General features: G+C 41.1%; 1 protein-coding gene across 2 annotated transcripts; it reads left to right on the forward strand.

Moving 5' to 3' along the window:
- Positions 1 to 6,804: 6,804 nt before the first annotated feature.
- CTCFL (CCCTC-binding factor like) lies at positions 6,805 to 52,854 on the forward strand. Of its 2 annotated transcripts, none has more exons than XM_034433080.3 (11): positions 6,805 to 6,922; positions 12,921 to 13,474; positions 17,006 to 17,228; positions 23,518 to 23,685; positions 26,782 to 26,915; positions 34,707 to 34,827; positions 37,419 to 37,568; positions 41,293 to 41,453; positions 43,634 to 43,816; positions 48,589 to 48,712; positions 51,563 to 52,854. In XM_034433080.3, the coding sequence occupies exons 2-11, from the start codon at positions 12,950 to 12,952 to the stop codon at positions 51,697 to 51,699; spliced, it is 1,926 nt and encodes a 641-aa protein (XP_034288971.2). In that variant the 5' UTR covers positions 6,805 to 6,922; positions 12,921 to 12,949; the 3' UTR covers positions 51,700 to 52,854. The 2 variants fall into 2 exon arrangements, with proteins under 2 accessions (XP_034288971.2, XP_034288972.2); XM_034433081.3 differs by having other exon boundaries at positions 6,875 to 7,201.
- Positions 52,855 to 72,089: the final 19,235 nt, after the last annotated feature.

Below are 72,089 nucleotides of genomic sequence, written 5' to 3' on the forward strand. Positions count from 1 at the left end.
ACAACAACAACAGGAAAGACAAGACAAGAAGGCAGTTAAGAGCACTGCACAAGAGATTGGCGCTATGGGAGGAGCGAGATCGAAGCTCGCGGATGAACTTCAAGCATATTGCTCCGCGCTCCAGAAAGAGGCTAATGACCTTTAAGTGTTTATCTTGGAATGTCAATGGGTTGAATTCAGCACAGAAAAGGAAAAAATTATTTACATATTTGAAACAATTTAATAATGATATAATATGTTTACAAGAAACGCATATTACAACTCAAGATCAAAAATATTTGATAAACTCAAAACTAGGAGCACATTATATATCTTCAACTTCGCAGAAAAAGAATGGTGTGGTTATTTATGTAAATAAAAAATTAACAGCAAAAGTTATAGAAGTAGATCAAGATGGTAGATTTGTAGCAATTGAATTGTTTACAGCAAATGGTCAAATTCTTTTGATTGGAATTTATGCTCCCAACCAACAACAGGATTATTTTTACAAGATGTTACATACTAAAATATTGCAATGGGACTACAGATCTATTTTAATTATGGGAGATTGGAATGGAGTAATTGATTCTAAATTAGATAAAAAGAGCTTGGCAAAGTCTAGAATTAGATTACCACAGACCTTTTTTGATATGAAAGAAGATATGGAACTAAAAGATGTTTGGAGAATACATAACCCAAATGAATTGGATTACACTTTTTTTTCTGATAGACATAGATCTTTTTCTAGGATTGATTTTATCTTGTTGTCAAATGATCTACTTGTTAAGACAAAAAGAACAAAGATTTTTCCAAGAATTTTGACTGATCATAGTCCTGTATGGATAGAAATCGAGATGGATAAGGTTGAGAGACGTTCTTGGAGATTAAATGAGAACCTGTTTAGATATGAAAAAAATATAATAGAACTTAAAAAGCATTTGAAAGAATTTTTTGAAATAAATTTGAATAAAGGTACCCCAGTTGAAATTGTTTGGGATGCAAGTAAAGCTTATATGAGAGGGGTACTTATCTACATGAATTCTAAACATAGACTGTTCCGACAAAAGAAAAGATCTGAGTTGGAAATGGAAATAAAGAATAAAGAACAGTTACTTATTAAAAACCCAACAGATGAAAGAATACGAAGTGCTATAAAACTTTTGAAAGACCAATTCCAAATGCTTATGGCGGAACAAGTTGCAACAAGTTTACAATACGCGAAGCATAATACATTTTGCAATGCTAATAAACCGGGCAGATGGTTGGCTTACACATTGAGGAAAAAACAAAGTATACGGACTATTGATAGTATTGATAATGGAGGGAAAGAAATCTTTCAACAAAAACTAATTAAAGAAGCTTTCGTGGATTATTATACTAAACTATATGCCAAAGATGAGGTGCAGAATGGACTTATAGAAAAATATTTAAAGGATAAGAGAGTTACAAAAATTACTGATCAACAAAAGGAAAGAATGAATTATCCTATAATAGAGGAGGAGATAATAGCAGCAATTAAACAGCTAAAAACAGCCAAAGCTCCTGGCACGGATGGTTTGACTGCAGTGTATTACAAAACTTTACAAGCTGAAATGGTGGGACAACTTAGAGATTTATTTTGCAATATTCAACAAGGGGGTAAAATACCCCCATCCTGGACAACTGCTTATATATCTTTGATACCAAAAGAACAAGTTGGTCCTAAAAAACCAGAGAACTACAGACCAATATCTCTTTTGAACACAGACTATAAAATTTACGCGAAGGTATTAGCCAACAGGTTGATGCCAGTAATCCAAAAGGTGATTCATGAGGACCAAGCGGGATTTATTGAGGGTAGATACATGAAGGACAATGTAAGGCAAGTAATAGACTTATTGGAATATCTTGATAAGAATAAACAGATTTCTGCAGTGCTGGTCTTTTTGGATGCGGAGAAGGCCTTTGATAGAGTGGATTGGAATTTTCTACTAAAGACTTTAAAAAAGATGGGCTTTGGGGACCAGTTTACACAGGCAATTTCAGCAATTTATCAAGAGCAAAAAGCACAGATTATTATTAATGGAAGTTTGACGACAGAGTTTAAAATTGAAAAAGGAACAAGACAGGGATGTCCGTTGTCCCCACTTTTATTTATTTTAACATTGGAAGTCTTGCTAAATACAATACGGGACTCAAAAATTTTGAAAGGCATAATGATAAGGCAAGAGGATTATAGAGTAAAGGCATTTGCAGATGATCTGGTGGTTACCCTATCACAACCAATGGAATCAATAATCTTGATGAACGACATTATACAAGACTATGGTAGAGTTTCAGGTTTCAGAGTGAACTCAAAAAAGACTAAAATGATAGTCAAAAATATGACACAAGATCGTAAACATGAGTTTGAAAGGAGGGCAGGTTTTGAAATTGTACCTAAGGTAAAATATCTTGGAGTTCAGGTTGCAGAATCAAACATGAAATTGTTTCAAAATAACTATGAGGTGTTGTGGCGAGAGGTTCAGAAAGACATGGGGACTTGGAAAAAGCTGCAACTGTCTTTACTTGGAAGAATAGCAGCAGTTAAGATGAACATTTTGCCAAGATTTCTGTTTTTGTTTCAAATGATTCCGGTGCTTAAAAGTGATAAACAACTGAAAGTTTGGCAAACTGGACTTAATAAGTTTGTCTGGAACGAGAAAAAGCCGAGAGTGAAATTGAAAATTATGCAAGATGTTCCAGAAAGAGGAGGCCTTAAACTTCCAAACCTACAGTTATATTATGATGCAGCAGCTTTAACTTTAACAAGTGATTGGTTTGGAAGTAAAAAGGCTGGAATATTGAATGCAGAAAGTTTTGATCTTGAATTTGGATGGCATGCTTACCTATTTTATGATGACAAAGTTGATAAAGTATTTAAAAGTCATATACTTAGAGACTCTTTGATGAGAGTTTGGAAGAAGCACCGACTCAAATGGGATTATAAAATACCGCTATGGCTGGATCTTGGTCATACTTTGTGGAATACAAATATAATGTCACTCGGGGGGTTTTTATACAAAGAGGTTCTTTTTACAGATGCGGGCAGATGGCAGTTGAAGACATTGCAGACACTGTTGGACGAAGGGATTAATTTAACCTGGTTACAATATAATCAATTACAATTGAGATGGAAAGAGGACCAAAAAACTGGTATTATGTTGCATGAGGAAGAATTGGTTAGACATATAAGAGAGAAAGGTCCAATGCATATTAAAAGGCTTTACAATGTTTTGCTAGAAAGGGATTCAGAAACGGAATTAGTTAAAGATTGTATGATTAAGTGGGCACAAAATTTTGAAGAACCAGTGATGTTGGAAACATGGGAAAAAATTTGGGTTCAGAATGTTAAATTTACACAGTCGCAGAATTTGAGGGAAAATTTTTATAAAATGTTTTATAGATGGCATCTAGATCCTAAAAAGTTGTCATGTATGTACCCTAATGTTCAGCCAAAATGTTGGAGATGTGAATGTTTGGATGCTACGTATTATCATGTTTGGTGGACCTGTAGGAAAGTTAAGGCTTTTTGGATAAAAATATGGTGGGTCATGCAGAATGTTTTGAAGAAAAAAATTCAATTTTCTCCACAATTGTTTTTATTGGGCATAGTTAAGGGTTTTACACGGGATGAAACAAAATTAATATTGTATATGATAACAGCAGCAAGATTGTTGATAGGTAAATATTGGAAGAATGAAGCTTTGCCTACTATCGAGGAATGGACTTCGAAGATGGCTAGTTTTGCAGAGATGGCGAAGATTTCAGCATATTTAAAAGATTGTTCACAAGAGACTTATGAATGGGAATGGAAAAGGTGGATAGAATATGTTCAGAACAAATACCAAATTAGAAAGTATCAAATAGCTTTTATTTGAAAACAATGTATTAGAAATATTTTAATATAAAGAGACAAAGAGGGAAAATTATGTAGGGGGAGGGATGGGTTCAGGTATATATATCAGTGTTATTAGTTATGAGTACATAATAGGGAAGTCTGGGGGGGGGAGGGTTAGGGAGGGTTAGGGAGGACGGGAAGTTTGGGGAGGGAGGTGGGGGGGTGAAAAAAAGGGGTGAAAATGTAATTGTAAAACTTTTGCAATAAAAAAAAAAAAAACATATGAATAGCAATTTAGAATTATAGGTAGTCCTCAATTTACAACAGTTCATTTAGTGACTGTTCAAAATTACATCACTGAAAAAAGTGGCTTATGATTGTTTTTCACACTTATGACTGCTGCAGCATCCCCATGGTCACATGATTTACATTCAGATGCTTCACTCACATTTATGACCACTGCTGTGTCCTTGGGTCATTTGATCCCCTTTTTCGACCTTCTGACAAGCAAAGTCAACAGGGAAACCAGATTCACTTAACAACGTTACTAAATTAACAGCTGCAATGGTTCACTTTAGCAACTGTGGCAAAAAAAGTCGTAAAACAGACCACAACTCACTTAAATGTTTCACTTAACAACATACATTTTGGGCTCAATTGTGGTCGCAAGCCAAGGACTACCTGTACATTTGTCCCATTTCATTCATTATGAAAAAAAAAATGCATCAAGATGCAAGAAACCTTACATTAGTCTCCCTGCAGCTTTCTTCAAATATAGAGTCCAACTGACAAATGTCTCTTTTGAAAACTAAAGAGCTGTTACCAGTCCAAGGAATCAGACTTCCCCAACCTGGTGCCCACCCTTTGAAGTGTTGCACTATACTTCAGATATTAAAATCTGCAGTCCCAGCAATATGATAAAGCAACATGCTTTATGGATGATTAATCTTCTGTTCATGTTGTAGCATGCCCTCCTTCTCCTAGCAGCATTCTCCACACATGGTGCAAATTGTTCTCCAGAAGATCCATTGGCTCTTCCAGGCCAGAACACTGGTGGGACAAAAGGACAATGCTAGAAGAGAAGAAATCCATTGCCCTGGTCAGCAAATGCAATTGGATGCAATCCAGAGGAGACATAATACCAGGATATTAGATTGCTTAATAATGGTGAAAACTGTTCTCTGTTTTGTAGGACATTCCTGACAGCCATTTCTACATCTACCAATTTTGCAATATTCCTGGTATTTCAATAACTCACAGCAAACTATCTATAATTGCTGGCTGAAGCAAGGAAGTGCAGCTTTCTAACAAGTGACTACATAAGACTGAGATGTCAAAATGTGCTCTAGAGCAGAGGGCTTAAACTTTACCAGGCTGCAGAACCTGTTAGTTAAAAAAAATAAAAATCCCAGAACCTGTGATTCAAGATGCAAAGTTATAGTGACTGAAAATAGGCTCTGCTCAAGTGATCTCCCCCCCCCCCCCGCTTTGTTAGTCTTTCACAAAAACCACTGCAAGTTCCCACAGAATCTAGGGTGTGCCACAGCCTTGACTTCTGTCCCAGAACACACAGTGAGATGATCATGGTTGGGAATACAATATTATTCTACCTTCCTGTTGTCACCACTGGGGGCAAGGTTTAAGTGGCCATATTTACAAAGCAGGAAGGGTATTATAAAAATATCTGGCTATAAACAAGGTAGCACCCATTCATTTATGACCGTGAAGATGTGCAAATTTTCAATCTTATCTTTTGAAGCATCTAGGCCCCATTAAGATTGCCACAAGCGTCAGCTGTTGTGGAGTTCACCTTTCCCCTGACATGCAGGGGAAATCCGGGTTTGCCCTGAGCTTTCTTTGCAGAGAAAAAAAAATATCCCAGGGTCCATTGTGAATTTAATTGCACATCCCATTAAACACACTGCAACAAGAGACAATTCTGTGCATCTTGAAATGAAGTTCCAATGCTGAAGAAAGACACAACTTCTTTGAAGAAAGACAAGTGTAGGAAGAAATATCCTTCTGGGTTCAGCTCCAAGTGGGGAAAAAGACACTGGAAACATGGAGACTGCTTGGAAAGATGGTTTTATGGAGGACAGGATCACATGGTTTGAGTTCCTGGGCTGAGATGCTGCGAGTCCCCAGGTTTTATGCCCTCTCTGGCTTTGAACTTCCTGGGGCCCAGAAAGAGTATCCTGATTGGTTGTCAAACTCCCAGGGGGTGGGGGTCTTAGCTAGCCTTGCTGGCTGATGGAATCTTCCCAGGTGCCATGTGGTGAGTTTCTGTTGTTAGATGGGTCCTATTGTGTTGCAGATGATGGTCCATTGACCAAGATTGAGTTTCTGCCTCTGGCCCATTGACAAAGGGTGGGGGCAGGAAGATAGGAGCTGCTTCCTCTTTAAAACATGCTTCTCATTTCTCATCCAGGGAAACATAATATTCTGCCTTTTTAATATTTCCTAAAATATTTCATTCTTCTAGGAAAGGGGTGGGTGCAAATTTACTCCAAAACTACCAGAACAACACCCCTTTGCTTCCTTCCCATTTAGGCTCAAAATATGCTAGGCCTTTTGCTTGCTGTGGTAATCATCCCAACTAGCTTAGAAGGTAACTTCCTAATAAAATTCTGAATGAAGCCACGACTGATATTTGTTTAGGATTTCAGCTGGACAATGCCAATTGCTTACTTGTGAGTAAGCAGCACACAGACAGTTCCTGTCTATGAATGTTTCCCTCCACAGAGCTGAATGAAACTTCCAAGTAGTAATCCTGCACAGGAGTCAAGCCCGATTCCCATTTACACACCAAAGCCACGTTGGTGAAGACACCTTAAACTCTTTTCTTTATCTTTCAGCACCCTTTGGGCTACTATTTTACTTGGAGAAAAGTCTCTCCCACCCACCCCCGGTCCCACCCTGGGAGGGATTGGGGGGACCCATTCTCCAAGAAACGTGCAACGGACTGGAGTGCGTCCCGAACAAGCCAGGTTGCAACGTTTGGCTTGCAACGTTTGGGAGGGTGGGAAGAAGCCTCCAGTTTCTGCAGAAGAGACAATTCGCCCTGCTGGAAGAAGAGGAGAAATTGTGGGTCCTTTTTTTGTGCTTTCAGGATGGTGGGGGCTCCGCTGGCATCCAAAAAAGGGTCTGCAGATTTGGATCGGGAAGTGATCAGAATAAAAATGGGGACGAGACACCAGTTCTATACAAAGTTAATTTGGGGCTTTGGGGGAAATCTGGAAATTGTAGGAAAAGGCGGGAAATAAAGGATTCAGGCAGAAGGGATTCCCCCCGGACAGAAGATTTGAGGTGGGAAGTTTCCTATGCCCCTATTTGCTTGGAAATAAATCTCAGTATTTTTCCACAGTAAGTATTCATGGGGATTAAGAGGAGTAATCCAATAGTTATTTCTTCCGAGTAAATACTCTGAAATACTGCCCGCTGCGCAGAAACTCTGCACGCCCTGCGTAGTCATTCAGGAACCGAGTTAAATAGGAATTTCCCACGGAGGTCTAAATGTGCGGGCTATTTATTCCCATTAAGTTTATTCCTTATTAAATTCGGCCGATTTCATTAGAATTAAATTTTTAAGGCGCCTTGAAGGTATTTTTTTAAAGTCCGGCGGAATCAATTGCTTCAGCATGGGTCCAATTCAAATCACATTCGCACGTTACGGATTAGGAATTAATCGGAAATTAAGATGTAAAAAAAATGTATGGGGAGACGTTACGGATTAGGAATTAATCGGAAAGCAAGATGTAAAAAAAATGTATGGGGGGTGAAACATGCCCTGAGCGTGCAGTTATAAACCCCCCCCCCTTTTTTTTTTTTTGTAAATATGGTGCAAGATGGAAAGCATTGCTTCTAAAGAAAACTATTCAAGTGGGATCTGGAAGATTGAAAATCCAAAATAATGTGAAACTGGGTATAAACAAAAATAGAGAAATTAAAGTATGTAATTGAATTTGAGAAACCGAACCCCCCCCCCCCGGTTTTTGGCTTACTAAAGGGAGCTACTTTAAGAAATCAGATTGGTAGAGGAATAATTTAATAAGGGGGAGTTTCTTGTGCTATTAAATATTACGTACACAAATACCCAAGCAGGTCATGTTAGTCATTTATGGCATAGTAAAATCTTAATCAAATGAATATATTTTTTAAAAAAATCTGTTCCCCTCTAGAGATTTTTTCCCTTTAATTTGCTATAGGCAGCCAAAGCAATTAAAAGAGCATAATTGAAAAAAAGAAGTGAGAGTTTGAGGATTAGAAAGAGAGAGGATCACAAGGACTTGTACCACTTTAGGGATAATCCAGAGTTGAAAAAAAATGAATGTGTGTTGCCAGCATGTGAGATCAATTAATATTGAGAACCTAATTTGACCTTTCTAAAATATGAGATGGAATTAAAGAAGTCATTATTGTCACATTATTGTGACAATAATGGCCGAAAGAGTCAAAATAATACTAAATGAAATTATTTATTCTGATCAAAATGGGTTTCTACCCAGTAGGCATATAAGAAATAACATACAGATTATAATGAATACACTGGAATATTATGAGCCCCATTCAGAAAAGCAAGTGGTGCTACTTTTCGTAGATGCTCAAAAAGCCTTTGATAATTTAAATTGGAATTTTCTTATAAATCAATTAAATTTTTTGAATTTTGGGGGGAAATTTACGGGAATGATTAGGGCGATTTACTCCAACCAATCAGCAAAGATAATACTAAATGGGGAAACGACCGAGGATATTGGTATATCTAAAGGGGTGAGACAGGGATGTCCATTATCCCCCTTCTATTTATATTTACTGTTACAAATTAGGCAAAATCCAGGAATAAAAAGATTGAAAATTAGGCAGGAAGAATGCAAAGTACAAGTTTTTGTGGACAATTTGGCCTTTATTATAGAAGATCCTCTAGAAATGGGAACCATATTATTACAGGAAATTGAAGAATTCGGTGAAATGGTAGGACTCTAAATAAAGAAAAAACTAAAATACTAACTAAGAATCTTACTAACAGGCAAAATGAGGAACTGGAAGAGAACTTGGGGATCCAAATTGTCAAAAAAGTGAAATACCTGGGAATTTGGTTAACGGTGAAATGTTCTTCGATAAAAGAGGACAATTATGAAAAATTGGTACAACAGATACAAAAAGGTTTAGATAATTGGGCAAAATTACAAATATCTTCAATTGGCAGAATCGGCACAATAAAAATGAATATATTACCCAAATTTTTGTATCTCTTCCAAACAGTACCAATAAAATTGGGGGGAAATTTCTTTGAACAATTAAACAAAATAATAGCAACATTTATTTGGTTGGGGAAAAAAGCCTGAATAAAGCTCAAACTTCTACAAGATTCTAGAACCAAAGGAGGCTTTGGCTTCCCTGACTGGGATCTATACTATCAAGCGGCAGCCGTGACGTGGATTAAACATTGGATCCAACTGAACAGTAAAAGTATTAACATTAGAGGGCCACAATCTCCAACTCGGCTGGCGTGCATTTCTTTGGGAAGGGAAAAACAAAAACCACACATATTTTCAGAGACACTTAGTGAGAAATGCTTTGATAAACATCTGGGAAAAAATTAGGAAAAATCATTACATGAAAATCCCAATTTGGCTATCAACAATGGAGACGATGATTTACCCAAACATATTAGATTTAAATAAGGTGGTGAGGTATTCGGAATTATTAGATGAACGAGGAAATTTAAAATTGGACCTGGAACAAAAGAATAAAGATTGATTGGTGGCCCTATCTCCAAATTAGAACAAGATATAAAAAAGATCTAAAACAATATGGCATTTATGGAGAACAATTGGAACTTGATAAAATACTATTAGGAACAGGGGAAAAATAATTACCAAAACTTATAATTTCTTACTAAGATTTAAAATGGAAGAAGAAAATGTGAAGGAGACGATGATAAGTTGGGCTAGGAATTTCAGATATAGTATTGAATTAGACCATTGGGATAAATTTTGAGAGAAAAAATATAAATTAACAATGTCAGCTGCCTATAAGGAAAACAAAATGTTCTACCATTGGCATTTACCACCAACCAGATTAGCCAAAATGTTTTCAAACTGTTTACCCGAGTGCCAGAGATGTGGCTATAAACACGGAACTTTCTACCACATGTGGTGGACTTGTCCCAAAGCAAGGAAGTATTGGCATAAGGTAAGGAAATGTTTGGAAGAAATAACTGAACAAAAGATTGAATTGAAGCCAGAATTATTTCATTTGGGCATTCTAGATGGGAAAATGGGAAAAAAATTTCAATACATAATATTACATATATTAATGGCAACCAGAATCATCTTCGCGCAGAACTGGAAACAGATTGATATCCCTACAGAAGCAATGATGATAAGAAAAATTTATGAGTGTGCAGAAATGGATAGGCTGTCTATGGAATTGAAAGAGAGAGAAGAATCTGTGTACTACCAGGTTTGGAGTAGATGGTATACCTGCTTTGAGAATAGGAGTAAAATTAATGCGTAAGATGTATAAAGTAAAATATATAATGTATAAGAACGATATAATATTGATAATGTAATTATATGTGAGTAGATATTATAATTTAATCAATGGTATAATATAGGATAGTGAAGTATAGAAATAGTATTTATGTACTGTATTTTTCGGAGTATAAGACGCACCTTTTAAAGGGGATGAAAATTTAGGTGCGTCTTATAAACTGAATGTAGCCCTGCCCACCCACTGGCCCCCACCCTTTGGCCTCTGCCTCCCAGCAGTTACCTCCCTGCAGCAAACAGCAAGAAAAAACGGCTCCTTTCAGTTTCAGCAAAGCCTAATTAGCACAAGTTGATTGGATCTGCCTCCCGACTCTCAGCTGTTTTGCGGGGCCTCTGCTGCTTGCTACAAGGAAGAAAATTGCTGGAGCAGATTTTTTTTCCCCTTGTGCTAATCAAGCTATGCTGAAAACGAAAATGAAAGTAAAGCAGGCTGTTTGCTCTAAGGAGGCAAAATTGCTCAGAGGCAGAGGGAGATTTCTTTTTCTTCTTTTCCTAACCAAAAAAGCTAGGTCCGTCTTATAGTCAGGTACATCATATACTCCAAAAAATACGGTAAATATGAATGTTATGGATGATATTGATACTGATATGGAAAAGCTGTAATGAGTGAAAATTTGTGTTTTGTGTTTTAAATGTTGAAAAAAATTAATAAATATATTTAAAAAAAATAAAGTGTAAGTCATGCTAGACAGTAAAAAAATTAGGAATTGGGCCTCCTTAAAAAAAAGATCAAATTCTTAATAATTAATCTTGATGTCTTGCTCGCAAATCAGGACAAGTGATGTTATGCTTTTGAGCTTTTGTAGGAAAAGGAAAATAAATTTTACTTTCCCCGATTGCTGCTTCGGGTGGATGAGGAAGAGTTTTAATGTTACTGTACAGTACATAAATTATGCCTTGTAAAGTGTTTGCCCCTGAGGTTAAAATAGAAAGTGCACTTTTATAGCCAAGAACTTCATTTAGTTTGGAGGGTTGCCAAAGCAGGACAAAAAGCTGGGAGATACGATTTTATCGTTTAGCATTTCCTTTTAAAATCTCAAAAGGATTTAAAAAACCCCCACCAAATACGGACCTGACCCAGGGTTAGAACCTAGATGATAACAATAGCACTTAGACTTATATGCTGCTTCATAGTGCTTTACAGGCCTCTCTAATCAGTTTACAGAGTCAGTATATTGCCCCAACAATCTGGGTCCTCATTTTACTGACCTTGGAAGGATGGAAGGCTGAGTCAACCTTGAACCCGTCAGGATTGAACTCCTGGCAGTGGGCAGAGTCAGCCTGCATTCTAACCATTGCGCCACCAGTGGGTTAGTGTTGAAAAATGGTCCAGCCCTACTAAGCTATTGAATTTTTTTCTTACTGGTCCCTCTAAACTAAGTTTACCAAATATGGGGGACAGAATTGTGGACAATCACAAGATAGAAGTAAAGAGAAAACTATAACTCTTTTACTTGGTTTGCCTGGAGATTTGCAATTCAGATCTGGACAACCATTTAGATATGAGCCAGCAGTGTGCAGCAGCTGCCAAAAAAGCCAACACAGTTCTAGGCTGCATAAACAGAGGGATAGAATCAAGATCACGTGAAGTGTTAATACCACTTTATAATACCTTGGTAAGGCCACACTTGGAATACTGCATCCAGTTTTGGTTGCCACGATGTAAAAAAGATGTGGAGACTCTAGAAAGAGTGCAGAGAAGAGCAACAAAGATGATTAGGAGACTGGAGGCTAAAACATATGAAGAAGGGTTGCAGGAACTCGATATGTCTAGTTTGATGAAAAGAAGGACTAGGGGAGACATGATAGCAGTGTTTCAATATCTCAGGGGCTGCCACAAAGAGGGAGTCAAGCGATTCTCCAAAGCACCTGAAAGTAGGACAAGAAGCAATGGGTGAAAACTAATCAAGGAGAGAAGCAACTTAGAACTAAGGAGAAATTTCCTGACAGTTAGAACAATTAATCAGTGGAACAACTGGCCTCCAGAAGTTGTAAATGCTCCAACAGTGGAAGTTCTTAAGAAGATGTTGGATACGCATTTGTCTGAAGTGGTGTAGGGTTTCCTGCCTAAGCAGGGGGTTGGACTAGAAGACCTCCAAGGTCCCTTCCAACTCTGTTATTTTATTCAATTCTATATGTAATTGTGGACATTTGGATGGCATTTTGGTTCATAATTTTCCTGTGATAATTAGTGTGGTCAGCAGCTCATTTATCTGAAGGTTACCTGCTCCTCTACTCTCTCACCTCTTGCTGTGTTCTTGATTTATTTTTTGCCTTCTTCTCAGGGTTGATTTGTGAGCAAAGCATTGCGTTACAGCAACTTAATTTTATTTTCTAAGAATTTTTTTCAGTGCTTATGGGACTCAAAGCCATCCGTGCAAACAAGGAGAACATTAGAGGCTCCAGCTTCCCATTTATTTATTATTTTTATTCTGAAACAGAAACTAAAACTAAGTGGGGTAGGGAGAGTGGTACTTTACTTCTAGGAAAATATTACCTCCCCTTAAATCTTTCCTTTGTGGTTCTTCCAGTCCTCTTTTTCAAGACACCCAAGGCCACAATGGATCGCCAGCAGGACACAGAAACTGATGAGCATTTCACTAAAATCAAAATGGAGGAAAGTGTCCAGAACAAAATTCAAAGGGAAAATGTATCCTTTGGGCAAGAGGGTAGCTGTAACTATCCAGAAAAGATTGAAGATGTCAATTCCATCTTGTTCAAGAAAGTGCTGGAAGAAGTTGATAAGTGGCCCCCATCATCTTCAGAAGGAGAGAAGAACCTCATTTTGCTGAAGACCGTGCATTTGAAAACAGAGAAAGATAATATCCAGGGGGCTTGTTTAACTGATCACCCAGTGATGCTGCACACTATGTTGCGAAGAGAGGCAGGCTACATCCACTCGTTGGCGAGAATGCCAGATAGCATAGACATTCAGGAGAACCCAAGGAAAGTCTTGGCAATAAGTTTGCCAGAAGACATTTATGTGTTCCATGAGATGGAAGTGATCAACGGTCCAAAAGAAACACTAGGATTTCATGAGGAGAGATGGTCAATTGAGAAGGATCCAAATATTCCTGGGATTCAGGTAACTTTTGTTCTTGATTATTCATTACACTTAGATCTCGATTTATGACCATATGATAGCAACAAAGAGAATGTATGTAAGTCAGGTTTGAAATGAGGGGGGGGGGGTGTCTGTCTGAACTTGCTTGTTTTCTTGCAGACGTTTCATTACCTAGGTAACATCATCAGTGCTAGTAAGGAGTAGGGTCTGCTCTCAGTTTATAGTTTCACGACATACGGACAGATTTAACCATAACTTCAATTGGGAAACTGTAACCATCCTAGACCAAGCCAAATCTAAAAATGCTAGGAAAATTGTTAGAAGCCTGACACTTTTTTTTTTTTTTTTTTTAAATTTGATTTATATGCCGCCCTTCTCCGGAGACTCAGGGTGGCTTACAATGTGTTAAGCAATAGCCTTCATACTTTTGTATATTTATACAAAGTCAGCTTATTGCCCCCACAAACTGGGTCCTCAATTTACCCACCTTAGAAAGGATGGAAGGCTGAGTCGACCTTGAGCCTGGTGAGAATTGAACTCGCAATAATTGCAGGCAGCTGGATGTTAAATGCTGCCTTAGGAGGCATTAGCCTCCTACGCCACTCAGGCTCCTCTCTGACAAATTATCATCAATAGACACATAGACATAAACAATTATCTATATCAGTGATGGCTAACCTTTTCCTGACAGAATGCCCAAAGTGCAAGCACACGTGTGTGAATGTGCACACGTGCACTGAACCCCCAAAATGCAATGCCGCGTGGCCCCCCGCATGTGCCCCTCTGTGCATGTGTGGTGGCCCCACACACATACTCCGCCTCCCACACATGCGCGGATGGTCCCCCCGCACGCACTCCATCCCGTGTGCACGTGCCCCTGCACACGCCCCTCACATGCGCGGCAGAAACCCAATGAACAGCTGGCCGGCAGGCATGCGCACATGCGCAGCAGAGCCGAACTGAGGTGATGGCTCGCGTGCCCAGAGAAGGCGCTATGTGCCACCTATGGCATGCATGCCATACGTTTGCCATCACGGATCTATATACTATACAAAAGAGACAATCAACAAGCCAAAACGGGAACAAAAAGCCCAAAACACCTCCCCACCAGCAATAGCAGCCAAATGAGCATAGATTAACTCCAAAATTATCACCAGACCAACAATCAAGTAAACAATACCCCAGTCAAGGAACTGCCGAACAAGCCCAACCAAAGAACCTCTAAAACCAATCTCACCAACATTGACAGGGTAATCCATTAGAATATAAACTGGGAGCAAACCCTACTCCTTACTAGCACTGATGATATTACATAGTTTAGTAATAAAACGTCTGCAAGAAAACACCCAAACTCAGAGAGCACCAAGGACCAGATCTGGGACCAGAATTTCTGTTGTTAAGCAAGGAAGTATGCAGGGATTTATGTTTATCTTTGTTACAATAGACACTATGCATCTGATGAAGTTTACAAATGCATTAAACTTTAATGTATTAATCTGAAAAAAAATCTTACGATGGTCGTTCTGGCAAATTGCAGATCTGAGTATCTGAGCTTTTTTTTTTTTTTTAAATTGATTTATATGCCGCCCTTCTCCGGAGACTCAGGGCGGCTTACAATGCGTTAAGCAATAGCCTTCATACTTTTGTATATTTATACAAAGTCAGTTTATTGCCCCCACAAACTGGGTCCTCATTTAACCTACCTTAGAAAGGATGGAAGGCTGAGTCAACCTTGAGCCTGGTAAGATTCGAACCTGCGGTAATTGCAGGCAGCTGTGTCGTTAAAGTGCAAAGAATGGGGTAATATGTTGGGTTTTGCTATGCAGTATATGCAGTAGTGTGATATAAATAAAACAATTTGCATAAAGAAACTAACTTGAGCAACAATACGGATCTGAAGGGGAAAAGGAAATTCAGTGCACACAAGGATATTCACAGGGCACCCATCAGCAAGTCTTTACAGGAGCTGCTCCTGTTCCAGAAATATTGGGGTTCTGTCCCAAGAAAAGACAGATTTGATTTAAAGAGGAGATGCCAACAAGAATGTTGTGAGCCCTGTTGGGTGCTCCAGAAACCAGTTTCCCTTCTGAATCAAATCACTGCACAGCCCTTGACATAGATGTCCAGTGAACTCAGCATGAGGATTCTTAATCTAAATTGCTCTGACATTTTCGTAAAAGAGCATGAAGTCTATAAATCTAAGGCCGGTATCTTGCAAGCAGTGGAACAGATGTGAAATGTTTCTGGAAGTGATGCCACCCACCAGCAGACAGACACTCCTTTTCTGCATTCCTGATGGCACAAATAAGGTTGAAGAATTATTGCAAAGGCTTTGTCTCCTGATTGCAGCAAGGAATAAACGTCTTCAGCAGTAGAAAATTCAGTGGAGATACTTTCAGATCTAAATAAGTTTCTGTTTATACTACACAGTCGCCAGGTATTCATCAAAAGATCCAATATCCACATCTGCTAAAAATTTCCATGGCTGAAACAACTCAACCAAATACATACATTTTAAAATACATCACCAAAACAGAACTGAGTCCTGTGAAAACTTCGGGGGAGGGGTAGATGACCAATGGGATATTTGGGAGGGGTCTATGAAAATTCGCCACGGCCAACTCGCTGCAGGAGAAGAGTTACATTTAATATCAAAGAAATGGTGGAATAGAATCATTAAAGGATGCAAAAGGAGGGACAGAATGAAATGGGAATGGCAAAAATTAAATTAATTTTTATTTATTTTAAATAATTAAATAGAATTGTTAAATTGTCCCGCAATGCGTTGCCTGCGGTGAGTTTGACGCGGTGCGTTGACCACAGCGAGTTGGCTGTGGCAAGTTGTTCCCATTTGGGAGAACATTATTAGTGGGGGAACACCTAGCTTCTGTTTTTGAATGCAAGGCATACTTTAAGATCAGGCTTTGCCCATTGGAAATACACCGTATAAAGATTTTTACAATACTCTACAGGCAAAAACATAGTAAATTGTGGTCATGTGACCTCAAGGTGCTGCAAATTGTCATAATGGTTATACCGAGAATCCAAAATGTGACCATATCACTGTGGGGCAGATAATCAAAATTTCAAAACCAGATCATAAGTTCCTTTTGGGGGGAGGTCTGTTTTAACTTTGAATGGTTCAGTCATAAGTTGAGTCGTAAGTAATAACAAGAAAGAGACGAGATCCATCTTCTATTTATTGTGTGTGTAGCTTTTTTCTTCCTTTCTCTCTTTTTATTATTGTTTTCTCTCTTCTTCCCTTTGTTGTGTTTTATTAAACAAATAAGGCAAAAAAGAATATCATTGCAATAACTTCTTTTTTTTTTTTGAATTTTAAAATACAAACTTTATTGAATTTAAAAATATTGACAAGAAAAAAAAAGAGAAAATATACAAATTTTCTCACTCATAAAATTGCAATAACTTCTAAAGGATATGGTATAAGAAATTATTTTTCTGGTTGTGGATGCTGCCCCCTCCCCCCCCCCCCCATTGAAATCGGATTGGCTTCATGCACATATATTGTATATATTTCTCCTTTAAACACAGGTTGATAGAGATGGAAGCAGGGACCCGCAGCTCCTCGTAGCTGGAGAGGGAAGGATTATCCCTCTTCCTGACTCTGACGCAGCAGATATTCCAAATGTAGCCACGCTGTTGCACAATTCTGAAAATAAAGCCCAGAGCAAGGACAGCGTATCCCAACCTCCTGTTGCAATAAGCCGTGACGTTTCTTCAGAGATCCAGGAGGACATAGTCCAGCAAGGGAAAGGTATAAAATCACTTGCACAGTTTTATTTTTAGATACCTATGGCTGTAAAGGGAAGGACTTCCAGTTCCTTGAAGAACACTGACATCAGCAGCAGGCTCTAAGCTTTTATTAGGAAAGTAGGTGGACTTTCACTCCAATCAGCAGAGAAGTTCTTAACAATGTTTGCTCCTCCTCCTCCTCCTCCTTAACTTGTCGCCTTTTAATTCAGGTAGTCCTCGACTTACGACAGTTTCATTTAGTGACCGTTCAAAGTGATAACGGCACCGAAGAAAGAGACTCATGGCTGTTTTTCACACTTACGACCATTGCAGCGTCCCCATGGACACGTGATCAAAATTCAGCCACTTAGCAACTGGTTCATATTTATGACCGTTGCTTCTGCCCCAAGGTTATGTGATTCCCCCTTTTGCGATCTTCTGATCAGCAAAGTCAATGAGGAAGCCAGATTCATCCAACAACCATGTCACTGATTGAACCAAATGCAGTGATTCACTTAACAACGGTGGCAAGAAAAGTCGTAAAATGGGGCAAACTCACTTGACAAATGTTTCACCTAGCAACAATTGGGGTCGTAATTCGAGGACTACTTGTAATTATCTATAGGTAACTCAACCTGAACTCATGTTTTTACTGTTAAGAGTGTTCATAACATGGTCAATTGACTACTCAATAATACTATAGAAATATGAATTATTGGAGCAGACATGTAGGAAAATCCATACTATAGAATACTTTCTCTTATTTGTTGCCTATTGAAGTCATAAGAAACTCAAACAATGAACAACCTTTCGGTATTGTATTAGGTTTATTGCCTTGAATAAGGAGTCTTGATCTATCTACTTAGCGTATAAGCTCTCCTCTAGGGCAGTTCTCATTATTCTTCCCCAAACCTTGATATTTGCTAATAATTGGTTATGTAGGTGTGCCACCCTTCCTCTAAATTTGTTCAGCCAAATTATTTAATTCGTTTTAGTCTATTTTAAATTTTGTATTTATATGTTTTATTCTATGGTCTGTTCACCGCCCTGAGTCTATCGGGAGTAGGGCGGTATACAAATTCAATAAAATAAATAAAAAATAAATAAATAAGGAGCAAAAGCCAGGATATAAAGTTTCATTTCGTCCTTTCTTTTATTTTTATTTTAGTTCTTTTTTTTTTAGCTTGCCTTTATTATTTTTATAAATAATTTCAAGGTGGTGAACGTATCTAATGCTTCTTCCTCCTGCTATTTTCCCCACAACCACAATCCTGTGAGGTGAAATGAGCTGAAAAAAAGGGACTGCCCCAAAGTCACCCAGCTGGCTTTCATGCCTAAGAAGAGACTAGAACTCATCGTCTCCTGGGGATTGGCCCAAAGTCACCCACCCACCCAACCGGCTTTCGTGCCTAAGGCGTGACTAGAATTCACAGTCTTCTGGGGATTGGCCGAAAGTCGCCCAATTGGCTTTCGTGCCTAAAGCAGGACTAGAACTCCCAGTCTCCTGATTTTCAGTCCGATGCCTTAGACCAAGGGTGTCAAACTCAATTTCATTGAGGGCTGTATCAGGGTTGTGTTTGACCTGGGGGGGCTGGAATGGGCGTGGCCGGGGTGGGCATGGTCAGCTCAACGTCACTTGTGTCGGGGGCGCCTCTGGTGACCCGAGCGCTCTGCCAGCGAAAACAGGCTCCCAAGCTCCGTTTTCAGCTGCGACAGCCTCCTGCAACCCTATGCCAGTGAAAACAGAGCTCAGGAGCCCTCCCGAGCTCCGTTTTCGCTGTCAGAGGCACCACGGGCCAATCCTTCACCGTTTTCAGGGCGGTCCCGCTGGCCAGATCAAACCTTGAGTTTGACAACCCTGCTTTAGACAGAACTAGCTCTCTTCCTCTCCTCTTGCAATTGTTCTATGATGTAGATAAGACTGAGAATCTTTCTTCATCACAGTAGTACAGATATATCCATAGAGATCTTTTCTCTGGCATGTTCCCACAATACTGCTTATAATTCATCCCTTGCCCACAAGACTTGGGACAGACTCACGTTTCTTTAACTGTTCAGGCTTATAGTATTTTTCTTCTTCCTTCTTCCAAGGCAGCCTCAAATTTTATAAAATATCTTTAATTTGTCACCAATTCACTTGCAAGGAAGTACTAGCTCTAGAACCACGATGGCAAACCTATGGCACACGTGCTACAGGCGGTATGCGTAGCCATATCGGTGGGCACACGAGCTCAGCAAATGGGCCATTTTTGGCCTCCGGGGGGGTGGGGAAGGCCGTTTTTGCCCTCCCCAGACTCCTAGAAAGGCTCTGGAGCCTGGGGAAAGAGAAAAACGGGCCTACCGGGCCATCATGTGCCAGGAGCAGAGGGGGGGGGTCACATGTGGGGGTGGGGCGCATAGAAGTATGAGTATGGGCACCTGCATGCGTGCCCCCCCTCCTACCCCCCCACTCCTGGCACGTGATGGCAAAAAGGTTAGCCATCTCTGCCCTGGAACAATGTTTCTCAACCTTAGCAATTTTTAGATGTCCGGACTTCAACTCCCAGCTGAGTTAGGAATTCCGGGAGTTGAAGTCTACACATTTTAACCTTATCAAAGTTGAGAAACACTGCCTTGGAGTAACTTGGGACAGGCAGGAAAGACAAGATAAGGTTCAGTAATGAGACAGCATTTTTCTTGCCAGAATAGTGTCTTGCCAATTCAAGGATTGGTGGACAGCACAGGTCAACGGTGGTGGTGATGGGGATTAGATGCTTTTATGTCAAAATCAGATGCTAAATAGAAATATGAATTTGGATCTCTCCAGTTCCAACTCTGGTATTCAGATCTGTGCAGAATCAAGAGGTTGTTTAGCTTGGTGCTAAACAGGCCAAAGGTGTAAGCAGGTAAGTATTAAAAATGAATGAAGTCACTTTATGAGTTTTGTTCTACCTCAGTAAAGTATAGACAAATAAAGGAGAAAATGGATGCAGAATTATTTTAACTACAACAGGTTTAAAGAGAAGGCATGCTGCAGAAATAGTTGATTTGGAAAATGAATGAAAAAATACTGAAGACATAAAATTGTAGAGAGATTTTCAGTGATTACTTACTGCGTCGGCAGATGTCAGTGTTTTTTACCACACTCGTACCTGAATTGTTATTTTGAAGTACTTTTAAAGGGCTCCGACATGCATAAGTAACACATGTAAGTAATTCAGTTTTACAAGCAAAAAATCTAGCATCACTTAGAACATTTAACAAAGGGTTGTTAAGGAATGCAGCTGTGAAACAGTTTACCTTTCAGATAAAACACACATCATCACTAAATCCAGGAACATCTGTGGGGGATTCAGAAAGTCAAGATGGTGCTTGTCTTAATAAGATGAAAATCCGTCTAAAACTTAATCCATCTGCCTTTGACTTGTCATAACAATTTATATAGCCATCCATCTTGCAATTTTGAGTAATGCGACCTGCTCACAAATACGCAATGTAAGAAGGCAAGGATTATATTTATGGAATTATTTACTTAGGATAAATCTGTGTAGGCCAACTTTGTGGATAAAGGATTGTCACAGTTCTCCCAAGGCTTCTTAAACAATAGAAGCAAATGAAAATAAGCACCAATAAAAACCTGTGACAATCAAAGGAACATTTCCTTATTAGCAAATATTGCAATGCCGTATCAACAATTTCATGAAAATCCAGTCAAAATGAATGTCTAATTGACCAAGCCTAAGCCTATTTCATACTAGTGGTTTGGGTTTTTTGTTTTTTTTAAAGTACATTTTATTGAAACATTTAACATTCTTAAAAGGTAATACAAACTGAAATAAAGAGAGAAGAAAGTAGAAAAGAATTACAAAGTTTGAAAAGAAAAGGAAAGAAAAAGATACAGGAAGAAAAATATTTACTAAATGAATCCCAATCTTCCATGCAAGAATTGCAAGCAAATGTAATATAGGAAATCCTTGACTTACGACCAGTCGCTTAGCAAGTGGTCAAAGTTACATTGGGTCCCTCAAAAGGTGTTTTAAGACCCGCTTCAGACGTTCTGATGGTCACGTGACCACATTTCAAGCACTCAGCGACCAGCCTGCATTTACAGCCATTTGCTGTGTCCTCGGGTCACGTGACCATGATCTTACGATTTTTGTCTAAAAAGAGCATGTTTTTGCCAGTTTTTCCCCAAAATGCTTCATAATGAACAATGGGTTTTCTTAACAACTGTGGATTCATTTATTGACCATGGTGATTTGCTTAATGACTGCTGCAAAATAGGTTGTAAAATCAGGTATGTGATACTTCAGTCATCACAACTTACAACCACAATGGGCTGGCTTTATTATAGTCATAAGTCAAGGACACCCTGTATTTCCCCACCCCATATTAATTGTGTTGATAAACATCCCTTCTTGTGCAATCCCTGACAAGTTCATTAGACATAGTACAAAAGATGCTTTTATTGGTTTAATCTCACTTTAGGAGCATTAGAAGATATAATTCATATTTTTTCAAATTGATTTGCTATTGATTTGCTGGGAAGCATATTATTCGCTCAAAAACAGACATGTAAACAGCGCTTCCTCCTGAAACGTGTAAAATTCTGTCAGAGGCAGTCCTTTAATATGCCCGACCTAGACTTTTTAAGCTTTTAAGCTTATCCCAGTACTCAGAAGAGCTCCAGCAATCAAAAAAAGATGTTGAAACTCTAGAAAGAGTGCAGAGAAGAGCAACAAAGATGATTAGGGGACTGGAGGCTAAAATATACGAATAACGATTGCAAGAACTGGATATGTCTATTTTGATGAAAAGAAGGACTAGAGGAGACATGATAGCAGTGTTCCAATATCTCACGGGCTGCCACAAAGAAGAGGGAGTCAAGCTATTCTCCAAAGCACCTGAGGGCAGGACAAGAAGCAATGGGTGGAAACTAATCAAGGAGAGAAGCAACCTAGAACTAAAAGAGAAGTTTCCTGACAGTTAGAACAATTAATCAGTGGAACAACTTGCCTCCAGAAGTTGTGAATGCTCCAACACTGGAAGTTTTTAAGAAGATGTTGGATAACCGTTTGTCTGAAGTGGTGTAGGGTTTCCTCTCCTGCCTAAGCAGGGGGTTGGGCTAGAAGATCTCCAAGGTCCCTTCCAACTCTGTTATTCTATTCTAACTAGGCTGGTCGCTGTAGTGCATTACACTGATTGCCTACACCTAAGTCAGAAAAAGATCTGTAAAATTTGATGCTGCTCCAAGATTTCTGCAACCTAGATAAACCGAAAATGGCCAGTGGTGCATTTGAATTACCTTTTTTGCCATCTTAAATTGCAAAAACATGAAATAAGGGTTCAGGGGGGAAAATCCATCTGGTCCAGCAGTTTGTCACAAGTCAAAAAGCAAAAGCTAATATTGCAGTCTGATGGATGATAATAGCTGGAATTTAAGGTGATTTTTTTCTCCAAGAAATCTGTCTAGCCTTCTTTAAAAACCATCTAGTCTTCTTTCAAAACTGTCTAAAAGGATAACGCTAATCACATCTCATGACTGGGCTATATAGAATATCTCAACCCATCTAACATGGTGTTTTCAGATGGCATGGGACTGCACTTGTGGAATCACCATTTGGTCAGGGTACGGTGAATCTGGGAGGGCAGTCCCAAAATACCTGGGGAAGATAGCAGGTGGGGACCAGCTGCAAGGGTTGAGGGTAGGTGGCACTATTTTGTACTGGTTCTTCCTTCATGGCCAGTTCCAGTTGGTGTTGATCAGGAGTCTCTCTCTCTCTCTCTCGGCCCCTACATTGTGGGGGCCACATAATTCAGTACTTTCTGCTGGTTGAGGCATGACTGACTGAGGAATTTTGGACATTGAAGTCCACCGGTCAAAGTTGGGTCCCTGCTCTAGAACATCATTTTTCCTAAAGTCAGATTAGCTCCAAACCGATTGGCCTTTTGGAAGAGTCTGAAGACGTGACATTGTCATTTGCCTGGGTCTTGAGGCCACCTGGATCTGAGAATTTACATTTTTAGTTCGCTAACATGGATACGGAACCTGCAAAGTAGCAGTATTGCTAGAAATATTGAATATGGTTTCCCACATATTGGGTTTTTTTTTCATTTTTTTTTATTTATTATTGATCTTTATTATTTTATTCTATTGCCTTGTGTTTTTAACTGTATACATAGCTCAGAGTCATAGTGAGATAGGCAGCTATGCAAATTTACCAAATACGTAAATAAATGTTACCATCTGGGTGTGACAAGCATTAGTGTTTTACTTTAAGGAGAGGTGGCTTTTGATGATTTATTTAACCTAGCCAGCAACTTTCTTTCAGGAAGCATTCAGCAACACTGCAATCTGTGTCTGTTCACCACATTCAGTCTGTCTGGCTTTAAACGCCACATGAAGAAACATTCCCACGAAAAGCCACATCAGTGTCACATCTGTCTTAAAGCTTTCCGTACGCTTTCTCTGTTGCGCAACCACATGAACACCCATACAGGTATGTCTGCCTTCCAGGTAAATTGAACCCCTCACTGGAACATATCTTTAGAGTTCAACTGTTTTTATGATTAATCTTAGGAATATCAATCTCACGTAAAATAGTTCATCTCTTAGATTTCTGTTTGGGAATAGTTTGCAAGGGCTGGTTTTTTAAAATCAATGGATGAGTATATAGAAAACTATAATTTTTGCCTGCTTTGATTTTGTTGTTAGTTGCGAAGTTGTGTCCATCCTATTGCTACCCCATGGACAACGTTCCTCCAGGCCTTCCTGCCCTCTATCATCCTCTAGAGTCCATTTAAGCTCATGCCTACTGCTTCAGTGACTTCACCCAGCCACCTCATTCTCTGTCGTCCCATTCTTCTTTTGCCCTTAATCTTTCCCAGCATTAGGCTGTTCTCCAGTGAGTCCTTCCTTCTCATTAGGTGGCCAAAGTATTTGAATTTCATCTTCAGGATCTGGCCTTCTAAAGAGCAGTCAGGGTTGATCTCCTCTAGGACTGACCGGTTTGATCTCCTTGCAGTCTCTGCTTTGATTAGCCAAGCCCAAAATTATGGTCTCTAAAGAACTAGTACATCCAGACAAAGTTCTTTACCAACTTTCTTAGTACAGGGTTTGCGACTTTGAGATAGGCCAAGGATTCTCATTAGGCACAGTCAGCAGGATAGTTTCATTTAAAAATTATTTATGTACATGCCCATGTATTCTTATTCCCTTTCAGGGTAAATAGCATAACGCAAAGTGCAGAAAACGAAAAAGAGTTAAGAAGTGATAAGCAAAAAAATAAAAAAAAAATTAAGAGGAAGGATAAAAAAGGAAAGGAAATACACCTAAATCTATTTCATATCAACAACATTAAATATTCCTCACCGTATTTTTATTTTTATTTTTTTATTATTATTATTATTTTTGATATTTGCAGGCTAGCATTCCTTTCTAGTCCTCGATTTACAAAAGTTCATTTAGTGACAGTTCGAAGTTACAACTTTTTATTTTTCACACTTAGGACATTCGGGCATCCTCATGGTCACATGATCAAAATTCAGATGCTTGGCAACTGTCTCATATTTATGACGGTTGCAATGTTCACCTGCTGACAAGCAAAGTCCACAGGAAAGCCAGATACACTCAACAGCTGTGTTATTAACAACTGCTGTGATTCTGTGACAATGAGGTTGTAAAATGAGGCAAAATTCACTTAACAAGTGTCTTGCTTAGCAACAAAAATTTGGGGCTCAATTGTGGTTGTAAGTCAAGGACTACCTGGAGAAGCCCTTTAAATGTGCCATCTGTGGTTACTGCCAGTGTGGAGGCAAGAAGGATTATTTTCTGAAGAATCATTTTGCAAAGGCCTCCCTTGACTGAGTAGAGAAAGATGAAGTTACCTTTGAAAGGGGCACTGCCATTCATGGTATGTGCATTTTTAGTTAGAAGAATAGTTGGTAGGGAATTTAGAAGTAAAAATAAGTAAAATTCTCCCTAGCATAGCTGGCTGGAGAATTCTGGGAGTTGCAGTCCATACATCTTAAAAGTTGCCAAGGTTGAGAAACACTGATATAACACATCTGTCTGTTAAATTGAAATTTTACTCTACCTTGAGCTTTGAAATGTGAATTTTTGATCTATATTCTTGTCCATGAATCCATTGCAATTCATTCAGCTTCCAAGCCAATAACATGACACAATTTGTATATTAAAATGCATGTTCACACCCCCAAACACCCCCACCACAAGAATTCTTACCTTCGTAAACTCCAGGAGTCAGTGAGAGAGAGTTGGGCGGCCCTGTAAATTTTCTTAAATAAATGCTGTATGCATTTACCCTTAAGTACAATAAACAACGAATGATTTATCACACATCTTTAGTCCTTGCTCAGTTTACTTAGCATTCCATTCTTTGTTATATATCCTTTATTTTCATCACTTCAGTTGCAACCAACTTGCAACTCTCAAAACATTCTATAATTCAAGCTTATTTATGACATAATGTGCTTTCTCTAAATCAACAGGCAGACCATAACCTTTTCTCCTCATATTCATAAATTTCTCAGTTATCTGTTGAAGAGCAAAAATCCAGTTTGCATAACCTGTCTGGCATAAAGCCATAGTGTTATTTCAGATTTTATTTACATTTATTTATCAAATTTCTACACTTTTATTTATTTGCCTTTATTATTTATCAAATTTCTACGCTGTTATTTTCCTTTGTTTATTATTTATTTACCAAATTTCTACACCGTTTTGTTCATTCTACCCTTTCATTCCCTTTTGAATCAAATTCTATCAGATTCCTTCCCAGACATACTTAATAGACTAATTCCTTGTAGTTTTTCATTCAGTTTAGCTGTTTTTCACTTTGTGTTCTTTCAGTTGCCAAGCACAAACGCGTCCTCACACTTCAAAACAAGTCACATTCAAAAAGTAAATCACATCCATACATTAACGTTTCCCAAGTTAATTTATTCTACTCTGTTTCCTCGAAAATAAGACCCAACCGGAAAATAATCCCTAGCATGATTTTTCAGGATGCTCGTAATGTAAGCCCTACCCCAAAAATAAACCCCAGTTAAGATCATCAGTAGACGGAGGCATTTAGTATTGTATTTCCCCCAAAATAAGACCTAACTGGAAAATAAGCCATAATGCATCTTTTGGAGCAAAAATTAATATAAGACCCGGTCTTATTTTGGGGGAAACACGGTATTTATTACATTTTTATCCCACCTTTATTATTTTTAAAAATAACTCAAGGCAGCAAACACATTTAATCTTTTTTCCTCCTACTTTCCCCACTATAACAAAATCAGGACTATGTATCTCCTGCACACCTGATGCTGCTTTACCTCATCTCTGCCACCTGTTATTTTAACTTTCTTTTTTTTAAAAAAATGCTAATCCTATGCACTAACATTAACAGTATTTCTACGTTGCTTTGAAGTGTTTGATGAGCCATTTTCCACCTTATTGGATTCTGTGCCTAGGTAGATGTAAAACTAACAGCCGGCTATCGCAACAAATTTCTCAGTATTCCAGGTAGATTTAGATTTAAATGTTTCCATTGAATACATTTTGAAACTCTGCTTCCCTTTTGCAGGGACAAAGCCACACAAGTGTAATGAATGTGATATGGCCTTTGTGACAGTGGGGGAACTTTCCCGCCACAAGCGATATAAACATACTCTGGAGAAGCCCTTTAAATGCTCCATCTGTAACTACTGCAGCGTAGAGGTAAGACGGATTGTTCTCTGCAGAATCATTTTGCAAAGTCCTCCCTTGACTGGGTAGAGAAAGATGAGGTTTCCTTTGAAAGAGGCACTGCCATCCCTTAGTTAGAAGCATAGTTGGTAGAGAATGTAAAAGTAAAAGTAAGAAAAATTCTCCCTCCCCCCACCCCCCATTGCAATTGCACATTGCAATTAGAAGGGATGGGTGGATGGGACCTTAGGCTGGCATGACCTTAGGCTGCAGTGTGGTTGAGATCCAACCTAGAACTAAGAAACTTAGTTCTAGGTTGGATCTCAGGTGTAGGGTTTCCTGCCTAAGCAGGAGGTTGGACTAAGCAGGAGGTTGGACTAGAAAACCTCCAAGGTCCCTTCCAACTCTGTTATTCTAAATCTATCTGTATGCAACTTCCTGACACTGAGAACAACTAATCAGTGAAATGCCTTTCCTGCCGAAGTTGTGGGTGCTCCATCGCTGGAGGTTTTCAAGAAGAGGTTGGACAGCCATTTGTCTAGAATGGTGTAGGTCAGGGGTGTCAAACTCATATCGTCGCAGCAGCATCACATGATGTATCGGGATTTTTTTACCCTTCGCTAAACTGGGTGTGGGCATTGCCAGCACGTGACACATCCAGCCTTTGAGCCAGGAATTTGACAGCCCTGGTGTAGGTTCTCCTGCTTAAATGAGATTGGGCTAGAAGACCTTCAAGATCCTTTCCAACCATATTTTTCTATGTGTTGTGGCCCGTCAGCGGCCTGTGCAGCTAGTAGCTGATTCAGACAGCGAGGAGGCTGGTGTGGTGCTGCGCCAGCAGCCTGTGCAGCTGGCACTCGAGTCGGACAATGAGGAGGCTGGAGAAGATGTGGTGCCAGAGGCGGGGATTCAGCCAGGGCCTTCAGAACCTCCAGAAGCTCCCATAAGTGAAGAGGAAGAAGAGGAGGAGCCTCTTCTCGATGCACGAGCGCGCAGAACTGCCAAAAGGCAGGAGTGGCTCCTCAGGAGGAGGTCTCCTTGAGAGTACGTCTTGGGGCTAATTGGCCACTCCCTTAGCCTATTTAAGCAAGGACGAGGACTGAAGCAATTTGCAGGGAACAACTTCGTTCACTCCTTCGCGTCTGGATCTTAGTTCTCTGCAAATTGCTTCTGGGCTTTCTGCCAACCATAGTAAAATTACGATTATTTATTCTTTGGATTGTTGTAGGCTGTTAAGAAAGTTAATTAACAGCCTTTGTTTGAAAAAGACTGATTTAATTTAGTAAACTAAGGTTTTTACAGACTGTGTGTGCTGCGTTCTTTGGGGTCTGTAGCTGGGGCAGAACACTATGTTCTAAATTCCTTAACCAAACTTGGATTTAAGATCTACTAAAGCACAGGTCCCCACCCCTTGGGACGCAGCCCAATTTGGACTGGGCCATGCAAACGGCGGGCAAGCGCGCAGCTCCACTTGCATGATCAGTGTGTACCTCTGCCACTCACACAAATCGAGCTGCGTGTGTTTGCTTGCCCACCGTTCTCACAGAACCATTCCTTCTCCCACCACCACTACCACCGCCGGTCCCCAAACTGGGGACTGGGACTGTTTATTATTATTATTATTATTATTATTATTATTATTATTATTATTATTATTATTATTTTAAATTTATATACCGCCCTTCTCCCTGAGGACTCAGGGCAGTGTACAGCCAAAATTAAAAAACATAAAATACAAATATTAAAAAACAGTTAAAATATATATAAATTTGGCCCAAAATTAAAAATACAAACCAATTAAAACATTTAAAATTTCTTCTTAAGCCAGCCCGGCTTGCTGGAAAAAGTGGGTTTTAAGGGCACGGCGGAAGGCACTAAGGTCTTGGATTCTCCTTATCTCTGGGGGCAACTTATTCCAGAGGGTAGGTGCCCCACAGAGAAGGCCCTCCCCCTGGGGGTCACCAGCCTACATTGATTGGCTGATGGCACCCTGAGGAGGCCCTCTCTGTGGGAGCGCACGGGACGATGGGAGGTCATCGGTAGCAGCAGGCGGTCTCGAAGATAGCTAGGCCCGATGCCATGGAGCGCTTTAAAGGTGATAACCAGCACCTTGAAGCGCACCCGGAAGACCACTGGGAGCCAGTGCAGCTCGCGCAGGAGCGGTGTTACATGGGAGCACCATGCTGCTCCCATCACTACCCGCGCTGCTGCATTCTGGACCAGTTGAAGCCTCCGGGTGCTCTTCAAGGGGAGCCCCATGTAGAGAGCGTTGCAGTAGTCAAGGCGAGAGGTGACGAGGGCATGAGTGACTGTGCACAGGGAATCCCAATCAAGAAAGGGCCGCAACTGGCGAATCAGGCGAACCTGACAAAAGGTCCCCCTGGTTACAGCCGTCAGATGTTCCTCCAAGGACAGCTGCATATCCAGGAGGACTCCCAGATTGCGAGCCCTTTCTGTGGGGGCCAAAGACTCGCCCCCAATAGTCAGTGATGGAGTCAACTGACTATATCGGGATGCCAGGAGCCACAGCCACTCAGTCTTGGAAGGGTTGAGCTTGAGCCTGTTCCTCCCCATCCAGATCCGCACAGCCTCCAGGCACTGGGACATCACTTCAAGGGCATCATTGGGGTGGCCTGGGGTGGAGATGTACAGCTGTTGTGGAGGGCTGAACCAAATGGGGCTGTGAAGGTGTATAGGCATGTACACATATACATAAATTGGTTGGGGGGAGCAGTCGCCTTTCAATTAAAAGCAATGCAATTGTATTGTGTGCATGGCATACACTTATTTTTATTTGATTTCTAATTTCTGATTGATCTTACACTGTCTGGACAGACAAAGGGCCGGATGTGACCTGGGGGCTGTAAAATAGCCAGATCTGATCCAGCCTCTGCTTGAAGACCCTAAGCAAAGGAGAACTAGCAATCTGTTGTAAGTGGAATGGGACAATGCCACAGCCAAGTCGCCATGGCCAGTTCGCCATGGGACAACTCGCTGTGGGACAATTTAACAATTCTATTTAATTATTTAAAATAAATTAAAAAATATTTTAATTTTTGCCATTCACATTTCATTCTGTCCCTCCTTTTACATCCTTTTTTAAAATGATTCTATTCCACCATTTCTATGAATATTAGTGTAATTCTTGTCCCGCAGTGAGTTGTCCTATTTTGAGTTGGCTGTGGTGAGTTGGCCACAGTAGTTGGCCATGGCTATTGCATAAACCCACTATGAGACCCTTTTCCACTGGCTGACACGTTGCTTAATCAGAAAGTTTCTCCTGCTATCTAACCTGACTATCTTTCCTTCTGGGAAATGGTACTAAGATACGCTTCAAAGGCTCTTCTCAAAGTCTTTCAGTCACCTGAAATATGGAGGCAGTTGTGAAATGTAAAATTTATTACTACCGGTTCTGGGGGGGAGGGGGGGTAATGTGACTGGGTGGGCGTGGCCAACTTTTTTTTTTTTTACTTTTAAAAGCATTTTTTCTACAACCTCTTTGGTTGAAGAGGTTGTAGAAAAAAATGCTTTTAAAAGCCTCTGACAATCAGGCAACTCAGCTGGGATCATCAGAGGCTTTTAAAAGCATTTTTTTCTACAACCTCCTCGAGTGAAGAGGTTGTAGAAAAAATGCTTTTAAAAACCTCTGACGATCCCAGCTGAGCTGTGCGATCATCAGAAGCTTTTTTTTTTTACTTTTAAAAGCATTTTTTTGGCTGAAGAGGTTGTAGAAAAAATGCTTTTAAAAGTTAAAAAAAAAAGCCTCTGATGATCATGCTGCTCAGCTGGGCATGGGGGGGGCACAGGGTTTTTTGAGGGTGGTTCGGAGAACCACCCGCCACCATCACTACCAGGTCGGGTGATCCAGTCCAAACCGGGAGCATTTCACCCCTGAGGGTGACCTCAAACAGGAATTGTCTTCGGCCATCTTGGTTTTCATTCAGTCTTAGGTTAAACCCTGTATTTGCATGAAGATTGCTATTACATCTTCTCTTACAGGTATCCTTCGTTTAGAAACTGCCTTGTTTAGTAACCATTTACAGTTGGGACAATGATGAAAAAGTAACTTTACTACCAATCCTTCCATTTACGATCTTTGCAAGTCTGCAAAGCAAAAGAAAGGTGAAGTAAAATCACAAGAACAGTTGCTGTTCACTTATTTAGTGAGCTCTTTCGTTTAATAACCAAGTTCTGGTTTGTAAACAGCTACTTATAATTGTCTTTTCTATAGGCTAAATATATTCAGAACTTTAACTGTTCCCTGTAGGACTCAGTTTACAGACTCTTCACCTTTATCCCTTTCAAACTTGCTAAACATTTGTCCTTTTCTTAAACAGCGGTGCTAATTCTTTATAAGGAATACACCTTACATGGAGGGGAAAAAAGCCTCTGTGAGATACTTTTTAAAGCAAGGACAACAAAATCCCAGCAAAATACATTCTAGAAGTATTAAGCAAATACAGGGTTTAATCTAATGCTGAATGAAAACCAAGATGGCCACCCGGAATCCCTGTTTGAGGTCATCCTCCATATTTCAGACAGCAGGGAGATTTGGGAAGAGCCTCTGAGGCTTGTCTTAATACCTGCATTTCATTCCTGCTTCTGGTAAATAGATTTTGTATCATGTTCAGAAATCTGTTTGCCTTGCCGGATGAAAGAAAGACAAGAAGCTTAAACCCCTTTCAACTCTTGTGAAAACAGTGGTTTGTTTCTAATCAGCGTTAAAATATTCTTGTGAATGTTCCGTGGATGAAGCAGGAGCCCTTAGCATTGATTTTTTTTTTAGAAACTAATGAGAAGTCAGCCAAGGGAGAGCAGATTGCAGAGTTCTTTAAACAATATTTTCTTTCTTTTTTTCATTTTTGGAAACAACATATAAGCTTGGTGAAGCAATATTAAATAAAAGGGGAGTGATATAAAAGGATGTGAGGATCTGTGTATATCCGTTGTCTATCATGCTGCATATACTCACAAAATCACCAGTTGCTCAGGTTTGCTATGCAGTTTGCATAATTGGCCATAGTTTATAGGGTTTTTATGCACAGTCAAACCACTGCATGCTTTTCTTTCTTTATAACTGTCTGTAATACGCCATTTACAGACAACTTGCTCTAGCGTGCATCATTTTATATGCAACTTTCACAAACCAGAAATAGTTTGGGCTGCAACTTTCTTGAACAGATTTTTTTTTTTGTATGTAACTTTTAGCCAAGAAAGATGTCTGCAACCTCCATGTTATTGCTGTTCAATACAAGGAGTCCTTGCCTTAAAACAGTTCGTTTAGTGACCATTCAAAGTTATAACAGTTTTGAAAAAAAGCGACATGATCATTTTTCACACTTAACGACCGTTGTAGCATCCCCATAGCCACGTGATTTACATTCACTTAACAACCGGGTTACTAATTTAACAACTGCAGTGATTCACTTAACAAATGTGGCAAGGAAAGTCGTAAAATGGGGCAAAACTCACTTAACACATTTCTCACTTACCATATTTTTCTGAGTATAAGACGCACCAGAGTTTAAGTCGCACCTTAGTTTTTGGGGAGGAAAATAAGAAAAAAGCTGATTGGTGGATGAATTGGCTTCCTGGAATACCCCCAGTCAGCTGTTCCCAGAGGTGAATTTTAGCAACAGGTTCCTTGGTTGTGAGCTCTGTGCCTTGATTTTTTTGGGGGGGGGGGGTTCTGCCTCGGAAATTTCTGAAACTCTGTTTCAGAAAAAACTTCTTTTTCTGCCTCTGAAAGCCTCCGAAACAGAGCTTCAGAAAAAAAGACTCTGAAGCTCTGTTTCTGAGGCTTTTTTTTCTGAAGCTCTGTTTGGAGGCTTTTTTCCTGAAGCTTCGTTTCTGAGGCTTTTTTCAGCCTCTGAAACCTCCGTTTGAGAAGCTGGGCAGGGCTACATTCAGAGTATAAGAAGCACCCAGATTTTTACCCTCTTTTTTGGGGGGGGGAGGTGCATCTTATACTCCGAAAAATACGGTAATTTAAATTTTAGGCTCATTTGTGGTCATAAGTCGAGGACTACCTGTATAAGGACATTTTTTCTATAAAGAAATCTGCAACACCTTAGACTATTCTTAATTACAATTGATTCCAAGACTATAAACAAACATAAAGGGAACCACCAAAACAAATCTAATACAGAATTAGGAAATCAGGTTTGTATTTTATTCTATTCTTTTAATCTGAGACTTTCTACTACAGGTAGTCTTCAACGTACAACACAATTGGGACCACAAAAATCTGTTGCTAATCAAGGTGCTTGTTCAAGTGGCCACGCTCAGTTTTATGACATTTTTGGCCTGTTGTTAAGCAGACACTGCAGTTGTTAAGTGAATAAAAGTAAAGGTTCCCCTCGTACATATGTGCGATTCGTTCCCGACTCTAGGGGACAGTGCTCATCTCTGTTTCAAAGTCGAAGAGCCAGCGCTATCCGAACAGGTCTCCGTTGTCATATGGCCGTCATGACTAAATGCCAAAGGCACACGGAATGCTATTACCTTCCCACCAAAGGTGGTCCCTATTTTTCTACTTGCATTTTTTACGTGCTTTCGAACTGCTAGGTTGGCAGAAGCTGGGACAAGTAACGGGAGCTCACCCCGTTACGCGGCACTAGTGATTCGAACCACTGAACTGCCAACCTTTCGATTGACAAGCTCAGCGTCTTAGCCACCGAGCCACCACGTCCCTGTTAAGTGAACTAGACAGTCATTAAGCAAACCTGGCTTTCCTCATAGACCTTTGCTTGTCAGAAGCTGGATGGGAAGACTGCAAATAGCAGTTGCGTGATGATTGAATGCTACAACTGTTGCAAATACATGCTGGTTTGCCAAGAGCCTCAAGGTTGATCACGTAACTATAGAGACAATCATGTATGAGTATTGGTCAGACGGCAATTTTTGCAGTGCTGTTGAAGATGGTTGCTAAATGAATGGTTGTAAGTCAAGGACCAACTATTGTCTTGTAAAAAAAAACAATTTTGCATAATTGGACCTTTAATATTTTTCCTCTTACGGTTAGGATTCATTCTAATAGAACCACCATTAAGGCAGAGAAACAGGAGACCTAGTTTGGAAGGCAGTATTTTAGAATAGAAGTCTCCAAACTTGGCAACTTTTGAGACTTGCGGACTTCATCTCCTAGAATCCTGGGAGTTGAAGTCCACAAGTCTTAAAAAATTGCCAAGTTTGGAGACCCTTGCTTTAGAACAGGGGTGTCAAACTCGATTTCATTGAAGGTCGCATCAGAAAAGCGGTGAAATCCAGTCGGTTCTATCCAGCTTGCGCAAACCAGTAGCACTGGCAGCAGGAGGCTCCATCCACCCACCGGGACATCATTACGTCCTATTTTTGACCTTCACCACATGCGCAAGAGAGGCACGCATGCGCTCCCATTCCCAAACTGGTAGCAAAGGTAAGTGGATTTCACCGCTGCATCAGAGTTGTGTTTGATCTTGGGGGGTCGGGTGGACATGGCCAGGGTACGCGTGGCCAGCTCCACGTCACTCATCGAGGCTCCGTTTTCAGCCACGATGGCCTCCTGCAGCCCTCTGCCAGCGAAAACAGAGCCCAGGGAGGCTGCGTGCAGCCCTCTCGGCTCCCTTTTTGCTGGCAGAGGCACCGCGGGCTGGTCCTTTGCTGTTTCAGGGGAGGCCCTTGGGCCTTGAGTTTGACACTCCTGCTTTAGAAGATGCAACAGCAAATTCTAGTGACAAGCACTTAACAGCATTTCTAAAAAGTCAGCTTCTTTTTTAATGGTGAATTGTTTCAGCAGCACCCTCTCTGCTCTTGTAATTCAGAATCTTCTTTTGTAAATTGTAGGCCAGCAAACTGAAACGCCACATTCGCTCACATACAGGAGAGCGTCCTTACAGTTGTACGGTGTGCTCCTATGCTAGTAGGGACACTTACAAATTGAAAAGACATATGGTAACTCACTCAGGTACGTATTAAAACTATAATGGCTGCCATTAAAGCAGAGTAATGCTAATGCATGGTCCTATGGGGCTAGGAGATGCTGAGCCACTAAAGGAAGAAAGACAGGCACGTGAGCAAAAAAGCAAGGAGGAACAGTTGGAAGCAGATGGTACTCCAGAATAGCAAAGTCGTGTATTCAGTAGATTTGGAGACAAAACAAGAGAAAATTACTTGGATACTAATCCAAGAGACAAGCAACCTGGAATTAAGGAGAAACTTCCAAACAGTGAGGACAATTAACCAGTGAAGCAGCTTGCCTTTAGAAATCATGGGTGCTCCATCGCTGGAGGTTTTTAGGAAGAGTAGACCAGTGATGGTGAATCTTTTTGACACAGAGTGCTGAAAAGGTTGTGCGGAAACGTCGCACACTCGTCAGGGCCATGCTCTGGAAAAGCCGAACTTCTGGGTTCTAGCGTGCATGTGTGCCCGATGATGCGCAGGCCGGTTTTCAGCACTGCTGCGTGCACAAAGGGATCACGCTCCGGAAAAGCCAAACTTCCAGGTTCTAGCGTGCATGCGTGTTTGGTGATCAGCTGGCTGGCACGCATGAACAGGCTGGTTTTCAGCACTGCCACGCGCACGAAGGGATCGCGCTCCAGAAAATCTGAACTTCCGGTTCTGGCGTGCATGTGCACCCGACAATCAGGTGGCCGGTGCACATGCGCACACTGGTTTTGGGCACTGCCACGCACGCGAAGGACAGCTGATCATCGCGCATACATATGTGCCAGAAACCCACAAGATAAACAGGCAAGGCTGCGTGTGCCGAGTGACTGGCTTCGTGTGCCACTGGGCACACATGCCGTGGGTTTGCCATCACGGGTCTAGACAGTCACTTGTGGAATGATGAGAGGCTGGGCAGCTACCTGTCCTAGACAGTTTGCTTGGTTTTCTTGCCCATTATAGGGAATTACATTAAATGTTCCCTGTGATTCCTTTCAGGTTTATAATTCTGTGATTCAGTGGTTGACAGAATAGGAAATCAGGCTAGGAGACTTGCTATGAAGAAACGAGGACATATGGCCTGTTGAAATGGCAAAGCAGGATAAAGACACTGTTTTTGAACAGGATTAAGGAATATATTTTTTGCATCCTGGCCAAAGCAAATAAAATCTCAGTGTAATTATGTGCCAGGAAAGATGAATGAAACTGATGTGCTCTCAGCAGTAAATCCATGAGTAAAAGATGGATGGATGGATGGAGATAGGTCTGTATGGTCAACAGCTTCATCTCACAAACTCAAGGGCACTTTTGTACTGCCCAGTGATTGACTTTGCCATTACTGTATTTTTCGGACTATAAGACACACTTTTTTGTCTCCCAAAAGGGGGTGAAAATGTCAGTGCATCTTATAGACCGAATATTGCCGAAGCCCTGCCCACCTGCCAGCCGTTTTTTGGCCTCCACACGCTCCGTTTTCAGGCCTTTTTTCTGCCTTTTTCAGGCCTTTTTTAAGACCATTTTCGAGGCTTTTTTCGGCCCTTTTTCCCTCAAAAACTGGCCAAAAAAAGCCTAGAAATCTGGCCAAAAAAGCCTCAAAAACAGGCCAACAAAAGCCTCAAAAATGGACTGAAAAAAGACTGGAAAAGACCCCCAAAAAGGCCTGAAAAAGCGTGATGTAATGGGGAGGAATTGCAGTGTAAATCTGTTTAAAGCTCGATACAGTAATAAAAGTGTGGCCTTATAATGCCTTGTTAAGACCACACTTGGAATAGTGTATCCAATTTTGGCCACCACGATTTAAAAAAGATGTTGAGAATCTAGAAAGAATGCAGAGAACAACAACAAAGGTAATTAGGGGACTGGAGGCTAAAACATATATAGAATGGTTGCTGGAATTGGATATATCCAGTTTAATGAAAAGAAGGACTAGGGGAGACATGATAGCAGTGTTCCAATATCTTAGGGGCTGCCACAAAGAAGAGGGAGTCAACCTATTCTCCAAAGCACCTAAAGGCAGGAAAAGAAGCAATGAATGGAAACTAATTAAGGAGAGAAGAAACCTAGAACTAAGAATAAATTTCCTGATAATAACAATAATCAGTGGAACAACTTGCCTCCAGAAGTTGTGAATGCTCTAACATTGGAGGTTTTTAAGAAGAGATTGGACAATCATTTGTCTGAAATGGTATAGAATTTCTTGCTTGAACAGGAGGTTGGACTAGAAGACCTCCAAAGTCTCTTCCAACTCTGCTTTCCATTTCTGTTCTGTTCTATTCTATTCTATTCTATTCTATTCTAAATGGAGATCAGTGAAATGGTGGCAAGGAAGTGGGAGAACCAAGGAAGATCTCTAGGTGGTCAGATGGGCAAAAATTCCCATCAGTGAGAAAACATCTGTCCCATAGCTCAGGCATTCATGCTTGGAGCCTTTTTTTCTTCTACCGTAACAGAAGCTGAACTCTGCAGAAATCCTACAGAAGCCCCACAGTGTTTATAGGGGCATGGATGCAGCATCAGTTCAGGGTGTGGATGCAAAAAGTAGGATCTGGAAAATATGCTACCATTTTCAGCTCCCTAATTCACCAGTTCTTACAAGTATGTGTTTCCTTCTAGGTGAAAAACCCTTTGAATGTGTGATTTGCAAAGCCAGATTCACGCAGGCTGGGACTTTGAAGTTCCATGTTTTGCATAAACATGGGAAAAATGTACCAAAACACCAGTGTCCACACTGTGCCACATCCGTTGCCCGGAAAGGCGATTTAAGTAAGTTTCATAACTTTTTTTTCCCCAAAATCTTTCTGTAAAAGTACATAAAGAATGAAGGTCACTGTCAGTATCCAGCTTGACTTAATAAATCTATCCCCAAAGTATTGTGCTCTGGCTCATTAATTTCCAAAGCAAGCTCTTCTCTTTTTGCAGTAAATAAAACCTGATTTCTCCCTCAAAGATGTGATCAGTGAGCATTGTTTCTATGTCCGATATCAATCATTTGGGCTTAGCATCTTTCTGACATTTTCACACTCGTTCTTTTCCTGAGATTTTTAGGTTCTCAGTTCCTGTGTTTTAATTGGGAAAGTCACCAATGCCTTTTTATTTTTAATTTTCACTGATATATTTTTTTAGATGAATTTTTTTGCCCTGAATTCTTCTCATTATGTTCTCCAGTCCTTCTTGGCCCGTTGCAGGTGTGCTCTAGTACACTTGCACATGGGTATAAGTACAATGCAAAAAGATGCCATTGTGCCAATAAATGAGAATATATGTAGCTCAGGGTTGATTCTATTGTATGTGTCGTTTGATTTAAGTTCTGAGCCTGAAGATTAATATACATTTTAAAACTGTACAGGGGAAAAGCAGGTGAGACCATCAAGAGAAGCCACCTATTAATTTTACAAATCCTTCAAATCAAACTGCAAGGCAGGCAAGATATATCTCTGAGAGAAAGCATTAGGAAAATGTAAGGTTTAAGTAGGATTTTAACCTGCATGAAATAGGAGAAGACAAGTGTGACTTTGAAAACTATTAGAGAGCAAAACACTCAGTACATCAATGCCATCTTTGATGGGTTTATTCCCAGGGTTTGAGGTGAATAAGGTACATCTCAGAATGTCTTCATTTTGTGATCAACCCCATTGATGTATGTGAAGCAATTAAAAAGCTGCACTTGAGAAGTCTTTATCCCAGAGATGGTTAGAAGAAACTGACAGAACATTTGCTTAGTTGACTTTCATTAATGCAGAAGTGGCTTCAAGAAGAAGTCTCTGTGCGTGTGAAAGATGAGTACTCAATAGGCCAGGGACATCCACAGTAGAGGCAAAAAAATAAAACCAAGACGGCACTGCAATTGTGCAATCGAAAACCTGCCCTCTTTTTATAGTTGTCAACACATATGTAAAAATGGGCCTAGCCTGAGTCTTTTTTTTTTTTTTTAAATTTGATTTATATGCCGCCCTTCTCCGGAGACTCAGGGCGGCTTACAATGCGCTAAGCAATAGCCTTCATACTTTTGTATATTTATTCAAAGTCAGCTTATTGCCCCCACAACTGGGTCCTCAATTTACCTACCTTAGAAAGGATGGAAGGCTGAGTCAACCTTGAGCCTTGGCGAGATTCGAACCTGCAGTAATTGCAGGCAGCTGGTCTTAATAACAGGGTGCCTTAGACCACTGTACTACCAAGGCTCTTCTGTTTTCAGCCACTGTTGTGACATTGTTTTAATACTCCTTGCCATAGGCCCAGATTTTTAGAACACAAATTGATTGATTGCAGGGGTGGGTTCTAAATTTTTTTACTACCGGTTCTGTGGGTGTGGCTTATTTTGTGGGTGGGGCTTGATGGTCATGTGACAATTCTTTAGGATTTAGCAGAGGTACTGGTCTACCAGGCTTTTAACTGCTTGCAGAGCTGTACTGGTCTACCCATTTATTTTTGCAGGCACTGGTCTACCCATTTATTTTTGCAGGCACTGGTCTACTCATTTGTTTTTGGAGGCATTGGTCTACCACCAAACTGCCTTTTACCACCGATCAGCTGTAGGGCGGCCCTTTGAAGCCCCACGGCAAGAGTTTAAACAGTTTTTCCTTATAGCCCATCAGCTGGAACTCAGGAGGCAGCAATAGATTGGGGGTGGGCCAAATAAAAGGTAAGAATAACGCGGTGGGGCAGAACCGGTTCGGTGACGTCATATTGTCACTGCTACCGGCTCGACGGAACCAGGAGGAACCCACCACTGATAGATTGTTAGGTGAACAAACCAAAATATGGAATCTTAAAAGGGAGACTCTGCAGAGGAATAAAAAAGTCGATGGCAAGAAACTGAGGATTAATACAGCCTTTCCAACTGTCCAGTGTTTTGAGATTATATCTTACCAAATTCCCAACCACCTTGACCAAAGACATTATAATCCCAGCCAGGGGATCACATCGGGTACCCGGAAGACTACTAAATGTGTAATTTTTAGGATTTTCTCTGTTTCTTTCATTGCTATATGTATGTAAGTTCTTTGGAAGATGCTTTTGCAAAGATTAATATTTTTTTTCCCCCAGCTCTTTAGTGAGACTGGATTCAGGACTGAATTTTGTAAGAAAGCGAAATAGCACCACCTTTTGGCTACTTGGGAGGAAGTGAATATGATCCATAAACCAATCCTTTGCATTTGCTTTTTGTACATTTAAAAGAGGCCACGAATTATTGCTCTTCTTAATCAGAAACCTTCCCCCCTTCCTTCTTTCCTCCCTCCATTCCGTCTTTCCTTCCACCCGCCCTGTTTCTTTCTTTCTTTCTTTCTTTCTTTCTTTCTTTCTTTCTTTCTTTCTTTCTTTCTTTCTTTCTTTTTTCCTTTCTTTCTTTTTTCCTTTCCTTCCTTACTTCCTCTATCCCTTCCTTCCTCCCTTTTTCTTCCCTCTCTCCCTCTCTTTCTTCCTCCATCCCTCTTTCCTCCTCCCTCCCTCCCTCTCTTCCTTCTTGCAAAGTCTCTAAATCTGAATCCTAATCAGAATTCAGTTGGTGCATCTCCCTTGAGGTCATTTAGTCAGTTTCATATTACCTTTTTAACTAAATGTATTTGCAATTCACAAACTCCTTACGTGCAATTCAGGTTGTATCATTGCTTAAATATTATACTGTTTTACTTTTTCATGGGGGTTTGGGCATGTTCAATTTTTTCCTGGATTTCCTCATTCTAATGATCACTAAATGAATGGTTATGAGTTGTTAAGTGCTTAACAAAGCATAGTGCTTAAGAGAGTCAGTGTCAACTTGCAAAGCATCCCTGACCTGCTCTCGAGTTGCCATAGGCAAGGGGGATGGGAAAACCAATTCTGCAGCTGCCGCGAGGCAGACGTCAGTCAAAACAAAAGCACATTCCAGCCATATCTCTGTCAAGGCTGTCTCCGCGGTTATCCACAGTGGCCGGAGGGGAGTGATCTCTACAACCTGCAAAATTGCTTCATTGGAAAATGTGATTGATGACACCTCTTGTGGGGAGGGGGGAAACAGGGTCAAAGCTGGAACGTAAATTACGTGGGGTCAGAATTGGCTTCATTTGGAATGTGCCAACATGAAGCTCCTAATAAATAACTGGATTTCTTTTGAAGCTTGGCTTGAGGCTCATGATTTAATTAGGGCATCGGTCAGAACTCAGCATATTTCCCACAACAATCTGGGTCCTCATGTTACTGACCTCGGAAGGATGGACAGCTGAGTCAATCTTGAGCCGATCAGGATCAAACTACTGGCAGTGGGGCAGAGTCATCCTGCAACACTGCATTCTAACCACTGCGCCACCAGGACTTTTCTCTTTCTATGGATATAATAGTCACTACATGGGATTTATGTGAGGTTAAAGCTTGTTTTAATTTTTTTTTTGTCTGTTTAATACATCTGCTTGAGACTCAACAACTATGACCTATTAAGGCAAATCCATATGAAGGCTCAAAATATTTGGGGGGGGGGGGAAATATAAAAATCCTATCACTCCTGTTACAGGTATCCACCTGCGAAACTTGCATTCTTACATTGAGATACCGGTCAAGTGCAATTATTGTGATAGTGCCTTCCATGAGCGTTACGCTCTGCAACAACACAAGAAGATACATAGAAATGAAAAGAAATTCAAGTGTGATCAATGCAGCTACATGTGCAAACAGGTATTTATGAGATGGCCCAGCTCTGATTGCTGTTGATCAGATTTATAGACTTCCCTTTTTTGGCGGACCTCAGCGTTCCCTTTTCCAATTTTTCCTGACAACAACAACGCTGTGAGGTAGGCTGGGCAGGGGGAATGACTATCCTAAAGTCACCCAGGGAGTTTCCATGGTTGAGGATGAACTAAAATTTGGATGGCTCTCTCAACCTCGGGAGAGAGGTTGGCCTAGGCCAGGGGTCTCCAACCTTGGCAACTTTTAGACTTGTGGACTTCAACTCCCAGAATTCCTCAGCCAGCAAGGAGCTTGTTGGCTGAGGAATTCTGGGAATTGAAGTCCACAAGTCTTAAAGTTGCTAAAGTTGGAGACCCCTGGCCTGGAAGACTTTCAAGATCTCTTTCAACTCTCTGTTATATATGGGCTTTCATTGTCATGTAACTGTTTCCTGATACAAACTCCTATGGAATATCAGACTTTATTGTTGCAAAAGGGAGGAATTATTGCTAAGCTGTGTGGTCTGTGACTTCCTCTTTAGAGCAAAAATGCACCTCTCCCAGGCACCTTGACAGATGTCACAATTAACATTTGAAAAGCCAGAGTGAAGATGAGCAAAATTGTATTGTGTGAGATTGGATCATTATCCATTAATTCCTGGTTTTCTAGACAAGACAGAACTATTTTCTGAGGTGGCTTTACCTCAGAAGGAATTGAATTTTCTTCCTGCTGAAAGTAGTCTTATTCCAAAGCCAGGCTGCCCTCACATATCTTGGTTGCTTAAATACCAACTTCAGAACTGATAGAAACAAAAAATAAATAAATAAATAAATAAAAACAAGGCCACTCTAGCAGGTATGAGATAGAGAAATAATGTTACATATAACTTGATTCTTCTTTGCCCCCCCCCCTTTAAATTATCCCAATCATGGATTTTCCTTTTTTAAAATATTTGCTTTTATTGAAATAAACTGAACATCTCGTTTGGAGATTATATAGTAGTGTGTTAAACTTCAAAGATGATAAAAGGTGTTGAGGATAAAGCATATGATGAATGGCTAAGGGAGCTAGGTATGTCTAGCTAGCCTAATAAAGAGCAGGTTTAGAATTTAGAATTAGATTTAGAATTCTTTATTGGCCAAGTGTGATTGGATACACAAGGAATTTGTCTTTGGTGCATATGCTCTCAGTGCACATAAAAAGAAAAGATACATTCGTCAAGAATCATAAGGTACAACACTTAATGATAGTCATAGGGTACAAATTTATACTGTGACACAATATCCTCTTGCACCCTTTAAGAATATCTGCAGTACAGGTACTTCTCAATTATCAACTGCCTTGTTCGGCGACCATTCACAGTTTACAAAGGTGCAAACCTCCTCCCCTCAGCTTTGCAATCAAGCCTCACATTTACAGCCATTGTAGGGTCCTGTGGTCACATGATCATCATTTGAGTAGTTTGCAACTGGCTTCCAACAAGCAGAGTTATAGAGAAGGGAAAGTGAGGTCATAAGCCAATTGTGACCATGTAATTTTCTACCTAGTGTTTGCAGAGCTTAGCAATAGAATTGCCAGTCCCAATTGTGGTCACTAAGAGAGGACTACTAGTGTGTATTTGTGTCTGTGTGTATGCATGCACATAAGCACATACACACATAAACACACACAATTTAATATATGCAGGTAGCTCCATTGCATCTCATTCTCAGAGTAGGGTCATTAAGCTGTTAAAGGATAACAGTAGGACGTCTTATATCACTTTGAAATAACTGTGCCAGCTGTCCCAAAGGTGCTTTTCAAAAGGCAATTGGACTTTCTTTGTTCAATTTTTCCTTGAAGATATTTTTGCTTCTCATCCAAGAAGCTTCTTCAGTTCTGAAATACAATTCAGAACTGAAGAAGCTTCTTGGATGAGAAGCGAAACGTCTTCAAGGAAAAAACAAAAACAAAGTCCAGTTGCCTTTTGAAAAGCACCTTTGAGACAACCATGACCTGGACGACTGAAAATCTCCATAGATAACTGGGCAGGTAGCTTTGAAAAAAACCAGCGGAGAGGCCTTGGAAATGGTTGTAAACGGTATGGATCGGTCATGTCACTGTTTAGCATCTGAGGGATAATTCTGCATTTATGCAGCTTTGTTAGCAAAATCCTTGGCTTTGTTTTGATGAAGTCTTCTTTCTCCCAGGAACGCCACATGATTGTGCACAAGCGGATGCACACCGGTGAGAAGCCCTTTGTTTGCGTCTCCTGCAATGAGGGCTTCCGGCAGAAACAGCTCTTAACCATTCACTTCAAGAAACACCACGATTCCAGCTTTGAGCCAAAGGTCTATGCATGTCCCAAGTGTGGCAAGGTCTATTCACGTTGGGTAAGGTGACTTGTTTGCCTTTTTGAAGAGGTCTGTAACCATATGCACAACAGCTGGAGAACAATATTTGTACTCAGTGGATTCCGTGCAAATACAGATTTTCACTGTCCCAGATTTGGGCTGCCATCTAGATGTGTTCAATTCTGATTCCCCATGCTGGCTAATTTATTTTATTTTATTTATTTATTTGTCAAGCATGTGTAAGATAACAGATATAAGTATAAACTTGATTATGAATACAGGATAAGGATATGAATAAATGGGGATATTAGGACAGGGATGGTAAGCACGTTGGTGCGCTTATGCACATCCCCTTTATGGACCTCTTAGGAATGGGGTGAGGTCAACAGTAGACAGTCTAAGGTTAAAGTTTTGGGAGGTTTGGGGAACAAACCACAGAGTCAGGTAGTGCATTCCAGGCATTGACCACTCTGTTGCTGAAGTCATATTTTCTGCAATCGAGTTTGGAGCAGTTTACCTTGAGTTTGTATCTGTTGTGTGCTCGTGTAGTGTTGTGGTTGAAGCTGAAGTAGTCATTGACATTGACTAGTAGGACATTGTAGCAGATAATTTTGTGTACTACACTTAGGTCAGACCGAAGGCAGTGTAGTTCTAAGTTGTCTTAAGCCAAAAATTTCAAGCCTGGTGGCGAGCAGAGGAGTGGAGGACTCTTCTCGTGAAATACCTCTGGACTCACTGGACAACATTTTTTTCCCCAAAAGTTTTGCTTCTTGAAAAACTTTTGGTGATTATGATAGACCCCTTCAAACTGAACCCAAATATAATTTCAGAAACCCTGTACAGGTAGTCCTCGATTTACAACAGTTCATTTAGTGACCATTCAAAGTTACAACATCACTGAAAAAAAGTGATTTGTGACCGTTTTTCACACGACCGTGGCACCATCCCCATGGTCACATGATCAAAATTCAGACCCTTGGCAACTGCCTTGTATTTATGATGGCTGCCGTGTCCCTGGGGTCACGTGATCCCCTTTTGCAACCTTCTGACAAAGCAAAGTCAATGGGGAAGTCAGATTTGCTTAACAACTGTGTTGCTAATTTACCAACTGCAGTGATTCACTTAAACAACCGTGGCAAGAAAAGTCGTAAAATGGGGCAAAACTCATTTAACAAATGTTTCACTTAGCAACAGAAATTTCGGTCTCGTTTGTGGTCGATTGAGGACTACCTATATTACATAGGAATTTTAAGACATGAAATTAACTTTTAATGGCTATAATGTATTTAATCGCATAATGTTGCTGACACGCTGCGTGAATTAAACACAGTCAAAAGTGTTTTACTGCTGATTCTTGTTTGTACTCAATATTCAAAGCATCTTGCTGGAGTATCCAGTAGTCCACCAGCATTAATGGATATTATTTTTATTTATTTATTTTTTATTTATTTATTTAGTTTGTCAAACATGTACAAGATAACAGGTATGAGTATAAACATGAATATGACACAGGAAATGGATATGAATAAATGGGGACAGTAGGACTGGGAGTGTAGGCACATTGGTGCGCTTATGCACGCCCCTTACAGACCTCTTAGGAATGGAGTGAGGTCAACAGTAGACAGTCTAAGGTTAAAGTTGTGGGGGTTTGGGCAGGGGTGAAATCTACTTACCTTCCTTACTGGTTCGGATGCGCGCAGACGGTCAAAAACACATTACTTCCTGGTTAAAACCAAGAAGTAATGACATCCAGGCGGATGGGCGGAGCTTTGTTCCGCCATCGCTATCGGATTGCCGAACCAATGGCCAAGATCGCTACCGGACCGGGCGATCCGGTCCGATCCGGGAGCATTTCACCCCTGGGTTTGGGGAAGAAACTACAGAGTCAAGTAGTGCATTCCAGGCATTGACCACTGTGATTCTCTTACACGGCTGTCCCATTCACATGTGTAGCAACAGTACTTGCTATAGCTGAGCTGCATTCCAAGCAACAGAATCACTACTTTTAGATCTCCACAGATATCCCAGTTGCACTTGGTGTATTGGATGTGCTTCAACCACAGCCCCTTGTTTTCGTATGTTTCTTTCATTTCTTCAGCTCAACCAGCAGCTACCAAATGGCATTCATTGCCATTTTGTAAAAAGAGAAGATTTCTATAAAACATTTATTTATTTATTTATTTATTTATTTATTTATTTATTTAATTAATTAATTAATTAATTAATTAATTAATTTTTATACCGCCCTTCTCCCGAAGGACTCAGGGTGGTAAACAGTTAAAATAACATACATATAAAATGTGAATATAAGATGATTAAGCCAATTTGGTCCATCGGTTAAGAAACTTCAGCATAAAGATTTAGAACAATTAGAGGAGATTTATGCCAGCCTGGCTTGGTGAAATAGAAAGGTCTTAAGTGCACGACGGAAAGTACGAAGATCTGGGATCATTCGTATCCCTGGGGGTAACCTGTTCCAAAGGGTAGGTGCCTCCACAGAAAAGGCTCTTTCTCTGGGAAAAATTACGTTATCAAAAATCACATTACGTGATTGGCATTTGATTAGCAGCCAAAAATTTATAAGACACACCCAAAGGCGTTCAGGAAACAAGATCTTTGTTGTCCAATGTGACAAGAAGTATAATTGTACTTCTTGGAAGGTGCCAAATCAGCTGCTGTGCAGGCCTTAATTTCCCAGACATTTTTCAGCCACTGCGGACATTTTACATTGACTCATAACTGCTGAGTCTGCAGCTGGATCATTCCCAGGAAAACTATGAATAGCTGCAGTTGTCAGCTGATTTTCTGCAAATGAATAATGGTATGTGGGAATGACTTTGATAGATCGGGCCGGGGGCGGGGGAATGTCTCCTAGGGAATGGTCAGATAAGAGACAGCAGAGCCCGCAGGTGGATTGTGGGCATGGCAAGAGACTCAGAAAGAAACCTTCCTAGGTTTTCAGGCTGTAACGTTAATAGTAGGAGAATTGTACTTTCAGACTTGCAAGAGTCTATTAATGTAGCTTTACAATAAAGCAGAATTTGCTTATCTGGCTTTTTTTCCTGCCTGGTCTAAGGCTGACAAAGATGCCACATGCCAATGCCATGGACAGGGAGATAAATGGGACATGGGAAGAGACCAGAAGTCTAGGAAGGGATTGCACAATTGTAGAGCATAAAAAGGAAAAGAAATGTTCCAAAAGTGTTTCCTATAGTTTAGTTAGTTAGTTAGTTAGTTAGTTAGTTAGTTAGTTAGTTAGTTAGTTTGTCAGACATGTATAAGATAACAGATATAAGTATAAACATGATTATGAGTACAGGATAAGGATACAAATAAATAGGGACATTAGGACAGGGACAGTAGGCACGTTGGTGTGCTTATGCATGCCTCCTTTACGGACCTCTTAGGAATGGGGTGAGGTCAACAGTAGACAGTCTAAGGTTAAAGTTATGGCAGTTTGGGGAAGTAACCACAGAGTCAGGTAGTGCATTCCAGGCATTGACCACTCTGTTGCTGAAGTCATATTTTCTGCAATCGAGTTTGGAGCGGTTTACCTTGAGTTTGTATGTAATATGTGCTCATGTATTATTACGGTTGAAGCTGAAGTGGTCATTGACAGGTATAATGTTGTAGCAGATAATTTTTTGTACTACGCTTAGGTCAGACAGTAGGCGGCGTACTTCTAAATTGTCTAAATCTAAATCTAGAGCTTATTGGAGAATTTCTCTTTAACCTGGAGAAATCCAGAGAAAACTTCCACTCCATTTCTTTGCTTACAAGAGCTGATGGGAAAATGTTGAGACACCTTTTGTGTTTCACTAATAAAAGAAGGACAACAACTGTCACATTTGCAGCAAGGATTCTGGGGTGCTCTCCCTGGCAGGACTGAGATAATTATTTTGAGGTTGCATAGGTAGACCTTGATTTACGAATGTAATGTAGCCTGCCGATTATTACAGTTGCAAGCCATGATGGTTCTTAAGTGAGGCGCCTACAGGTCCCTTGGGCCTGTTTCCCACCCCACCGTGGTCCCACACCCTCCATCCCCCATCATCAGTTGGTCAGTTACATACTGTAGATCTTCTAGAAGCTCCAGAGATCATGTTGGGAAAGGGGAACAGTCTGCTCTGCCCCTCAGCCACCCATCAGCAGGCCATGTGATTCTGCCCCAGAAGTAGGCATCATTTTGGGAGTGATTGCAAGGAAGGCCTGTGGGGTGGGATCGGGCAAATACAGGTGGGGGGACAGTCTAGCATCCCTTCAGTCAGTCGTAAGGACGGACAGATTGCCAAGCACTCAAATTTTGTTCAAATGGCTGTAGTGGCCAAAACGTCAAAATTGGGTCATAAGTACCTTTTTGTGGGTGTGTCTTAAATTCCAATGCTAAACAGTTGGTCACAAGAGCCGTGGTGACGCAGTGGTTGGAATGCAGTACTGCAGGCTTATTTCTGCTGATTGCCGGCAGTTCGGCAGTTCAGTTCTCACCGGTTCAAGGTTGACTCAGCCTTCCATCCTTCCGAGGTCGGTAAAGTGAGTACCCAGATTGTTGGGGGCAATATGCTGACTCTGTAAACTGCTTAGAGGGGGCTGTAAAGTGAGGTGATATATAAGTCTAAATGCTATTGCTATAAGTGGAGTACTGCCTGTATATCAACTTCCCCTCTCCTGCCACCTAAGACTCTGATTCCATTCAGCTTGGTTATGCTGGCTAAGGAAGGGCACTTAAAGATTTCTCCCTTTCCTAAAACACTGTGCATTCATGCTTTTAAATGGTTGGGTAAATTCTCTTTTGGTCCTTTCTTCCTGTATAGAATAACATGCTCAAGCATACTGAAAAGTGCAGAGAGACAAGAGCTGTTGAAAGCTCTCCATCCTGCAAAGCAAACAAGAGGAAGAAAAGAGAAAGGCGAAGTCATCCTGTGGCCAAACAAGAAGGTAATAAATGAGATGATCACAATGAAACACAGCAAGAAAGCTTTTTTTTGACAAGGAAGGGTGTTTGTTTTTTTCCTGGCCAGGTTTAGAATCTGCACATAAAAAAAAAATAAGGCCCTCATTAACTTATCTTTTTATAATAAGTAAAATTCCAGCACAGATATAATCACATTTTGAAAATTGCAATAATAGATAAGCCATCAATGCATCTGCATGTTAAAATCTGTTTCAATAAATGTGAAGAAGAAAAAAGACACTAGCTTTTCAATAAAACCGTGATGGCGAACCTATGGCATGTGTGCCCAAAGTGGCACGTGGAGCCATGTCGCCTGGCACATGTGGCGTATCCTGTTCCTCTTCTGGGTTTCTGGAGCACATGCACGCGCGACAATCGGCTGGCCTTTTTGCATGCGGCAGTGCTGGAAACTAGAACATCTTCTAGCTGGTCTTCCATTTTCCTGGGTGAACATGCGCGCCAGCCAGCTGATCGTTGCATGCACATGCGTGCCTGAAACCCGGAAGAGTAGCTGGCTGAAACCAGAAGTTCATTAGCTGAAACCAGAAGTTCATTTTTGGGCGCACGCATGTGCCCAGGTTGCAGCCCAGACGTGCTCGCGCTCCTTTTTCGGCACTCAGTGCCTAAAAGGTTCACCATCACTGCACTAAATACCATATTTTTTGGAGTATAAGACACACAACTCTGACTTGGATGGTGGGGAACGGAAAGATTTATACTCCTTGTAGACAGCTGGTCATTTGCATCCTTTAGAGAGTCGTTGAGGCCACATCATCTATCTCCAGTCTACAACACAGTCCTTTCAACAGTTCCAAGAAGGCTCCACGGCCATTTGCACCACTTAGGTGACCCTAACGATACAGATAAGCCTCCAAGTGGCCTCAAGGACTCTCTAAAAGAATGCAAATGTCCAGCTGTCTGCAAGGAGTATATATCTTTCCATTCCCCACCATCCAAGTCAGAGCTGAAGAAGCTTCTTGGATGAAAAGCAAAACGTCTTCAAAGAAAAACAAGAAACTCTGATTGCCTTTTGAGAAAGCACCTTTGGGACATCCATGACCTGGATGATTGAGAATCTCTATAGACAGTTGCTTGACAGTGTTACAGATGTTGCCGCAGGATGTAAGCTGTTCCAAGTTGCCTTTTTCAATTGACTGATGGTGATCTTGTCAATGCCAATGATGCTCAAATGGTGCTCCAGATGTTTTGGGATTGCATCCAAGGGGCCTATTATTACTGGTACTGTCTTTACTCTCATTTGCCACAGTTGTTGTTCTTCTATTCTCAGATCTTTGTATTTTTCTGCAGGTTTTTCTCTTTTCTTCTGCGTCTCTAGGTACTGCAATGTCTATTATCCAGACTTTGTCTTTCTTATCAACATTTGTTGTTGTTATGTTTGATGGACATGTTCTAAACTTTTTTCCTGGTTAGTTTTGCTTGCGCACACAATAAGCTGCTACACATTAGAAGCACCCTTTTTAATCTTCTTCCTTTCAGACATTACAGAGACAGGTGAACTTGCCTTCTCTGCTTCCCCATAATATTTAGAATTATTCATTGCTACCCTCCCCAATGACAGTTTTATTGGTATAATTAGGGCCAAGGTTGGTAAGGAAAATATAATCATTAATCAGTTTGAAGCATGCAGAGTATTTTCAGTTTCAGAAGTCATGTGTAAAAGTATTTTGTCTGCCTACATAATGAGCCCAGAGACCCTTATCATCATGTTGCAATTTTTTAATTTTTTTTTTTTCATACATTTTGGGCTTCCTGCCACATCCTTTCATCTATAGCTGTCCCAAAAAACTGTAACAGGGAGTCTTTGACTTTCTACAACGGATACATAATTGAGCTTGGAAATTATAACATACATTGTGACAGTTGTAAAGTGGGACATCATGTGACTGACACCCTTGTTTTGCAGCAGTTGTAGAGCAAACACCATGGTTATTAAGCGAACGCATTCTTGGTTATCGGGCAGATTTTGCTGGAAACTAGAAGTAAATCCCGGTTTCCAGTAAAAACATCATAAATCGCAGTGACAGGGCTACTTTAAACAGCCATAAATGTGAACCTGTTGTTGAGCGCTCCCAGTATAGTCATGTGATTGTGGGCAGGGGGCATAGCTGCCAGGACCTAGTTATAAGTAGTTTTTGGGATTCGTTTTAACTTCATGAAGTTTGTAAGGAATTGGTCACAATTCAAGGACTACTTGTAGTTGGAGAATGGGGGAGTGGAGGTGTCCTGAATAATATAGGACATAGAAAGGGGTTTGTTTTGAGCAGCGTGATGGAGACATTCACCTCTCACTTGGAAGATTGAGAGTTCAATCCTAAACAGCGACAGATGTTTCTCTCTCAGGGTACAAAGAAAATATCTGCTGTGAACTCCACGTGGCATCAGGAAGGGCATCCAGCCAGTAAATCCTCGGCTCCATCCAGTCGCCTTGACTCTACCCTGAATTAAGGGATTATAGGGTTGTAAAATAAGAGTTTATAGAAAGGGGTTGGCCTGTGGAGATTCTCAGTCATCCAGGTCATGGTTGTCCCAAAGGTGCTTTTTGAACAGGCAACTGTACTTTCTGGGGGGGGGGGGGGGGGGGGTTGAAGATGTTTCGCTTCTCATCCAAGAAGCATCTTCAACTCTGACTGAATAGTGGGAAATGGAAGGATTTATACTCCTTGCAGACAGCTGGTCATTTGCATCCTTTTAGAGAGTCGTTGAGGCCACCTAGAGATTTATCTGTGTTGTCAGGGTCACTTGAGTAGTGCAAATGAGTGTGGAGCCTTCTTAGCAAATGTCCATATTCATCTTGATTATTTTTTCTCTTCAAGAAGCTGTTTGTGTGAACACTCCGTTCTGCACCCCGTACTGTGTTTCTCACGAAGCATGGGAGAAGAAAGAAACTGCCCTGAATGACAGTAAAGCGGGAATTACTTGTGAGACCATCTTCAATTTGATGGACAAGTAGTGCTGTTTGCTCCTTCTTCTTTCTGCTTGCAAAGCAGTGGCTTCCATTCTAGAAGAGCATAAAAACCCAGATGGAGATCTGCGATGTTTTCTCGTATAATTATTCAAGGGCTAAATTTTGCTCACCGCTTTGTCTTTTGGTCTTGTTTGGATAGTGCCGTATACAGAGGGGAGTCTTTACATGGTTAAATATGTGGAATCCTTTCCATTCTGTGAGACCCTTTCCATTGTTTCCGGCTTTAGTGTTTTAGTTAACCAGAGTTGGAGTTAAGCTCTGATATCAGTTTATTCTTCCGTGGCGATGTTCCCCCATTGCTTTTTATGGCAAATTCATCTCCAGGTCAGGTTTAGATGTTAATGTAGAGTCAGTCAGAGGTGGGATTCACTTACCTTCACTACCGGTTCGCAAATGTGAGCACACGCACCTCCTCTGCACATGTGCATGGCCTTCCGCGCATGCGCAGTGCTCGCGCATTACGTCCAGGCGGGTGGGCAGAGCCTCCCGCAGTCGCCACTACCGGTTCGCTTGAACCGGACAGAACCGGCTGAATCCCACCTCTGGAGTCAGGGGCCTTTACATTTTTGCTCCCAATGGCAACCCCAAGCTCCTGCCATTATGTATTGCGAAACAGATCTCATTGAACTGAATGGAAAGCTTGATTTTTATCAATATGTGACCATGATCAAATCAAACCAAACTTAGATGCACATACATGAACATGGGACATCGTAAGAACTGAATCTGAACCTACCTTGTCCTCGTTTTTGTGGAACCGTTGATCTAATCAAGTACTCCCAACAGTTGGTTAAATATTAAAGCCGAAGTTCTTGTACCAAAGTGCTCTTGCTTAGTTCTTTTTAAATGTGTTGTAAGTATTGCATAGAGATCAGAACAAATGAGGTTAGTTTAGGCTAGTGGTTTCTTTATGATAATAGTGCAATAGTCTTTTATTTAAATATTTATTTTATTTAAACATTTACTTATTTGACACGAAAAGTACTGTTAAAGCTGATGCTATGTCTGTGTTTTATTAGAACATTAGAGCTATTCCGTGGCTAACTGGGGAAAATTGCTATGCCATTGTTATTTAGGCATAGAAATGCAAAGTATAATCAGTTCTTGTTTAATAAAGTTTCTGTGCATAGTTTGGTTGAATTCAGCTGTTTTCTAAAATCATTGGATGTCGGCTATGGTGGAATTCAAATTTTTTTACTACTGGTTCTGTGGCGTGGCTTGGTGGGCATGGCAAAATCCCCATTCCCTCCCCACTCTTGGGGGAAGGATATTGCAAAATCTCCATTCCCACCCCACTCTGGGGCCAGCCAGAGGTGGTATCTGCCGGTTCTCCGAACTACTCAAAATTTCCACTACCGGTTCTGTAGAACCTGCTAAATAGCACCTCTAGATGTCTGGCTTGTCGTGGGTAAAACCAGAACTAAGTATTCTACATTCAGAGGTTTAGGGACTTGGAAGACCGTGTATAAAATCTGCAAAGATGTGTTTTACAGGCAGGCAGTCCTTGACTTACAGCAGTTCATTTAGTGACCATTCAAACTTACAATGGCACTGAAAAAAGTGACTTATGACCACTTTTCACCCTTACAACCACGATAGCATCCCCAGAGTCGTGTGATCAAAATTCAGACTCTTGGCAGCTGATTCATACTTATGACCGTTGCAGTGTCCCCAGAGGTGAGCGTCACATAATGTAACAGCCAGTTTGCCCAGAACCGAAACTGTGAGCGTGTGCGGTATCAAACACATGGCGATTATATAGGACTGGATAGCGCCAGGGCGGTCGGAACTACCGGTTCGTCTGAACTGGCAGCAGCCCATCTCTGAGTGTCCTGGGGTGATCCCCTTTTGTGACCTCCTGACAAGCAAAGTCAATGGGGAAGCCAGATTCCCTTACCTACCGTGTTATTAACAGCTGCAGTGATTCACTTAACAACTATGGCAAGAAAGGTGGCAAAACTCACTTAACAACGATTTCTGCTTAGCAACAGAAATTATGGACTCTATTGTGGTCGTAAGTTGAGAACTACCTGTATTGCAAACAGACATCCGCCATCAGATTGACAAAATATGTGACATCATGATACAAGCTTGCCTTCGTACTTGTATCACAACATCGCACATATGTAGTAAGGATTGGGGTCCAACCAGGCATCTACCAGGTATGTTTCCTGCCTAAGCGGGGTTGGACTAGAAGACCTCCAAGGTCCCTTCCAACTCTGTTACTCTATTCTACCAAGAGTGGACATCAACCCTTTCCTGCCATTGCTCCCAAAGAGCTCACTCCATGTTCAACTACTTACTGTCTGGGCTTTCCACCCATTGACCATTCGATGAGATTTCTAACAGCCATCACTTCTGAAGGCAAGCCATTCCATGGGTTTATTGTTCTCACTATCAGGAAATTTCTCTTTGGTTAGGCTAGCCATCCTCAGGAACAGTTTAAATGACAAACTATATGCATTCAAATATGTTACATTTATTATACATAAATGCCGTATATTAATCAGCTGGGAGAAAATAATCTTCCTCCAAAAGATGATCAGTTATGGAAGCAAGAACTTCCATAAAAGTTACTATTACTCCATCTGGATGTGATGGCCGTTACAAATACTTACCTCAAGGTGGCGATAGAATTTCATGTGTATTAGATAACCAGCTTTAAGAATTTTGCTCTTTTCAGGAAGGAATAATGTCTGCAGGATCAAAGGAACTTCTGGCCATCCAAAAGTGAACAGATGGAATGACCATCTCAGTGTTAGCTGAGTTGGGGCGGAATTGATAGAAATCTCATCGAATGGTCAATGAGTAGAAAGCCCAGACACTAAGGCAGAGGTCTTCAAACTTGGCAGCTTTAAGACTTGTGGATTTCAACTCCCAGAATTCTCCAGCCAGCTATTAGGCTATTATTACAGTTGAAGTCCACAAGTCTTAAAGCTGCCAAGTTTGGGGACCCTTGCACTAAGGCTAAAAAAATGACAGGTGTAAAGAAGGTTCAGGTACTGATATTTGTCTTGTTAAAACTGGCTGCTCACAAAAAACCCATATCTTGCATGGATGAGCCTCGGTGGTGCAGTGGACTAAAGTGCTGTTAAGTGCTAGCACTTAGCTGCCAGCTGCCTGCAATTAGTGCAAGTTCGAATCTTACCAGGCTCAAGGCTGACTCAGCCTTCCATCCTTTCAAGGTAGGTAAATTGAGGACCCGGATTGTGGGGGCAATAAGCCAACTTTGTATAGAAGAGCACCACTGGGGGGGTGGGCAAAGCCCTAATAAGCAGGTATATACAAAAAAAGTATGCAGGCTATTGCTATAATGCATTGTAAGCCGCCCTGAGTCTACAAAGAAGGGTGGCATATAAATTGGACTAATAAATAAATAAATAAATGAGCTGAATAACAAATACATTCATTTTTAAAAAAATATCTCTCTTCAAGGGGCAGTTTTGCTCCTTCATGAATTATAATTCATATTCCGGTGCATTTTGAGTGTAATTATTTCATTCAAGGATAGCCATGCTGAGGTTAGCCACAGAAACCAGTTTCACATTAGTTTGTTTTAACCGTGGTTTATTATATAAACCATAAAGATTGCCTTCATTCAACATGTTGAGCCATAATCGAAGTATCAAACCACAATATATGGTTAGCAGAGATGGAAATCTGGTTCTTTAACCTCTTGGACCAAACTGGCTTTCCACTGCAAAAGAACAGAGTTGGAAGGACTTTGGATACCATCAGTCAAACCCCCTGATCAAGCAGGAAACCATTTCAGACAAATGTCCAACTTCTTCTTTTAAAGCTTCCAGCGTTGGAGCACCCACCAACCTCTGGCTGTAGTCAGGTAACACAATTCTAAATGTCACTGGTCAATGGGACTTGGGGCTTCTTAACTACAGTAGTAGTTAACTACAGTAGTGGCCAAAATTGTGGAAAAGTGTATTTGGGAAAAGTGGGAAAAGTATATTTTCTAAATCTCTAAAACTGGCTAATAACATAACTTTTGTTTGGAGTAGTACCCTAAAATTATATATCAAATGGAAAGATAATTTAATCAAGAATGTAATGCAGAAGGATTTGCTATTGGAATAGCAGTTACAATGTAAAGAAGAAACGCGTAGAAAAAATGAGATATACAAAAATTATCACCATAGAAAAATGAGATATACAAAAATCATCACCATGTCAGTTAATATTTAGTTGGGTAATCTTTAGCATGAATTACAGCCTTACAACATCTTCCCATGGAGTGAACCAAGTCTTTTAGTTCTGCAGCTGTTATAATGTGAAACCAAGATTGAATGATTGCTTCTATTAACTGGGTTTCATTGCTGGGTTGCTTCTGACTAACAAGTTTCTTTAGTTAGCTCCATAGATTTTCAATTGAGTTAAGATCTGGGCTATTCCCAGGCCATTCCAACAGTGGAATATGATTATCTTGAAACTCCAAAAAAAAAAAAAAAGAATAGAATAGAATAGAATAGAATAGAATAGAATAGAATAGAATAGAATAGAATAGAATAGAACAACAGAAAAGAACAGAACAGAACAGAACAGAATTTTTTATTGGCCAAGTGTGATTGGACACACAAGGAATTTGTCTTGGTGCATACGCTCTCAGTGTACATAAAAGAAAAGATACAGTCGTCAAGAACCATAAGGTACAACACTTAATGCTAGTCATAGGGAACAAATAAGCAATCTGGAAACAATATCAATATAAATCGTAATGATACAAGCAACAAAGTTACAGTCATACAGTCATAAGTGGAAGGAGATGGGTGGTGTTAATAGCCATCAAACCTCAAAAATACACTTTTCCCAAAAGGTTTCCACAATTTTGCCCACTACTGTAGGTGTGCACAGGATGCCACTTGGATGATTAAGCAGACCTCTTTGGGACATGCTCACACATACACCCAACTATAGTCTGCCACTTAGAAAGGGGAGTGACAGGGAGGGACTGTTGTGCTGCTAAGCAACTTAGCAACACCTGCTAGATTTCTAGGGCTCCCTGCTTTCAACCACCTCATCTGACCATCACTAAACTTGAGCGCCTGAGGAAATGTTAGCTGGAATTGTGTAGAGTCAGGCCAAATGTTTTATGCATCTGCACAGAAGATGGAGGACTAGCTGTTCTCATGCGTGGATCACTTGGAAAGCTGGTGACGGGGAAATGCTGGTGTGATACGATGAATCCCATGCTGGGGAGAGATCTGGGAGGGCTCAGCATGCATTTGAGACCCCCCACTCTACCCCTTAAGCCAGGGGTGAAATCCAGCAGGTTCTGACAGGTTCTGGAGAACCAGTAGCGGAAATTTTGAGCAGTTTGGAGAACTGGCAAATGCCACCTCTGGTTGGCCCCAGAGTGGGGTGGGGAATGGAGATTTTGCAATATCCTTCCCCCAAGAGTGGGGAGGGAATGGGGAGTTTGCAGTATCCTTCCCCTACCACGCCCACCATGCCCACCAAGCCACACCCACAGAACCAGTAGTAAAAAAAATTTCACCACTGCCTTAAGCCCTTATGGAACCCGTCCATGGAATTCAAGAGTTCTTGAAATCCAGTTTGAAAAAAAAAATATTTGAGCATTTTTTTTCTCTGTTTTATTTGATCCAAGTCAAGTGCTTAACATATTTCAGTCTGATTAGGAATGTATACAAAAGGGAGCAAATTTTCCTTTGTAATTTACGTCTGTAAAGAATAACTTTTCTAAGGCTAAGGAGAGAATGTTAAACCACCAGGCTTATATACAACCCTCTTAAGATCAGCTCTCAAGAGTCTTCCAAAAGAGGTTGGAGCCATTTTTAAGGTGGCAAAAGAGCAGCATTATTAAATACAGGACAGGAGAATCGCTACTACATACAATTTTGATTAAGTTAAGTATGCAAATGAGAGGTAAAACAATTTAATTTTTGTTTTACTTCACTCAAAGGTCAACTGTGTCTTTCAGCCTAGAAAAGTTGTAGATCTCTTCTTTAAAAGATACTGTACCATCCAGGTGGGTTCTAAAAATTTTTTACTACCGGTTCTGTGGGCGTGGCTTATTTTGTGAGCGTGGCTTGTGGGGGGTTTAATGTGACTGAGTATGCGTGGCCAACTTTTTTTTTTTTTTTTTTTTACTTTTAAAAGCATTTTTTCTACAACCTTAAGAGGTTGCAGAAAAAAAATGCTTTTAGAAGCCTCTAACGATCAGGCAAGTCAGCTGGGATCACCGGAGGCTTTTAAAGGCCGAAGAGGTTGTAGAAAAAATGCTTTTAAAAGCCTCTGAGATCCCAGCTGAGCCGTGCTATCATCAGAGGCTTTTTTTTTTTAACTTTTAAAAGCATTTTTTCAGCCAAAGAGGTTGTAGAAAAAATGCTTTTAAAAGTAAAAAAAAAAATAAAAAACCTCTGATGAGGTGGGCAGGGTAAGTGAGCGGCGAGCGGCTGGGCGGGGACCGGTTCGGGGGCGTGGCCAGCCAATGTTATTACCGGTTCTCCGAACTACTAAAAATTTTTACTACCGGTTCTTGCGAACCGGTGCAAACTGGGAACAACCCACCACTGGTACCATCCAGAGTTTACACCCTGCTTGATTAATTGGTTCTCTGGATTTGGCGTTTTGTCCAAAGAGATTCCATTCAATTGTATGCTAAGCACGAAAGGGTAAAAAAATCAAAGGCTGTTTAAAATGGGGAGAATGTGGCTTGGTTGGCACAGGAACAAATGTTTTTGCCTTGTTCAGAATGCAAATCTAAACGTTGGCTTACGATAATAGTAATAGGGGCATCCTGTGTTCCTTAAGTAGGCAGATTTCAGACAGTCCAGCATTTATGATGGGTTTGGATTTCTTGGCATGAACTTCCCACGGATTTCTTGCCCTTTGTTAAATTGTATGGGTAGTACTTGACTGACAACCGTAGTTGAGCCTAGAATCACAGTCGTAAGTCATGCTCGTCATTAAGCAGGTCAACACATGATTAACCTGATTTTAATACTTTCTTTGTGGCAATCGTTAAACAATCCACAGTCATTAAGTGAACAACATGGCTGTTAAGTGAACCCATTGTTCACAAGGGCCTTTTTGTTTTTGGCTGGAAATAAACACAGGTTTCTGGCAAAAATGTAAATCATGGACATGTGACCGTGGATCACTGCAAACAGGTAAATGCTGGCTTCGCAGTTTTGAATGGTTGCTAAGCAGTCAGACATCAGTCAAGGACTAGCTGTCCAGCTTCTCCAGCTCTGCTCATTGCTCCTGTCAGCGGCAGCTACAGCTCCAACGGGTGAAGGTTATCCCCGTGGGTCTCCTCCCAGTCCTCCTTCCTTCCGACCCCCAACAACTACCTGGGTCTTGGCGGGTTGCCACAGCTCTCCGTCTCCCTTGTCTAGTTGAAGAGATGCAGTCCTAGATGAGGTCTGGACGAAGCCTCCCCCCAGCATTCGATCTCTTGATTGCTCCCTTGAGCCACTATCACTTGCATGATCCCCACGGTAGAGGTGATGCCCTCTCTGGGTTGACCACAATTGCAGATTCTGCCTAATGCCAGACCTGCCCTAATCTGATCCCTTAGGGAAGAAAAACCCTCGACTCCATTTGGTTGAAGTGAAAGGCACTTATTGTTGTGCCCCAGGCCCAAGTAAGTAGTAGGAAAATCAGTCAGTGGAAAAACAAACAAACTTCATTCGAACAGCTGAGAATTACTTCATTCCCAGCGTCTTTCAACTAAATTAAAGCAAACTCCTCCCAACACAAATTCTTCAGTCCTATCGCAAACCTTGATCCAATTAGGCAAACTGCCAAAGGCCTTTCTTGGCAAACATTCAGAAGTCACAGATACAAAAATAAATGCAAGACATAGATGAAGAAGACGAAGCTACCAACGTTTTCCAGCAAAGCCGTTGCTGTTTTAAGCCTTATGGGAGGGGCCAATCATCTCTTGGCCCTACTCCCGAGTTGTCCTCTTTGTTTGAGCTGCTCTTGCCTTCTAGCAGCTCTTCTCATGCGTGCATTAGGAACAGGCTCCTCTTGTTCCTCTGCCTCACTCCTATCAGTCTCTGGAGGCTCTGGAGTCCGCACCTCACTCCCTGATGGCCCTGGCCCCATCTCTGCCTCCGACACAGAACCCTCATCCGGGCCTTCCCCAGCCTCCAGGACTGGCCCATGTTCTTCCTCAGCCTCATCGCTGTCCAACTCCGCTGCCAGCTCCGCAGGCTGCTGGCGGACCACAACACTTATACTAAGAGATGCTGGTTGCAGTAAAGTCAGGCGAAATCTGAGTTCCCACACAAACAGACAGAACTATTTCCCTCAGATTCATCCCTCCCCTGGTGACCAGTCCAAACCCAGTCAATGCAATGTCGCCTGGATGTTTTGACAAATGGCCTTGAAGATGCCTTAGCACGAACCGGTTCCATGGTGATCGGCTTTTCCTCAGCTGTCATCCCAAGTTCCCACACAAGAATGCATACAGGTTTATTGCTGCCCATTTGGTTCTCTCTCATACCTCCCCCCACCCCCAGTCTTTTGATGGCAGGACGCCAGTGCGACACCAAGCTGAAGATGACAGATGTGACACTATCTGTGAATGAAATTGCAATACAGTGCTTTATTTTTCAAATAAAAAAGTTTGACCATAGTTAATGGTACAGATTAAAACATATTGTAAATTTCAGTGTTTTCCTTACTGATTTGTAGAGGGGAAACAGTAGAGAAATCTACTTCTTCCTCAGTTCACCATTGGGCTTCTAAAACCATCTTGACCATTTGAGGACAGGGGTGGTTTTAGCTGATTTGGATTTGGCCAAACCCAATTTCTAGGATCTTAATCTGTGAAGTAATTAGATGTCCACTCAATGAAGGTGGACTTCATTATTTGCTGCCCTTTGAATCTGCTGAATTGGAATTTCGATTTTGTCCTGTCATCATGGAGTATTGGAAGCACCGGAATTTTCTGAGGAAATACAAACCAGGAATGCTATCCCCTTCTCCCCAGAGTTTTCTGAAATGTAGCTGAACATTGTTTTCATGTCTGCTCTTGTTTATCAGTCCCTTTATTCCAATGAAGACCTTGCCCTTCCTTTTCTATTTTTTAATCTTCACCACAATTCTGCCAAGTGCAGGAAGTCCTCAACTTAACGACCATTCAAAGTTATAAAGGCATTGAAAAAAACATGACTTACAACCAGTTCTCACACTTGTGACCCTTGTAGCATCCCCACAGCCAGAATTTGGGTGCTTGGTATGTATTTATGAGGGTTGCGCCATTCCAGGGTCATGTGATCACCATTTCCCAGCTGGCTTCCGATAAGCAAAACTAATGAGGGAAGCCAGATTCACTTAATGACCACACCATTCACAGCAGCAATGATTCACCATGACAAAAAAAAAAAAGGTCATAACATCGAACACCATTCACTTACCAACCGCCTTGCTTAGCATCTGAAATTCTGGTCGTAATTCCCAAAGGTGCTTTTTTGAGAGGCAACTGGACTTTCTGGTTTTCCTTGAAAGACGTTTCGCTGAAGAAGCTTCTTGGATAAGAAGCAAAACATCTTCAAAGAAAAACCAGGAACTCCAGGTGCCTCTTGAAAAAAGCACCTTTGGGACAACCACGACTTGGCTGACTGAGAATCTCCATAGCCATCTGGTCATAATTGTGGCCATATGTCCGGGACTATCTGCAAGTAATCGATTCACTCAAAACGACTTGGTCGTTTGTGGCTAAGTTAGCCTTTGAACCAATCTTGCTCGGCTGTTTTCCTTGATCTTTATCTCAGTCACTTAAAATGTTTTTATTATCACTTACTATCATATTTCTGTTTATGCAAGCCCTCAGTGGAACATCTGCGTACAACGAGGAGGGATGCAATCTGCTTTTAGTCTGAAACTGCACATTCATCGGGATTGCTTTGAACTCCTCCAAGTTCCTGGCACTGCCCTTTGGAGAACTGCAGCTGGGCTCCCCCAAGCTGGCAGCTTCAAGGAACTGCGCCATGCTTGGGGCCCCAGCCGGCCCATCTGGCAGATGGTCGCTCACTCCGGGAGGTCCCGTCTACAGGCAGCCTGCCCTGCCAGTGGCACTTCCTCCCCATGAACAGCAGGCAAACGCCTCGGAACAATGTGCTGTTCAGAGGCCCTGATGATGAGAGATGACAGGCGTTTAGATGGGCAAGCCAAGATTACTGACGAGAAGACCCCGTCCGGATAATTGCTATAATTATAACCTTGCGAATTCTGCACCCATCAGATGGGTTTGTGCTGTAACCCACTGACAATGAGTGCAGCTCTGGCAGCGGACTTCCACCCCTGCCTTTCAAAATTGCCTCTCCTGTGCAAACCAAAGTGAGAGATTTGCAGATTTTTCGTTTTGTGCAATTAGACAAGCTGCCCAAAAGCAGGAAAGTCATCCTACTGGGTTTCAATGGCTGCATGCCTAAATTTGGATATGGCCCGCCTGTCAGTTGCAAAATACAAGGGAGAAATCCTTTACACACACACACACACACACACACACACACACACACACAAATAAAATTCTAAAGCAAGGTAAGAATCGTTTTAGGATGTTCCTTTGCTCTTCCCATTTCCGTGCCATCCTTTGTAGCAATGCTTTTGAAAGCCATTTTATTTTTATTTATTTCCAGCCTTTTATTATTTAGCTGCCCTGTCCCAGTTCGAACCAGCCGCACGATTTCTAAACCCAGGTGCTCATGGAAATTAGGCCCTTCGATTTCATCCTTTCTGGTTCCAACATGGAAAAACCATGGGGCATATCCTAATCTGAGCTGAACTGGACCCCCTTTAAAACTCCTGCCTTTGCCATTTTTATTAAAACATTGCTGAAAAGATGTGCTTTCCTCTCCCAAATGTTCCCTGTGAATGTCTTGCTTTTCTTCTCATTCTTGGTATGGATTTATTTTGTTTTGGAATTTATTTTCCCAAGTATAATAGCAATAGCACTTATATGCCACTTTACAGTGCTTTACAGCCCTTTCTAAGTGGCTGGAGTCAGCATATTGGCCCCAACAATTTGGATCCTCATTTTAGCCACCTCGGAAGGATAGAAGGCTGAGTCAACCTTGAGCCTGCTGAGATTGGAACTGCCATATAGCAGGCAGTAGGCAGTCAGCAGAAGTAGCCTGCAGTACTGCACTCTAACCATTGCGCCACCACAGCTCATAATATATGAATTCAGATTGTGATAAGGCACAATGTAGGTAATAGTCATACTTTAGGCCGGGATCCTCAGAGCACAGAATGGGACTGGTCTGTTAGGAATCAGGCCGCACAGCTGGAAGTGAACAGCAGGTGAGCAAAACTGAATGCACAGGATCTAGGTTCCGAGCTCCCCCGCCTCCCAGTCTGTGGAAAAATTGTCTTCCACGAAACCAGTCCTTGTTTGGGCACCTCTGCTTTAGGTAATTGCAGGATATTCTGATATTTTATAGTTGTGATATTAAGACAACTTCCAGCTAAAGGTTCGTTTATGTTGATTATATAACTTGGGGCTTGTGATTGTGAGCAATTTGAAGACAGGATAACAAAAATTAAGGTAATAAGACAATCACACCCACCTTTGGGAAATTTAGTTTTCTTCTACTAGAAAGAGTCCCAAAAAAATCCAACAGGTAAAAGCAAAGATCAACCATGAAGTGGAACTCCGGGATGCTCTTAAGGATTAGATGGCAATTCAACAGATCCTAGCCTTCACCAACTCAGAGGCTTCCCAGATCTTTTCAGCTGCAGCTTCTATAATTTATTTTATTTTTTATTTTTTTAAATTTGATTTATATGCCGCCCTTCTCCGGAGACTCAGGGTAGCTTACAATGCGTTAAGCAATAGCCTTCATCCTTTTGTATATTTATACAAAGTCAGCTTATTGCCCCCACAATCTGGGTCCTCATTTTACCTACCTTTGAAAGGATGGAAGGCTGAGTCAACCTTGAGCCTGGTGAGATTTGAACTTGCAGTACGTAATTGCAAGCAGCAGATGTTAATAACAGTGCTTTAGTCCACTGTACTATCAGGCTCCTAATATTCACCCAGGGTGGCTTATCATGGTTCTTGCTTGCTTCCTGTCCAGATAGGTAGTCATTATTATGGGATTGGGGGTCAGATTTATACTTGCAAAAGATACACATAAGCCATCTATGTTCAAAAATCGTCTCAGGAGTGGCTGACTTTGTCAAGGCCCAGAAGCCAAGCCTGTTTAGTTTTTTGGATGGGAGATTGCTTGGACATCCCAAGACCATAGCTAAGATTGGGAAAGTCATGGAAGAAGGCAATGACCAACAGTTTTGTCCTGAGCCTGCATGGAAGTTTCATTGGGAGCATAAGAAAGCTGAACTTTTCCATACAAATAACCCCAAATATATTAAAACTACAAAAGATGATAAGATGCCATAGAGATTTTTTTACAGAATTTATAGAACAGAGTTGGAAGGGACTTTAGAGGTCTTGTAGTCCAACCCCTTGCTCAAGCAGGAGACCCTATACCCGTGATGGCGAACCTATGGCACGTGTGCCACAGGTGGCACATGGAGCCATATTGGTGGGCTTGCGAGCGTTGTTCTAGCTCAGCTCCAGCACGCGTGTACGCGCTGGCCAGCTGATTTTTGGGCCTTCTGGGCACAACAGAAGTCGGCAAACGGACTGTTTCTGGCCTCCGGAGGGCCTCCAGGGAGGTGGGGAAGGCTGTTTTTGTCCTCCCCAGACTCCTAGAAAGCCTCTGAAGCCTGGGGAGGGCAAAAAACCAGCCTACCAGACCCACTGTGCCATCACATGCCAAAAGCAGGGGGAGCATGGGGGGGTCGTGCACGCATGCGTGGGGAGGGAAGCAGGGCACATAGAATTATGGGTGTGGGCACACACATGCGCAACCACCCCGCACTCCCCCAGCTTTTGGCACGCGATGGCAAAAAGGTTAGCCATCACTGCCCTATACTAATCAGGGCAAATATCTCTCCAATCTCTTCTTTAAAATCTCCAGTGATGGAACATCCACAACTTCTGGAGGCAAGCTGTTCCAATGATTACTTGTACTCACTGTCAGGAACATTTTAAATTGGATCTCTCCTTGATAAATTTCCCTCCATTACTTCTTGTTCTGCCCTCAGAACAAGAGGGCAGAACAGGTTGACCCCTCCTCTCTGTGACAGCCCTTCAAATATTGGAAGACAGCTATCATGTCACTCCCAAGTCCTTCTCTTTGTTAGGCTAGACATACCCAGTTCCCACAACTTTTCATTCTATGTTTTAGCCCCCGGCTCCCTAACATCTTTGTTGCTCTTCTCTGCACTCTTTCTAGAGTCTCCACATTTTTTGTATCGCGGTGTTCACAGTTTGACATCTTGCCTAGCTTCCCTCAATTGCAATAGATCGACAACAGGCAGCATTTGGCCTTTCTACTCGGGCACCAAAACAGGCCCAGATAAAGCAATACAGAAAGATTTACAAGCAGGGTGGGACAGCTGAGGACATGGAGGTTAAGAAAACCACTTTTCCACCGTTCCTAACGCAAACACACTTGAGTGACTAGGCAACCAATGTGTTTGTTAAACACAGAAATCCTTTTTCTAAAGAGACCGGTAGCTTTGAGAAAGAGCACAGGGGTTTTGTTTTTTTCTGTAGACTGTCCCAAGTTCACGTCACAGATGTTTAGTGAAAGTGTTCTCTGCCTGTCTGTGAACTAGCAGAGATTTAAACAGGCTTGGGGTTTTTTTTTTCTTGCCCAAATCTTCTCTTATTTATTTTATTATTATTTTTTTTACAAACAATATCAATGAGTGAACAATGTGGCAACTGGGTGTCATACATTCTAATACAAATAGAACTAATAGCATTAGTCATAGTTATTAGTTATTTCAATCCAACTTATATATTTCTAATAGTAATACCTATTTATATAAAATTGCAATCTATCCTTATTCAATTATTCCATGTTTTCTCCTATTATTACTCTTATTTTATCATATTCTAATACAAATAAAACCAATATCATTAGTCATAATTATTACTTTCAATCCAACTTATATATTTCTAATAGTGATACATATTTATATAAAGTTGCACTCTTTCATTATTCAATTATTCCATGTTTTCTCTTATTATTACACTTATTTTGTTATATAAAACTGTATACATGAATATTCCCCCTTTCTCTTATTTCTATCTCTTATTCTAACTTTTAATCATATCATCCTTTGTTAAAAAACATTTTCTTTCTATCCTACCTAACTTTTAGGGTTTGTTTTTGTTTTTAAAGAGCACAAAATCCATATTCAAAAGGAGTCCAGCAAACAGTTTATAAGTAGTAAATTATTCATATTTTATTCCTGTGGCTGATTAACTGCTGGTCCTCCCCTGTCAGACATATATGGGGAGGGGAAGGGAAGGGAAGGGAGGGATTGATTTGAAAGAAAGAGACTCTCCCACTACCCAAATAATGGTCCTGGAGGACAAACAGAGATTGGAGCAAGTGGGATGCAATTGCTTACATGGCCAATAGGAGCTGGACTGACCATCATTTGTAGAGTCACTTGTCTTCTCTCACTGACAGTGTTGTCCCCAATTCGGGTCGGAGCCTGGTGCTGAGGCCAATGAAGGATGCCAGACACGAGGTGCAGGTTTTGATTGATTTTTATAGGGATACCCCAAGGAAAAGGGCTCCTGGCCAAAATGCCAAGAGAGCCAAGAACAAAGGATTAAGAAAGCTTTATACATTTTCACTAAAGGAGAAGGCGGGATAACACGAAATACCATCTAATAAAAACATTTTAGCAATAATTCTACAATTTGTTCTATTGGTCTCTAGCTGCCCCTATTCCTAAGCCTTGGCTAATGAATGCCCCAGGAATTATCTAATACACATTTTATTGGCTGCAAGTCATCTCTATTCCTAACTTTTAGCTGAGGTCTGCAAGTTGCCTAACTCTTATTACTTTTATCAGCTTTCTAACTACCCAGAAATGTCACAAGCATTACACATGCATATTTCCTGTGGATAAGCATTCTTATCCATTCTTTTGCCAGAGAGACTCCACAATTACAGGCTCCTTGATTTACATTCAAGTGTGTGCCATGACCTGGCTTTATTTTAGCAGACAGTCCAACAGAAAACATCTTTGTTGCTCTTCTCTGCACTCTTTCTAGAATCTCAACATTTTTTTGTATCACAGTGCCCAAATCACATACCCACAGCAAAAATTGTATTGGAATAAGGGTTTTTTTTCCCCCTGCCTTTTTCACTCCTTAAGTTGTTGCAGTTTCCTTGGCAAATGCATTGGCCTTGCCTTCTTCCTAGGGTTGAGTGAGAGAGGGAGTAGTCCATGGTTCACCCCCCCACTGGCTTTGTGCCAAAGTTGGAACTAGAACTCTCAGGCTCCTGGTTTCTAGCTTGATGCTTTAACCACATAAGGCACAACTAGTTCCCACAATATAAAAACATCATGTTAGGAGGTACACTGCCATAGTGTGACTATTTACTTAATTAGGTTTAGGGGAGTTTAGGTGGTTTAGTTTATCATTTTCTTTTGTTAGGAGAAAAAAAAAAGCTATTTTGATTTTTTTAATATGAAATCAGGAAAACGAGCTAACACTTTCACTTACTCTCCGTAACTGAGATTTCTCTGATGGGTTGAGATATATCTCTATAATGGGTGAGAATTCCTGAGTCACGGGAATTCTGGGAGTTGGAGTCCACAAGTTGTAAAGTTGCCCACCCCTGCTGTATAATTATCAATTAACCAAATTCTGGTTAAAGGGGATAGTTCTGATTGGTTATTAGTTCTCTGCAGAGCCTGCAGATTCACATTGAAATAAATTAGTCTGTTCCCTTAATGTACAGGCCATTTATGTGCCATTGAGTCATTTTAGTCATTTCTGTCAGGGTTCCAAAAAATACCCCCAACGAAATAAAACTCCAAGGCAATAAGTTCCTCAGAGTTCCACTTTATTAGAGATGTCATGTTGGCACATCTGGGAAAACCCGAATCTGAAGGTTTCCAGGTTTCCCCCACCCAGTTGAAAGTTCACAACCCTGCTCAACACCCACAAGTTCATCACATGGTCCAATCCATTCTTCAAACGCAACTGGAGACAATCCCCAGTCACTCCCATCCAGGTGCAGGCAAATGTCCTTGACTCCCAGAATAAGGAATGTTGTTATGGCTAAGTTTCCACCGCTCCAACAAAAGCCCCCCTCCCAATTTCTCAGGCTAAAATATATGGCAGTCAGGAAGCTAAAAGAAAAAATGGCTTCCAGACCAGTGGTGGGTTTCAAATTTTTTACTGACGGTTCTGTGGGCATGGCTTGGTGGGTGTGGCTTGGCTTGGTGGGCGTGGCAGGGGAAGGATACTGTAAAATCTCCATTCCCATCCCACTCCAGGGGAAGGATACTGTAAAATCTCCATTCCCTCTCAATCAGCTGGGACTTGGGAGGCAGAGAATAGATGGGGGAGGGGCCAGTCAGAATTTTTACTACAGGTTCTCCGAACTACTCAAAATTTCCGATACTGGTTCTCCAGAACTGGTCAGAACCTGCTGAAACCCACCTCTGTTCCAGACTGACAATTTCATCCTAACTTGTGCCATCCCCTGCTTATCTGAGGAAGAAATAATTCCTAAGGTTTCAAAGCCTTCTGTTATTCTAATAAAAATATTTTTACTAGAGATCCACCTGTGGTTTTTAGATTTTTCTTCCACAATGCCTTCTCAGTCAAAATAAGGCCATAAAGGATGTAATGATCAGAAGGTACAGCGCTTAAGAGAACATGGAAATAGCAAGCATTGTAAGAAGCCAGAAGAACGTCTGGGTATCTTGGATGTTGCTATTTTTAACAAGACTGTGTTTAGTAAATATAAAGCAAGATTAAATCAACTGGAATATGGGGAGTTCCTTGAAGGATATCGACTTAAAGAGACAGTTTAGGGAGACATGTAATGTTCTAACATCAGAAAATAATCCATTGTTTCTTACAATTAAAAACACACATAGTTTTTTTTAATAACCAAAAGCCCAGATGGATTAATTTGTCCCCATTTGTGTTTTGAAATGACTCGTTCAAATTCTCTGAGGTTTTAATATGATCCTTTAATGGTATACCTGAGTAGAACTTGAGCATTAAAGTGGAGGTAAACCAGCCAGCAATGCTGGTTTACCTTTGTCATACTTTAAGTAAAATTCATAACTTGTAACAGTAACAGAGATGGAAGGGACCTTGGAGGTCATCTAGTCCAACCCCCTGCACACGCAGGAGACCTATACTAGGGATTCGAACCGCTGAACTGCTGACCTTTCTGATCGACAAGCTCAGCGTCTTAGCCACTGAGCCACCTGAATTGATATCCTTTGTGGGAAAGGCTCAAAATCGTCATGGACACTCTGCTTACTCACCTAATCAATCCATCCAAATCGGGTAAGAAATGAAATTACTTGCTCAGACTAAAGAAGCTACTTGGATAAGCAGCAAAATATTTCAGACCAGCCAGAAAAGAAGTTCATTTGTCATGATTCAGCTTCCAGACAACTCTACCTGGATAACTCAGAATCTCATCAACATGAACCCAGGATTCTGCAACCATCATAAATACATGCTGGCTGCCAAGCAGCCGAATTTTGATCACATGACTACAGGGAAACTTTGATGGTTATAAGTGCAAGGGCTGTTGGTAAGTAATCTTTTTCAGCCCTTTTTCAGTAACTTTGGACAGTTGTTAAATGAACGGTCATAAGTTAAGGACTCCCTGTATGGTAATATTCATAGGTAGGAAAGAGAAAGATAGGTGGGTAGATAGCAAAGGAAGGCAGGTGGGACAAGAACCTTCAAGATGATACTATACCCACTAGGAAAGATCTGGTCTTACTCTCTGTTGAGAAAAGCAGACAGCCTAATTTTGATACTCTTTCATAACAGTTGATCCAGGCCCCTGGTGAGAGAGTTTTACCCTTGTTCCAGCAGTTGTAATTCATATTTGGAGATAAGCTCTCCTGGGCTCAAGACCCAAGGACCATGCATGGGGTTACCTCCCGTTCTTGTCCCAGCTCCTGCCCGTTAGCAGTTTGAAAACATGCAAATGTGAGTAGATAAATAGGTACCACTTTGGTGGGAAGACGCACAGATTCCGTGCGTCTTTTGGCATATAGCCATGCTGGCCACATGACTATGGAAAATGTCTTTGGACAATGGTGGCACCATTGGCCAACAAATGGAGATGAGCACCACACTCTAGAGTCGGACACGACTGGACAGGGGAACCTTTACCCCTTTTTTCTCCTCGGCATCCATGAAAGTCTTGTGTGACATTCCAATAACACCCACAGATGCAATTTTCTGGGAATCCATTTAGAGAAATAAAAATGGACCCTCCAATGCTAATTCAAATGTATGTTACAGCATGACATACTGGCCTGACTTAGTTTTTGGAAAGGCTCCTTTGAACGTCCAAACACCAATGTTTAAATTCTTATCTACTGGAGGAAATAGCCTTTTGCAATTTCAACCAAAAAACTCATTCAAAATATTATCTTTTGCTAACCAGATGGCACCTTGTATCCAAGTCCCCAAAGGGTTAATGATCCCTGCTTAAGCAATCTGCATGATACCCCTAGAAGCAGCATTAATTACAGAGAGAGAGCCTGGAGGATACAGGAAAGTATCTAGAGTATCTGAGTAGTATTTAACGCCAAGACGTTTTAATAAGCGGTTGAGTTGAATGCTCCCTAATAAATTACTGCATTGGGTTGCTGGAATTCAGTATGAAAGTCAAATGAAAGAGGGGGGAGGACTAGGGGGGTTCACAGCTGATGTTTTAAAAATAAAAACGTTTAAATTGTAGGAAATTACTGTAAGGTTCTTTTGGGGATATGCATCACATACCGCCTTTAAGAAGTTGGTTGTGATTTAATCCCTTCCTTTCTTTTTCTTTCTTTATTTTCTTTCTTTCTTTCTCTTTCTTTCTCTCTCTTCCTCTTTCTGTCTTCCTTCCTTCCTTCCTTCCTTTCTTTGATGCGCAATGTAAAAATCTGCAGGTTCAGAATTGTTAAGGATCCTGATCAAGAAAATAGTCTGAGGAATAACTCTGTTTTATGTTGCAAAGGCAACACACTGCTTGTGCATTAAGTGGCAGCTTTCAATAGTTTTATTAGCAATTTGCAGATATGTTTGGACATGCCTTATATACACGCACAGGGTTAGTGTTTCATCAAGTTACAAACAATGAGTCTTTTTTGTCATGAACTGGGCAGAGCTGAAGGAGCAATAGGTTATGCATTGTTTCAAAGTGCAGAATGTGCCACTTTCGTACAACTTGTCCAGAGTTTGTGTATCTCTCTTCCCCCTTCCTCCTTTTTTTTTTTTTTTGGCTAAAATAATAGAAGAGCAAGTCAGTTTATATGGAGTCACCTCTTGAAATATATGAAGTGGCCAGAATGGCCTATACGATACAGTAAATCGAAATATTTTGCCCTAAAGGTAAAGGTTTCCCTTGCACATATGTGCTAGTCGTTCCCAACTCTAGGGGGCGGTGCTCATCTCCGTTTCAAAGCCGAAGAGCCAACGCTGTCTGAAGATGTCTCCGTGGTCATGTGGCCGGCATGACTAAACGCCAAAGGCGCATGGAACACTCTCTGGGCAGTTTACGATATTGAAGCATTATTTGAGTATTGCTCCCAATAATCTATACTCATTTTATCAACCTTTGAAGGCTGAGTCAACCTTGAGCCCTTCAGGATCGAACTCTGGGCTGTAGGAAGAGCTTGCCTGCAATACTGCATTCTGACCATTATGTCACTAGGACACTATCTATTTTTTAGATACATTTTTATAGATTTATTGTGTTAAATTTGTAAGACCACCAGAATAGTAATGCCACCAAATTGTTCTCATAATCAGTAAACATTTGGGGAAGTTGATGGAGTTGGCTGAAATGGCAAAATTGACTATTTTGATTAAAGAAGAGAATATAAATACTTTTGTTTCCACATGGAGATCGTTTCTGAACTTTGTGCTTGAAGTGGAAAAGAATGAAACTTTGATTTTGGGTTTTACCGAGTAAATCAGGGGTGTCGAATTTGATTTCACTGAGGGCCACATCAGGGTTATGTTTGACCTTGGGAGCCGGGTGGGCATGGCCAGCTCGACGTCACTCGTGTCGGGGGCGCCTGTGGTGGCCCGAGCACTCTACCACGACAACGGAGCTCAGGAGGCTGCGACGGCCTCCTGCCAGCCTCTGCTAGTGAAAACGGAGCTCGGAAGGGCTACACGCTTTTCAATTGGGTTAAGGTCTGAGCTATTCCCAGGCCATTCCAGCAGTGGAATATGATTATCTTGAAACTCCAAAAAAAAGTGGTGTTATTAGCCATCAAACCTCAAAAATACACTTTCCCCAAAAGGT

The sequence above is a fragment of the Pantherophis guttatus genome, chromosome 3 (genome assembly GCF_059756535.1).
Source record: "Pantherophis guttatus breed Tessera chromosome 3, ASM5975653v1, whole genome shotgun sequence".
NCBI lineage: Eukaryota > Metazoa > Chordata > Lepidosauria > Squamata > Colubridae > Pantherophis > Pantherophis guttatus.

Excerpts from the sequence above, each read along its gene's own strand:
- CTCFL (XM_034433080.3), top strand. The coding sequence starts at position 12,950 with ATGGATCGCCAGCAGGACACAGAAACTGATGAGCATTTCACTAAAATC. Across the intron at positions 26,916-34,706 it reads GTAACTACTGCAGCGTAGAG|GCCAGCAAACTGAAACGCCA; the intron begins GTAAGACGGATT and ends TGTAAATTGTAG. Across the intron at positions 48,713-51,562 it reads TCCTGTGGCCAAACAAGAAG|AAGCTGTTTGTGTGAACACT; the intron begins GTAATAAATGAG and ends TTTCTCTTCAAG.